The following is a 72,089-nucleotide window of genomic DNA, read 5'->3' on the forward strand; positions in this document are numbered from 1 at the left end:
GGTTGTTTACTTGTTCCATAGCCCTGTAAGTTCACCTTCTTGGTGGGATGTACAGAACATGGTGAATGAGTAGAAGGAAACACTATTCTTTCGAAATTGTGATGGTTTATTTATGTCAAGCCAAATTAGTAAATGTATATCTTGTGAAGGAGCTGTTAGAATGTGTGACGTTTGCTTGCTTTATTTCTTCCTTGATAGTCCTCTGTGTCGGCATGCTGCATTGTTATACTAGCTGAAAAATAGTGGGTGGAAGCTCAACACTGACTACTGTAAATGATGTAGCCAACAGTTGCACAATTGCGATTCACAGTTCTTTACTTTCACTGTTCACAACCTGCCCAGTATTACACAATTATATGGCGGATTAACTATGGGTTAATGTTGAAAAGCCTCATTAATAGGTTGCAGGCAACATCAGCATATGGCTACAATAGTTTGCCATTGAATATCTATGAGCAGTAAAAACCTAACTAGGCAGTTCTTGCAGAATAATATGATGACACTATTTCTCAAATAAATTGAACAGACATTGTCATTAATTGTTCTAACACACGGCTTATTTGTGTTACACTTATTCCACTGTTAAGTTGATGGATTGTTGTTAATTTAACGAATACATAATTCCTGTCTGAAAATCGGCTGTGGACTGACTGTCTCAGCACCAAAAATCAGTTATTTGTATATCCTCACAATAATAGGCACTGAAGCTTTACATTTTCACTGTATAAGTTACAGAAATTACAATTAAAATTTAACTCATAACTCATTCTTTTTAGTAGTTCCTTCTACCGCAAAGATTAAGCCGAATCATTTGTTTAAATAATGAAATTAATATAGTTACACAAACAATACTTTTGACAAACCTGGTAATTATTTTGGAATTAATTAAGGGCTGACTTTGCTAATATGTTTTTGAATAGAGCCAAATAGGTACTTTAAGAATCTGAGTAGTTTTTCTTCCAAATGTTTATATTTACTACAGAATTTATATTTGTTTATAAATCAACAATAGAATCTGTCACAAAACAATTACTGATTTCACCCTATAACAAAAATTTAACTAGGAATGGTCAAAATAAATTAGGAAATTAATTACATATACAAAAGTAGGCACAAAATTAGACCTCATGCTATATTCCTTAAGACGGATTGCCAGCATTTCTCTTTTATGTAAATGCAGATTATATTCATACGTGTAAAGGTAACTAGGCAAAAATTAAAATAAAAATAATTTAAGGAGGCAGGTGGAAAAATAAGAGACGAAGTAAAGAGATCCCAGCTTGCTTCGTCACAAATGCTTAAGGCCTTGAACATGCACCTATAAAATGACTCTTGGTAAACACTAGCATCACTGTCCGCAGCTGCCCATTTACATTGTGAATGCAACATGTTACCAGATTAGCTGATTATATGCTTCACCATTTGACAGCTTAATATTTGCTCAAATGCAGCAGTTTTCACTCCTAGGTGCTTCATTGGCAATGGAGTGGTGTACTCTACACACAAAATTCATGTTACTAATCAGTACATATTTAATTCTTTTCTAATTTCACATACAGTGATGTTATTCTACTTATGTTTGTTCTTTTCACTCATTCAGTATATCTTTGATTTATTTTCAGAAAGATATCGCAACTTCAGTAGTACCACAACAGAACAACTACAGGAGCGAAATGTACACCTCGCCACTCTAAATTGGGGCCCAACTCATCGCCAGACTGCAGAAGGACGTCTCTGTGAAATAGGATACCCTGGACTGTATTTAAGCTCTTATGGGGTGTGATGGTTACAGAAACATCCGCCAGCTTGTCACAAGCTAGTAATGTTGGTGACTGGGCTGAGGATGCTGTTTTGATCAAGACTGACCCACATCTCATTTTGGACAATCCCTCCACCACTCCAAATGCTCCACAAAAAACTGAGGCTTCATTGTCATGAAAGACTGCCCATCAGCTCTCGAACATACAAGGTACCGTGGCGAATAAGTTCCGCTGCCATCCTTAGCCTGATGTTCCTTCCATGGTGTGGCCAAGAAGGGGAACGATTTGGCGTCACACTTCTGTGCGTTGAATTGAACTTGTGATCGCTTAGAGACTGCTAGTGTTTCACCACCACCAGCAAGAGATGATGGACTACGCTTCATCGCGTGTCATTCGCCCTGATGCCACCCACTCAGACCAAGGGCACTACCCACAGGTGCCACCTAGCCACAGCAAAGGCCACCTGGCAGGACGGCCATTGCCGGACGTCCCGATGCCCCAGGGGGATGGGTATCTACCCCTTGGCATACGTGGGGATTTAATGGCGCAGGCATGAGCAGAGCGGTCCCTGTGTGGTCAGGGGGCTACAACCAACACGGTACATGGCGGCCCCACCACAACAGACTGGCTACCGTGCTGGATATCAGGTGCAAAGAAATCCATGGTCATCGTCGACACAGAAAGCGACACTGCACAATGCATGGTGGAAAACACATCCAGGAAGGTGTCCTCGCCCAATAGATGGGGAATGAGCGGGACTGAGATGCGACAATGAGGAAGTGGGCTAAAGATTTCAATGCACGATGGACATTATGCACCATGTAAGGCTCCCTTCCCCAATTGGCTTGATCTTCGGGAAAATTTTGAAGAATGGAGTTCAAAACCCTACAGGGGACAGTCACATAAAGGCCGACCCCCCAGGGGGTCCACAACTCTCTTGTGGACACGTGCGTAGCGAGCACGGGACCCCGAGCTAATGTGGCCCTCCTTCCTTTCCGGGCTGCATACCTTCCCTTCCCTTTCCGCATCCCTCCCCGTCCCCCATCTTCGCTCCCCCCTCACCTCTGGCTCTTTCCTTCCCTTTCTCCCCCTCTGGGAGTATGGTTCGTGCCTACGTCCAGAGACGGACGCTCGAAACGTTTCAAAATTCCTTGCTTTCTACACTTACAAGTCCTCGTCCTTCCTCTGTCCTTCTCTTTTCCTTTCCTCTTCTCCTTGCCCTTTTCTCCGCTGTGGCGTTTGGGACCCCCTCTTCTTTCCTTTCCCTTTCTCTTTTTTCCTCCCTGTGCGTGTCTGAAGGCCGACCCACGCACTTCCATGCGTAGCCGGTGACGGAGTAACGCGTAATTCCCCGCCCCGGGTAGACAGGTAGGACACGTACGTACCCCCTGGTAACGGCTAGGCCCAGGGAGGGGTGATTACCCGAGCTGATACCTTCCGAAAGTGCCGATTGGTCCCTCCGTCCGTTTGTCAGGAGGTGTGACCTGAGGTGTGAACAATCACCTAAGGCGGGTGTGCCCTTGGTGAGGGCCCCCACAAGGGAGGAGCGCGCCATCGGAGACGCCGGTAATCATGGGGGATTCTTCCGCAATGATTTCCTCGCCTTCCACTATGTCTGCTCACAAGCGTAAGTTCACTGAGTCTCAGCCACAGACGGTTCTTCCATCGTTGCCACAGTTCCTTGTTGTTTCTTGGTCTGACGAAGGTCACGAATTTTCCACGGTCAACCCTTTCATTATTCAGAAAGGTGTCGACGCAATTGCGGGTCCTGTAAAGTCTTGTTCCAGATTACGGAATGGCACCCTGTTGTTGGAAACACACAGTGCCCTCCAGGCTCAAAACTTGCTGCGTACTTCTCTGCTCCACACCTTCCCTGTCCGGGTGGAACCGCACCGTACCTTAAATTCCTCGCGTGGAGTCGTTTATACACGCTCCCTCGATGGATTGTCTGACGAAGAAATTCAGCACTACCTGTATGACCAGGGCGTCACGGCTGTTCATCGGGTTATGAAAAGGGTTGACTCGAACATCATTCCAACCCGCACTGTCTTCTTGACATTTGACAAAGTTCAACTCCCATCAAAAACCAAAGCAGGCTATGAGATAATTTCCGTTCGCCCTTATGTCCCAAACCCTACGCGTTGCTATCGATGTCAGCAGTTCAATCACACCAGCCAGTCCTGTTCCAATCCGGCCAAATGTGTTACGTGTGGCAAGGATGCCCATGAGATGCTTGTCCACCTCCATCCCCTCGCTGCATCAACTGTATGGGTGACCACGCTGCTTCCTCTCGAGATTGCCCCGTTTATAAGGACGAAAAGCTCATCCAGGAAATAAGAGTGAAGGAAAAGGTGTCGACCTTTGCTGCTCGAAAATTATTCGCCAGTCGACAGCCCACCGTGCCTCAGAAAGGAAAATACAGCACTGTCCTTGCTTCTCCTCGGCCAACAAAGGAGGCGGACACGCAGACTTGCGACCTCACCTTTAGTACCACGGTCGTCAGATCGGCCAGCGCAAAGATCGCTCGTTTACCTCACCACTTTTGCCTGCCCACTCAATGGCTCACCCTTCGTCGGGTTCTGCTAAATCTCGAGCCCAAAAGTCAGACCCCAAGTCTTCGAAAAAAGAGCATTCTCGTGAAGAGTTTTTACGTACCGCAACTTCACAACCATCGGTTCCTCCTTCATCTAAACATCATACTTCCAAGAAGGCTACGAAGAAACACAGTTCCTCTCCTTCTCCGCCAAGGCATGTCCCATCTACAGCACCACCTGGCGGTAATCGCCCTCGGCCGTCTTCTGTGTCGCCGAGGCGCACTGCTGGTGGCCGGTCAACCGGCCGATCGCTGGTGGCAGGAGCTGCTCCTGACCAACCTATGGATCAGGATCTTCTGCCTTCGACTGACTGCCATTCCATGCTGTCGGTTGCAAGCTCTGAGCAGTCGTTGAGTTGACAGCACCCTTGGTCACGTTCCTCCATTTTCTGTTCACCCTATGTCCATTATCCACTGGAATATCCGCGGCATTCGAGCCAATCGGGATGAATTGTCGATCCTCTTACGATCCTACTCGCCGGTCATCTTCTGTCTTCAGGAAACAAAGCTGCGTCCCCATGACCGCTTTGTTCTCCCTCATTTTCAGTCCGTCCGATATGACCTCCCCTCTGTTGAAGGCACTCCAGCCCATGGAGGACTCATGATTCTGCTCCATGATACTCTCCATTATCACCCAATCCCCTTTAACAGTTCCTTCCAAGCTGTCGCCGTCCGTCTTTCCCTTTCTGGATACACGTTCTCTCTATGTACGGTATACATTCCATCGTCCACACCAATGGCACGAGCTGATCTCCTTCATCTTCTTGATCAGCTTCCACCCCCCTATTTGCTGGTTGGGGACTTCAATGCCCACCACCCGCTTTGGGGATCTCCGCATCCTTGTCCACGTGGCTCCCTATTGCTAGACGTCTTCCACCAAGCGGATCTAGTCTGCCTCAACACTGGGGTCCCCACATTTTTGTCTGCCTCCACGACAAATTTATCTCATTTGGACCTTGCGGTCGGTACTGTTCCGCTAGCTCGGCGCTTCGAATGGTTCGCCCTTGATGATACACACTCGAGTGACCACTTTCCATGTGTTCTTAGACTGCAGCCTCAACTGCCATATATGCGCTCGCGACACTGGAAGTTTGCCCAAGCCGATAGGACACTTTTTTCGTCTCTAGCGACATTCGATGACCGTCGCTTTCCCAGCGTCGACGATGAGGTCACACATGTTACCAACGTTATTCTCACAGCTGCGGAACGTTCAATACCACGCACCTCCAAATTGCCCCAGCGCCCCCCAGTTCCTTGGTGGAACGAGGCATGCCGTGACGCAATACGTGAGCAGCGACGTGCTCTTCGCATTTTCCGTCACCATCCAACTTTGGCCAACTGTATCCGATATAAGCAGCTCCGTGCGCGATGCCGTCGCGTCATCCGCGATAGCAAGAAGGCAAGCTGGAAATTCTTTATTAGCTCATTTAACACCTTCACTCCCTCCTCGGAAGTTAGGAGTCGGCTTCGACGGTTCTCAGGCGCGCCTAGTTTCTCCCCGGTCTCTGGGCTCACTGTCGCGCATGATACCTTAGTGGACCCCGTCGCAATTTCTAACTCATTGGGTCAGCACTTTGCTGAGATTTCGAGCTCTTCAAATTACCCGCCAGCGTTTCTCCCGAATAAACGTGCAGCGGATGTGCGACATCTTGCTTTCTCCTCTAAAAATCACGAAAGCTACAATACTGTTTTCTCCATGCGGGAACTCCAACATGCCCTCTCTTCTTCTCGCTCCTCCGCCCCAGGACCGGATGGTATCCATGTCCAAATGTTGCTGCATTTATCAACCCATAGTCTGCGTTACCTCCTTCGCCTTTATAATCGAATTTGGACCAACAGTACCTTTACCAGGCGATGGCGGGAAGCCATTGTCGTTCCCGTTCCGAAACCTGGAAAGGACAAACATCTCCCCTCTAGTTATCGCCCCATTTCTCTCACGAGTAGTGTCTGTAAGGTTTTGGAGCGTATGGTGAATTACCGTTAAGCTTGGTGGCTGGAATCCCGCAGTTTTTTAACACCAGCCCAATGCGGATTCCGAAAGCATCGTTCTGCAGTTGACCATCTTGTTGCTCTCTCCACTTACATCAAGAACAATTTTCTCCGGAAACGCCAAACGGTAGAAATATTTTTTGATCTGGAGAGAGCATACGATACCTGTTGGAGGACAGGCATCCTCCGCACACTGTTCTCTTGGGGCTTTCGGGGCCGGCTGCCCCATTTTCTTCGCGAATTTATGGCAGAGCGCACATTTAGGGTGCGGGTGAACACTACTCTCTCCCGTACTTTCTCCCAAGAAAACGGGGTACCCCAGGGCTCCGTGCTGAGTGTTGTACTGTTTGCCATCACCATTAATCCAATTATGGATTGTCTCCTACCTGATGTCTCGGGCTCTCTCTTTGTGGACAATTTTGCGATCTACTACAGCTCTCAACGGACCAGCCTTCTTGAAAGACGTCTTCAAGGATGTCTCGATCGCCTCCACTCGTGGAGCATCGAAACCGGCTTCCGTTTCTCACCCAGTAAGACCGTTTGTGTTAATTTTTGGTGACGTAAGGAGTTTCTTCCGCCCTCCTTACATCTAGGTCCTATCAACCTTCTGTTTTCCGACGTCGCTAAATTCTTGGGTCTTATGTTTGACAGAAAACTGTGCTGGTCCTCCCACGTTTCCTATCTTTCGGCTCGCTGTCTGCGTTCCCTTAACACCCTCCGTGTCCTGAATGGTACCTCCTGGGGAGCGGACCGAGTGGTCCTTCTCCGCCTCTATCGCGCCTTAGTGCGCTCGAAATTGGATTATGGAAGCATAGTCTACTCCTCTGCTCGGCCGTCTATTCTTCGGCGTCTCGACTCTATCCACCACCGTGGATTACGTTTAGTGTCTGGAGCTTTTTACACCAGCCCTGTGGAAAGCCTTTATGCTGAGACTGCTGAACCTCCGCTGTCCAATCGGTGGGCAGTCCTTCTGAGTCGTTATGCTAGCCATCTGTCTTCCATGCCTGCTAATCCAGCCCATGACCTTTTTTTCGACGCCTCCTTTGATGTAGGGTATGCAGGCCGCTCCTCCTCCCTACTACCCCCGGGAGTCCGCTTCCGTCAACTGCTCCATTCTCTTTCCTTCCGCTTTCCTAAAACCTTCTTGACAACTTGGGGTACAGCACCGCCTTGGCTCCGTCCCCGGATCGACTTGCTCCGAGACCTATGTCAATTTCCCAAGGATGGTATCCCTACACTTGTTTACCGTCGGGCATTTGCTGCTCTATGTGCACAAACGACGGACGCCACATTTATTTACACCGACGGCTCGAAAACATCGTTAGGTGTAGGGAGTGCCTATATTGTTGGCGCCACCCCAAATCACTTTCGGCTTCCCGACCAGTGTTCTGTTTATACTGCGTAGCTTTACGCTGTTCTCCAGGCTGTCCACTACATCCGCCGCCATCAGCGGATACAGTACGTAATCTGCTCAGATTCTCTCAGCTCTCTCCTAAGTCTCCAAGCTCTTTACCCTGTGCACCCTCTGGTCCACCGGAATCAGGACTGTCTGCACTTGGTCAACCTGGGGGGCGTCTCGGTGGCGTTCCTCTGGCTCCCGGGACACGCTGGTATCTGTGGGAATGAGGCGGCCGATATAGCGGCCAAGGCCGCAGTCTCTCTTTCTTGGCCAGCTATTCAGTCGCTTCCCATTACCGATCTACGGAGCGGTTTATGTCGCCAAGTTGCTCATTTATGGCATGCGCATTGGTCAACACTTCCCCATAATAAATTGCGGGAAGTGAAAGCCCTTCCTTGCGCTTGGACCTTTTCTTCCCAAACGCGTCTTCGGGAGGAGGTAATTTTAGCTAGACTCCAGATAGGGCACTGTCTTTTTAGCCATCGACATCTTTTAAGCGGTGATCCTCCCCCACTCTGTCCCCACTGCTCTCAGCTGTGGACGGTCAGACACCTTTTAATTGAATGCCCCTATTTTAATCCGTTACGCTTCCGTCTACAGCTATCAGCTGATCTATCGTCGATTTTAGCAGATGACACGCACTCAGCCGACCACGTTCTCCAGTTTATTAGTGACAGTGAAATGACGTCAGTCATTTGAAGCTTTTTTGGGGACAACCAACCCCTTTCTATAGTGGATTTTTAAGCATTCCTTCTGCCTTTAGTTTATCAGATTTTATGACTTTGTTCCCATTGCTGCTGGTTTTAAATTTAGTTTTTTTCCTGTTTCCTACATCACGGGCTGGGCGCTAATGACCATAGACGTTTTGCGCCCTAAAACCACAAACAAAAAAAAAAAAAAAAAAAAAAAAATAAACGCCGAAACGTGGGAAACTCCTTTTAATCGCCTCTTATGACAGGCAGGAATACCTAGGGCCCATTCTTACCCCCGGACGTGCAGGGGGAGAACCATCAGTGATTTCACCATACAGGCAAAGCAAAGATGACTGATGTGAATCTTCTACTTACTATCTAAACATTTTGGGGATGACTGGAAGAGCATAGGAGATTTAGATTTCTGTGCAAACTTCATTGGTGCAGTTCCTATTGTAACTGGCAGTGAGGAAGGGGTTTGTACATCAGCTTGTAGTTGCTTGAAAGGAGCATGAGGACCTTACCAAATATTAAGAGAAACCAAAAGAATGGCCATTCTCAAGATTCTATAAATCAAAATATTTACCAGAAAGACATGCTGAGTTTGATATGAAATGATTGTGACCATATTTATTGTGTAATAAAAATGTTTTCAAAGACAAATGTCGCCAAAAAGGACATCATTAACACTATTATTCTACAATAGTAACAAAAATAAATACTTAGTTATGTATTTGCCTCATTATTTTTATATTTGTATTTAGTCATGGCGTATTAAGACTGACACATTTCCTTAAATATGAAGAACAGAATTGCAAAATTGATTTCACTTTTTCATGTTTCTAGAACAACATTTCAAACATAACAACTTCACATTTTAAAATTTGTGAAAAATTTCCCAGGTTACAGGTAATGAGTTTTTTTTGTCATTATGCAATTTGAAATGATGCTCCCCAGTTACACATAGTGGACAATTTCATAAGACAATGAATTCACGGGCAATTAACATAAGTACATTCTCTCAAAGAATGCATTTTGGACCTTCGGCATTAGTATCTAACTGCATAGATAGTAAATTGAGCCAGATATAGCTTACTGTTGATGCTATTTTTAATGTTGCTGGAAAATATTACAGTGTTACTGACAGATAATTACAGGTAAGTTCTTAAATATCCATGGCAGTGTTGTTCCTATTTGATGGGCATTTGGATACCAATTTGAATTTCATTCGTCTTCTGCAACATCAACCTCAGTGACATGCAGAGAATGCATCTACATCATAATTATCTAATAAGATGTTTCATGAGACTTTTAGGGGTGCCACTGAATGGGATGAGGGCTTGTGGGAAGTAATCATCACGAATAGTTAAGTAAAATTTCCACAGGCATGATGAATTAACCCCATGCTAATATACAAATGAAGTAACCAATTTCGAATGAGATGTTTACCCTGTTTTTATTTTTCAAGGTAACTGCCACAAGACGTACATTCTTCCCAGACTACTCACCGTGCCATTTCTTCCTGTGTGGACCTCAAGGGCAAAGACCATATTCCTTGATTTCTAACAACCAAATTGAGAAAGTGCACCACCACAGTTAATGAAAATGTTAGACTATATCTGCTAGAAAGAACTCGATTCTTGTTACAGAGATAATGTTAGGATAACGTATTTCTTTGTTTATTTTAGATGAAAATATGGCCTTCCACAACCTCCAGTTTCTGTTCACCTTATACACTGAAGCGACAGAAGTCGTGGGCTACCCCCTAATATATTGTCAGACCACCTTCTGCCTGACGTAGTGCAGCAACTTTATGTGGCATGGATTCAGAAAGTCATTAGAAGTTCCCTGCAGAAATATTGAGCCATGCTGCCTCTACAGCCACCCATGATTCTGAAATGGTTGCTGGTGCAAGATTTTGTGCACAAACTGACATCTTAATTTTGTACCATAAGTGCTTGATGGGATTCATGTCAAGTGATCCAGGTGGCCAAATCATGTAAAATATTCTTCAAACTAATCACGAACAGTTGTGGTGTGGTGATATGGTCAATTGTCATCCACAGAAATGAAGTCCATAAATGGTTGCAAATGGCCTGCAAGTAGCTGAACATAACCATTACGTCAACCATTGGTTCAGCTGGACCAGAGGATCCAGTCCAGTCTGTGTAAACTTAGTCCACACGATAATGGAGTCACAAACTGCTTGCACAGTGCCTTGTTGATAACTTGGGTCCATGGCTTCATGGGGTCTGCACCACACTAGAATCCTACCTTCAGCTCATACCAACTGAAACAGGGACTCATCTGACCTGGCTACAGTTTTCCAGTCATCTAGGGTCCAATCAATGTGGTCATGAGCCTAGGAGAGGCACTGCAGTCTATATCGTGCTATTAGCAAAGGCACTCCTGTCGGTTGTCTCCTGCCATAGCCCATTAACACCAAATTTCACCATGCTGTCCTAACGGATACATTCATCATGTCCCACAACAGTTTCTGCAGTTATTTCATGCAGTGCTGTTTGTCTGTAAGCACTGACAACTCTATGCCGCATTTGTCAAGAATGTATACAGAGTTCCTTTAATACTTTGTTCTTATCTTCCTCCCTCATTCTTTCTTCCTCTTGTCTACTAACAGCTTATCTTATTAAGAAAGAAAATGTATGCACTGAGACACTGGAATCTCCATTAATATGATGACTGCCATGAGGTCATAGCAGAGCCTCACCCCTAACACTGTGTGCCTGGTTTGGCCTGGTGGTGAAACATCTGTCACTATGCATGTGGCAGTCAACATGTTAAAGTCACACACACTATTAAGACTTTTTTTCATTTCTTCCCCTCCTCTCCCCTCTCCACCTCTAAGGAACTATACATCTCTTAGCAGAAGTTCCTTAACATTTTTCCTCATACTTGCCACTTATCCTAATTTTCTTACTAACATGTATGGCAGTGAAATTGATGATCTTGAAACCTCCACCACCAATAAAAATTTATTCACAGTGGTAGAAAAGAAATAAAATAACAGTTTACAATGCTTGCACTTCAAGATGACAATCATTTGAAATGATGTCATGTAGCTGACGACACATTTCATGTCTTAAAGAAGTTAGACTTCACATCTTGCAAGACTGGCACTGAACTTCAATTAATTTCCTCCTGAATTTGGTCCTTCATTTCCTGGATGGTGTTTGGTGGGTCCACTGGAAGATCTGAGATTTCAAATGACCCCAAAGGAACAAATCACATACTGGAAGGTCAGGGGATCTTGGAGGCCAGGAAATGTCCCCACTGTTGGAGATCAGATGACCAGGAAAGATGTTCTGTAGCATGTTAATGGAATGCTGCAAGGTATGGTCTTGTTGAAAGAATGTCTCTAAAGTTACAGGAAGATCAGGAAGTTGTCACATTAGGGTGTGTTTCAGTATGTGAACATAATGTTTTGTATTCATGGTACTGGCATTAGCACAGTTGTCTTAGAAAAAATCGCACCCATCAATTCCAAACATTAATATACTGCACCACGCCACCACTTTATGACTGAAGTTGTGTTTCATGAAGAATTTCAGGATTTTCACATGATCAGTCGCTAAAGTTTTGCTTGTCAGCAAAGCCTGGCACCTCATCATTCATGGTCAGATTGTTGCACAGACATGGGTGGTGGTTCTTGAACCCCAAAAATTTCTGATGAAAGAATAGTATTTTCAGGAGCTCGTTTGCATCAGTTTTTTGCACTATCTGAATTTTGTATAGGTAGTTTTGCAGTTCTTTGTGCTATATTCACCACACACTGCAATCTGTTGCGTCAAGTTTCAGCACATGCTTTTGTGCAGAATGCCTGGAATTTTGGCTGAAGGCTTCTTCCATTCTTGCAACATTCTCTAGTGCACACACCCATTTTGCACTTCCATCCCTCTTTTGCACCTCATCACCCATTTCCTCAGAGTTCTGTACCTGTACTTTGATAGCATGTGCTGATGGGACAGGGGCATGACTTGCGAGATTGTAATGAGTACAAAAAACACACTGCATAGCTGCTTAGTTGTCATTTTTGGAAATCACCTTCGTGGCAACAACACATTGTTCACTGGCCCATGATGGCATCTCCACTGAACATAAATATCAGGGTCAGTGGCATCACTCCCGTTTTGTGATTCCTACTTCCAGTGTTGCCAAATCTCTCATTTCACTGCCGCACCTGTTGTTTGTTATTTTACCTTTCCTATCCAAAGCTAAATAACCAATGCATGTGTATATGATATTGATAAGTGCTTTAAGTGATCTTCAGTGGTTTCAGTTGTAGTTTTCATGTTCATGTTTCATTAATATTCCTGATGCACACTTAATTGTGATATCATAATGCAATGGACAATATGGAGATACTACTATACCTGAAAAATAAACTTACTTCCTTACTACTTTATTTTCCAAGAGGCTAAATTACTGCCTCAGATTAATTTTACAAGTAGTTAGCAAAGTTTGTGTCAAATGTTATCAAACAGTGTTTTTTCCAAAGATTGTAGCCAATGGATTATACTCTCAGCCAATATTGCAAGTTATTTTTACTCTCTGCATAGGACATTACATTACTATGAAATAAACACAAGTGACCTCAACTTACAACATTAGTCTTCCTTCTTCTCTGACTTTTGAACTATGAAAATGAAATGTGCATATGGCATATTTTGCCAGGGGTACCCTTTCAGGGAGTTTGTCAGCTGCAAGTCGTTTTAGTTGATTTCATTTTGATGACTTACATGCCGGTATTGATGAGGACAAAACAATACCCAGTCCCCAAGCAGAGGAAATTGCTGACTCTGCTGGTAATCAAATCCAGGCCCCTTAAATGGCATTCAGCCACACTGACCACTAAACTATGAAGGTGGGAGTGAACTATGAAATGCAGTTAAATAAGTTCATAATTGAAGTATCAAAAATTTCAGTTATATGCTTAAAATAATTAGACATCACTTTTGATTATAGATCTTCAGTTACTAATTTACAAGGTATGTCCACAAAGCAAGTTCCATTTGGTTATATAAAACAAACATGCACAGACACAGAAAAAATATATATTGTAAAATATCTATAACTGTTAATCTACTTTTTTACATAGCTTCTAAAATTCTGTAGGTCTTCTTCATAGAAGGTTGCCACCTGTGTATTCAATCATGTGGTAACATGTTCTATTAGCTCGTCATTATCATTGAAGTGTTGACCACCAAGGACAGATTTTAGGTGTAAGAAGAGAGCTAGGAGCAAGGTCTGGGCTGTACAGAGGATGATCAAATGCATCCCAGTGAAATTCCCATAAGAGCTGTGAGGTGGGGGAAAAAACAACACCTTTTGACAGTAATCCTTGGCACAATTTCGTGATGGTCTTTCAGAGGTGTCAAGATTTGCTTAGGCTTAACCTTTGTTGGGGATGAAGTGTGCCTCCATTCCATTGATTGCTGTTTTGTTTCAGGGGTGACTTACATTACCCAAGTTTCATCCCCCATGAATAAAAAAGAAAACCATCGATTTCTTCACTCTAGTGTGTCAAAATCTGAAGTACACTGCCCATCCGTTGTTTTTTGTGTTGTTCAGTAAGAAATTTGGGTACCCAACATGAGCAAAGTTTCCGAAATTTCAGTTTTTCAGTAACAATTTCATGAATTAGTGATAGTGAGATTTGCAGAACTTTCATAGCAAGGGCACTAAGTGTAAACTTATGGTTGTGCTTAATCTTCTCTTCAATTGTGTGAACCAGTTCATCAGTAACCACAGACGGGCGTTCACTCCATTCTTCATCGTGAACTTGATCACGTCCTTCATTGAACAGTCTGACCCATCTTCTAACCATTGAATCACTCATAGAATTTTGTCCATAAACCTCACAGATTTGCCAATGAATTTCCTTTGGTTTAACTTTATTTGCATTTAGAAAATGAATCGCAGATCTGATTTCACACGCGACGGCATTTTCAATTATGGCTGACATTATAAAGAAGCACTACAAAGCACATGTCGGCAGAAGCAATTTGAAAATGGCTTGCATGTCTTCTCATTGAGGCAGAGTAACTGCTGTGCATGCTCGGAACTGCGATCGTAGCGCTGCCGCAGATAGAAATAGAAACGGAACTTAATTTGTGGACTACCCTCGTATTATTCAGTGTGGTCATTTAAAGATACAGAAGGGATGAAATTATCATGACTAGACTTTTGAAAATATATTTCTGATTTATCTGAAACAACTCTGTATCTTTAGAGTAATTCTACTTTTTTAATAAAAATAAGGAAATGTGATTCTTGGATTATCTTAGAAGAGAATAATTTACAATAAGCACTGTAACTACACACACCTCAAGTGGAGGGTCATTACCACAGTAGCACCGGCAATGCCTGAATGATAAATTCTGATTTAAAGACACTTTAGTTAGGTCACTATTCCCATTTAATTCTGTTCTTTGATGTGGCCAGTATTCATGAAGAACATATTTCTGTCAGTCTAATGTGATATTTTATAGTTTTAAACAAATGAAAAGGTAGTTTCATCCCAAAAACAACATTGTGGTGTACATACAGAAGGAAAAAGCAGGGTTAATAGCACTGGGAGGAGTTTAAAATATTGCTTCTTTGGAAACAGCTCATACAAAATAATACCAGTTTTTAAATTTTTCATAAAACAGTTTTTAAACTAAATATAGCATCACCTGGTTCCTTTAGAGGCTGTGAGGAAGTACATGAACAATGAGTATTATACAACTTTCTTAACAATGGTACAGTTTTAAGAAAATCTGCACATGAAAGAAATATTTTATGTACATCATGTTCCTAGCCAAGCATGTTACTCATATTCACTATGCATCAGAACTGCTAAAAACAGTTAAAGTTCAGCACACAGATTATTCCTCGCTGATAAGCTTGGCAATATTTACAGTTAACAGTGACTAAAATAGCTTTTTATGGATTTAAAATTTTTATTCAGTCATAGTCAGAGGAACAATACAATTCGTTTCTACATCTTATGTTCTCAAAGTCTCACACTATTTACTGACAAAAGAAGTAAAATTATGCATCTTTGCACAGTATAGTTAACACCATAATCTTGAATTACAATGGAAATAAATTTTTTTCAAGTCTCTGTTCCTTTTTACCTACATTTTAGCCCAAGAAATATTTTATACTTAAGCTAAAGCCAATGACTGACTGTAGAAATATCTAGTAGGTGTTACACAAAATATATAACAGGAAAAACAAAGAGTCGTTAAGATGAAAAGTTCTCCTCATGCAGATCTTGTCAGAGTAGGTCTGCCTATCACATTTATGATGGATTTACTAATAACCTCATTTGTTTTACTTTTAGTCATCTGAGGGCCCATTAGTATTAAATTTTTAAAAATGAAAAAGTGATTTTTGATGAACAATCAATATTAGTCTGCAGAGAAAGTAATATTTCAATAATTTACTTGAATTTGCAAGAAGAGCGCCAAACTTCTGCGTGATACATAATACCCACAGTTAACAAATGTCATAGTACAGATTATAAACCAATACATAATAATAATCTTTCACACAAATAAGATATAAGTAATGTCATTATGTTGAGTCATAATTAGAAAAATATGGCGTAAGAGCAAAAATAAAAGAATTAGAAACTTTCAAAGCAAGTTCATATCTCCCCCCCCCCCCCCCCCCCGCCCCCTTCACCATTCAGTAGGCAATTACATTTTAAAATCAAAGGTTTACTGTCAGTCATGAATCACAGCAGTTTGACAGCCTCCAGATTATCATGGCTTTCCAAAGTTGCTAAGGCTGCATATGATATGATGTGTTATTTCTTCATTAGTTTTCATTTTATTGACAATGAATCATTCTTTGATGTCAAATGTGATTGTCTATATGACACACACACACACACACACACACACACACACACACACACACACACACACACACACTTAATAGGGAGCATGTCCACTGTTTTCACATGGATAACAGCAGTGAGGTGGCACATAATGGCATGTAAGCAGTGAGGTCTTGGTAGGTCACTGTAGGGAGCTGGCAATACACCTGCACACCCAAGGCACTCGATTTCCATAAATTCCAGGGGGGGGGGGGGGGGGGCGATGAGCTCTGATGCCACGTTCAATCGCATTGCAACTGTGTTCAATCAGGTTCAGATCTGGCTAATTGAGGTGGCCAGCACATCAATTGGAACTCACCACTGTGTTCCTTGAACCATTCTGTCACACTCATGGCCCTGTGATATCACATTATCTTGATGAAAAATGCAACTGCTGTCGGTAAACATGATTGTCATGAAGGGGTACATGTGGTCTGCAACCAATGTACGATACTCCTTATCAATCATGGCCTAGTGTAAGCTCCACTGGACCCGTGAGTGTCCACTTGAATGTTGCCCAAAGCATAAGGGAGCCACTGCCAGCTTGTCTCCATTCCAAGTGAAGGTGTGAAGGAGATCTTCCACTGGAAGATGACGGATTTGCACCCACACATTGGCATGATGATGATGGCATCGAGATTCAATGCTCTGCCACTGCACCAATGTACAGTGCCAATGGTCACTTGCTCTTTTCAATTGTAGTTGTTGATGTTGTGGTGTTAACATTGGCATATGCGTGGGTCATTGGGTGCAGAGGCCCATCACTACGAGTGTTCAGTGCACTGTGTGTTCAGACATACTTGTACTCTGCCTAGTATTGAAGACTGAGGATTGTTTTGCTGCAGTTTACTACCTGTTCTATTTTACCAGTCTGCTCAGCCTACAATGTCCGACATCTGTTATGAGTGGCGGTCCCTCAACCCCATGACATTTGGATGTGGTATCACCATGTGTTGAAGGCAATCACCACAGCACTTCTCAAATACCCGACAAGTTGTGGAGTTTCCGATATGCTCATGCTGAGCCTTGGGCCATTGCAATCTGCCCTCAGTCAAACTCAGACTGTGCACCTTCCCCATTTTACACACACACACACACACACACACACACACACACACACACACACACACACACGTGTGTAGCAGTCATTCCTCACAAGGTGACACTGCTATTGGACAGGTTTATATTGATAGTAGGTTGGTGACCATAATGTTCTGTGCATGTCAACCAGTAACTTGCAATATCTCTGTAACACATGGTCAAATTACATTATCATGGCAAGTCCCAACTATTTAAAAAAATTAAATTATTTCTGACAAAAATCACTTACACAGAACAGACAGAATGAAAGAAGTTAACTTGATTTCTTTATCATCACAGTAATTTCTTTTGTATGGTTGATATGGATATTGTGAAAATTTTAGCTAATGTTTAAAAAAATGAGACCTTACTAACTGATACCCATATGAAATGAAACAGAAAATCCATTTTTAAATATCCTTATCAGGGTACAACTCCTTATTTACCTTTTAACATGAAATGCCTTAGTCTGAATGGAAATCTCTAAATAATAACAAAGACTTGCTGGAGGCCCATTATGCACACAGTAACTAGTACAAAATTGATACTAAAAACCAGTCATATCTGTAAATCACTTACACGTAGCAGATCTGATATTCATTTACATGGCAGTACTGGCCAGAAACCAAATTCTTATAACAGCCTCCAGATACCTACTTATATTTGTACTGTTCATTTACAGACAAACCACATTATGATTACAACAAAGTAATTTGGCCCTCATAAGTGGCTGAAAGTAACTTGTCACTAAAAAAAGGAAAATAAAAAAAGCAGTCCTGCCTGAGTACAGGAGATACAACTTTACATTTAAGAGCCCTGGAGTAAATTATAATAGATACCCAGTTGGCAGACACTGAGGAATGACTGCAAATGGAAAAACAAAATCATCCTGAAATTAATCATACAAGTTTTACCTAAGTGTTAATGAGGAACAGATGATGAAGAAGCAGTATAAGAGGAAGAAGGTGGCGAGATAAACAGAATACCAAAGATACGGTTGAAATTTTTCTTTCATATTAGAGCAAAAGTGAGAATACGGAGAAACAATAAATGTCCTTGAAAGAAAATTGACTTATGTATTTCAGTTTCTTCATGGTTACTGATCTGTCAGATGACAACATTTTATTTCTCTGTCTCCTGAACCCTATTTTTCTTGAAATAATTTTAACAAAAAGGAATAATAGTCTAGTAGTGCCATGACATTTAAATAAACCATCATTGTGGAGAATTAAGAGAGCTTAAAACACTGCTCCACATAGTATATACACATTCTTTGACTTTTAGAACAAAGTTTTGATTTCACAGATAGAGGAGGAAAAATGACAGTTGTGTTACAAGTAAACAAAGTTGTCATGACAACATCTCTTTTTACATCTGCAAATATTTGTTGTTGACAATGAATTAGGACATTATGCAGATCCAAACACACACAAAACACGACTACCTTCCCTCCCCCCCCCCCCCCCCCCCCCACACACACACACATGAGAGCCAAACATTAATCACATATTTCAACAAAAGCCATATGCACAGAAATTGCAAATATTTTAAATAATTATAAAAGATATTTTAAATAATTATAAAAGATATTTTATATATAATTTTGATGAACAAAAAAACTGTAAGCAGATAGCTTAACATTATAATGAAATATTAAAAATGAAATGAATATTAGAGTGAAGGAATAAAGAAGTTTACATTTATAGGATGCTGATGACTGTTTAACAATAAATACATATCTCATTACAATTTTTACGTTTATTACTTCAGAACCCAGATCTCCAGAAGGAAATCTATGTAACCTTGTAGTAGGGCACATTTCTGTTTTCCTGATTAACTAGTGTCTCACAAGTTTAAACTTTTTTTAGCATTGGTAGGTTCAACACCTCTGGTACTTCTATATCTTCAAGCTTGATTTTTGATGGATTAAAAGGAAATCTTACTGGGAACATGAATTTTGTGTCCATCAGCAATGTGGCCTGCAAGAGCAACAAGGTTATGCAAATAGTGATGAATAAAATACACAACATGAACCAGTGTACTTCCATAGCAAAACACAGATGATGTGACTTACCGAACGAAAGTGCTGGCAGGTCGATAGACACACAAACAAACACAAACATACACATGAAATTCAAGCTTTTGCAACAAACTGTTGCCTCATCAGGAAAGAGGGAAGGAGAGGGAAAGACAAAAGGATCTGGGTTTTAAGGGAGAGGGTAAGGAGTCATTCCAATCCCGGGAGCGGAAAGACTTACCTTAGGGGGAAAGAAGGGGCACACACACACACACACACACACACACACACACACACACACACACACACACACACACACACAATGTGTACGTGCGGAGGGATGTGTGTGTGTGTGTGTGTGTGTGTGTGTGTGTGTGTGTGGCGCGCGCGCGAGTGTATACCCCTTCTTTCTCCCTAAGGTAAGTCTTTCCGCTCTCCCGGGATTGGAATGACTCCTTACCCTCTCCCTTAAAACCCACATCCTTTTGTCTTTTCCTCTCCTTCCCTCTTTCCTAATGAGGCAACAGTTTGTTGCGAAAGCTTGAATTTCATGTGTATGTTAGTGTGTCTATCGACCTGCCAGCACTTTCGTTCGGTAAGTCACATCATCTGTGTTTTTAGATATATTTTTCCCACATGGAATGTTTCCCTCTATTATATATATAAACTTCTGGAGGGGAGATGGTGTATTCCTTTACCACAATGAGCAGTTATGGGTACCAGGAAATGCCCACAGCATGCAGCACCATATTGCACATCATCAGTTCACAGCTAACATGTGGGTGGGTTTGGTCAGTGAGTGCTTCATTGAGCAGTACCTTTTACCATCCCACTTATTATCAGACTTTTCTGGAACAGGTTCTTCCCAGTTTGCTTGAAAATGCTACAGTAAATGTGACGCACAGCATGTGGTTCCAGCATAATGGGGTGCATGCTCATTTTGGATTGGCTATTCATAGGTGTTTGAATAAGTCATTATTGCATTAAGTGATTGGGCATGGTGGACCAGGTCACTGGATTTATTGAGTCTTGGTTTCTTTCTGTGAGAGCCATGAAATCTCTCATGTATCGTAAGCTTGTGTAGTCTGAAATGGATCTCGTCACAAGAATTTTCTTTGCAGGTGTTGCAATCAAAGAAACTCCTGGTGTTTTTGACCATGTCTGGCAATCAATGCATACTTTGATTTCATCATTGTTGAATGCTAAAATTATACTTTTATACTTGATGCTTGCCAATCAATTGAAATAATGTGGAAATGAACTCATCAGTCGGCATGTTAATGATTTCATGAATGTATTCAGAAAGAGTATTGCCCTGGGGGTCCTGAATAAACACAAAACATCTATGGCTTTTTGTAATACAAATATGTTATAATCACTAAATAGCACTTAACAGGAAAAACTGTACATTAACTCCTCACATTGGTGAAGAGCCTTCACACTTTTTTTAATGTATTTGTTAAATCTTCTCCAAACATACCCAGCTGACATTCAACTGCTTGAGTTTTAGTTCTCCTATAGCTGCATGTCAACTTTTGCAGCCCGTCCTTAACATATGATAATCACAATTTGTTTGCCCTGTATTTTTTACTCATTTGTTAAAATACTATGATAGTACAAACTCACTGTTAAATTATCATATCTGTGCTTGTTTGTAATGTACCACTCCACACATCACTTCTGTAGCTTGGTAAGACAGTTTATATTTCTTATGAACTACTAGTGAATGCAACTCCCACAAACATTTGTATTTATTATGGCCATGTGGAAGGTCCAGGCAAAGCTTTGGCCTAGTTGTACACCATGGAGGTGTACATGAATAGTCCTCAAGTATAGGTGGTAAAGGCAAGGACTCCACTTCAGACAGAAGAGATCGGATGCAAACTGCACTTGTAAGCCCTGACCTGGGCTTCCAATGTGGGAATGAACCCCTGTGCATGCCTAACCTTCAATGGAGGGACTCCGGCCTCCACCAGGAAGCTGGTCACTGGACTCATGCTAAAAGCTCCTGTTGCTAGTTGAATGCCACGATGGTGTACTGGGTCGAGTAAATGCAATGCTCAGGGCACCGGTGTACAATAAATGAGACTCCCATATTCAAAGCAGGATTGAGCAAGGTCTCTGTAGAGCTGCAGCAGCATAGATCGATCTGCATACCAGTTGGTGTTCCTCAGGCAGCAGAAGGCATTCAGGTGCTGCCAGCACTTCCATTTTAGCTGATGAAGATGAGGAAGCCACGTCAGTCGGGCATCAAAAACCAGTCTTAAGAATCTATACGTATCCTCTACAGTGAGTGGATCATCATTCAGTTAAAAGATCTGGATGAATGGTACGACACTGACAGAAGTGCAAGACGCACGACTTCACAGCTGAAAACTGGAAACACTGGGCTACAGCCCATGACTGCACCTTGTGGATGGCTCCCTGTAGGTGCCGCTTGTAACACCAGTACTGGAGGAGGTCATCTGCATACAGAGAAGGTGAGACCAACACCCGGCAGCTGCTGCTAAGACAGTTAATAGCCACTAAAAATAGAGATACACTCAATACAGAGCCCTGCTAGATCCCATTCTCCTGGATATGGGGGAACTATGGGAGGTGCCAACTTGGACACGGAAAGTACTGAACAATAGGAAATTTAGGATAAAAATCTGGAGCGGGCCCTGGAGACCTCACTCATATAATGTGGCAAGGATATGATGTCACCAGGTTGTGTTGTAAGCTTTTCATTAATCAAAAAATTCGGCAACCAGATGTTGGTATCTGGAAAAGGCTGTTCAGATTACAGACTTGAGGGAAACAGGTTATCAGTGGAAGAGTGACCCTGGTGGAAATCGCCCTGGCATGGAGCCAGTAGGCCACGTCACTCCAGAACCTAACACAAACACTGACTTACCATACATTCTAACAGCTTACAAAGAACGTTGGTGAGGCTGATGGGCTGATACCTATCCATATCAAGCGGGATTTTACTGGATTTGAGCACTGGAATGATGGTGCTCTCCCATCATTGCGATGGAAAGATGCTATCGCACCAGATCTGGTTGAAGATGACAAGGAGCTGTAGCTTGTAGTCAGACAAGAGATGTTTGATCATGTGACTGCAGATCTGATCTCGCCCAGGAACTGTGTCAGGGCAACGTGCAAGGACGCAGAGGAGCTCCGACTTTGTAAATGGAGCATTATAAGGTTCATGGTGACATTGAGTGAACGAGAGGGCTTTCCTTTCCATCTGCTGTTTGAGGGTGCAAAATGCTGGGGGATATTTCTCCGACATGGAGGTTGGGGGATAATTCTCTGACATGGAGGTTGGGGCATAATGCTCAGCAAAGTGCTCGGAAATGGCGTTTGTGTCAGTAGGTAACATGCCATTGATGTTAATGCCAGTAACACCTGTCATGGTCTGGTACCCACAAACACATCTGATCTTCATTCAGATTTGGGAAGGTGATATATGGCACCGAACGGTTGAGACACACCTCTCCCAACACGCCTGTTTCCATCTTTTTATAAGGTGGCACACTGTTTTAAAAGCTATTAGGTGCTCTAGGGAAGGGTGCTGCTTATGTCGCTGTACAGCTCGCCGACACTCTTTAATGGCCTCAGCAATTTCTGATGACCACCAAGGTATTGACTTTCACTGGGGGGAACCCTAAAGAACAAGGGATTGCTTTTTCGCCACAGGAATGATCATTATAGTGACCTGCTCAACTACCATTGATGGCACCTTGTGGGGGAGATTCAGTGGTGACAGCAGAAGTGAAAGCTTCCCAGTCTGCCTTGTTTAAAGCCCATCTTGTTGGACGTCCAGGAAGATGGGAAAGTGGTCACTACCACACAAGTTGTCGTGGGCTCTCCAGTGGACAGGTAGGACAAGTCCTGGGCTGCAGAAGGATAAATCAATGGTCGAATAAGTGCCATGAGCCACACTGAAATGTGTGGTGGCCCCAGTATTTAAGAGGCAGAGGTCGAGTTGAAACAGGAAAGTTTCGACATCTCTACCTCGGCCAGTAAGCACAGTGCCACCCCACTAGGGGATATGGCCATTAAAATCTCCCAAAAGTAGGAAAGGTGTAGGAAGTTGATGAATCAGTGCAGCCAATGTGTTCAGGGGTACTGCACCATCTGGAAAAAGATATATGTTGCAGACAGTTATTTCCTGTGTAGTTCTTTTCCTGACAGCCACGGCTTCAAGAAGGGTTTGAAGGGGCTCAGGTTCACTGCATATTGAGTTCAGGACATAGACACAAACTCTACCTGACACACTATAATAGGCACTACTGTTCTTGTAATATCCTGTATAGCCATGGAGAGCAGGGGCTCACATTGCCGGGAACCAAGGTTCCTGGAGGACAGTGCAGAAAGCAGGTGTAAAGCTTAACAGTTGCCGTAGCTCAGCCAGGTGGTGGAAAAAACCACAGCAATTCCACTGGAGGGTGACGATATCGTGAGGTTGGAAAGGCATGAAGCATGCAATGAGGCAGGTTATGCCTCAGGGTCACCTGCTGCCACCGATTGTGTATTTGTATCCATTCCTATTGTGGATGACGTGTCAGTGAGATCCAGGTCCTTAAGGGATAGCGAGATATCCACCTCAACTGCAGGTGCATAATTGGTTTCCGGAGGGTCCTTTTTCTTAGCAAACTTGTTTGTTTGCTTGCCCTCTTGCTTCTCTTTATGGGCTGGCTGGGAGTACTTCTCTGAAGTAGTTTCAGGCACAGAGGAAGACCGAGAAGCTCTTCGTCCAGCAGCTTTTGGCTCCTTTAGCCACTGGTGTGTGTGTCCCCCCTGTGTCATTAGTAGAGACCTTGAGAGAGAGGGTACCAAAGGACCCCTTCTGCATGAGAGGAGCTGGAGGAGGCTGTTGCTTCTCTGGCTGGAGAGAGGGGACTGATGTCCCCTGCATTTGGGGGGCCTTGCTCCCGAAGTAGGTACTATGGGAGAAACGAAAGGAGATTTTCCCCATACCACCAAGGGGGTAGATGTATTCTGGTGGCCTGGAGGGCACCTGTTCGTGGCGCACAGAGTGTGGTATGGCTGGTACTTGTGATTGCAATTGTAATGTAGCAGCAGGACATGTGGACATCAACAAATGGGGTGTTATCGATCAAATTTACATTTAGCCTCTTAGTAAGTCAACCAGTCCAAGGTCTTGTATTTCATGATTTTTAGCTCCTTTTGGAGTACTGTGCAGTCTGGTGAGCAGGGGGAGTGCTGCTCTCCACAGTTGATACACGTGGTAGGGAGTGTCTGGATGCAGTGGATGTCTGCAGTCTTGTCATGTGGCGGTGGAAATGCAGTGCCTGAATTTCCATCATTAAAGCACTGCATAGGGGGAGAGATGTATGGTTTATCATCACAGTGGTAAACCATCACCTTGACCTTTTCAGGCATTGAATCACCCTCAAAGGCCAAGATGAAGGCACCAGTAGCAACTCTGTTGTCTTTGGGTCCCCTGTAAACGCACTAGATGAAATGAACACCCCGCCAATCTAGATTGCCACGTAGCTCTTCATCAGACTGCAAGAGTAGATCGGAATGGAAAATAATCTGCTGGACCATGTTGAGGCTTTCACGGGGAGTGATGGAAACAGGAATATCATGCAGCTGGTCACAAGCGAGTAACGCCCAGGATTGGGCTGGGGTGCTGTCTGAATCAAGACTGCACCACTGCTCATCTTGCACAGTGCTGTCACTTCCCCAGGCTTATCCTCAAGATGTTCAACAAAAAATTGAAGCTTCATAGGTAGAAAGTAGTCCCCGTCTATTCTGCTACAGACTAAATACCGAGGCGAATATGGCTCTCTTCTTTCTGTAGCCCACTGTTCCTTGCATGGTGTAGTGAGGGAGGGAAACAATTTAGTGTCATATCTGTCAGTATTCTACTTGATCTTGCCCTTCGCAGAGATTGCTGGTGGCATATGGTCACCAGCCTGAGATGGCTTAGTCAACTTCATTGCAGGTCATCTGCCCTGATGCCACCCTCTCCGATCAGGGGCTCTCCCCACAGGTGACACCCAGCCACAGCAAAGGCCACCTGGCATGATGACCATTGCTAGGAGTCCTGATGCTGCAGGAAGACAGGCATCTACTTCTTGGCATACATGGGGAGTTTACAGTTCAGGCATCAGCAGTGCAATCCCTGTGTTGTCAGGGGGCTACTACCAAATGGGTACATGACAGCCCCACTACAATGGAGTGGCTACCATGCTGGATAGTGGGTGCAGAGAAATACAATACTGTCATGGGGGCGAATGAGGACAGGAGACAACAGAAGCAAGTGACATACCCTGTAAAGTGTCCTCGCGCAAATACTTGAGTTGCAGGTTGATATGCAAAGCCATGACAAGAGGTTCAGGAGATCGAATCTAAGGGCACTATGGACAACTCTTGCACCATGTAAGGTGTCCTTCCCCATATGGCCTGCACTTCTGTAGAATTTGGAAAGTGGCAGGTCAAATCAAAAAATGGGACCTGACCTTAAAGCGCCAAAAAGTGCGAGATTCCTTTTAGTCACCTATTACAACAGGCAGTGATACCTCAGTCCTATTCTAACCCCCGGACCCGCAGGGGGATCTCTGAACAGTCAAAGGGACTGTGTCTGTGATACAATATCCACAGTCAACATCTATCTTTAGGAGTTCTGGGAACCGGGGTGATGCAAAATGTTTTTTGATGTTTGTATAATCAGAACCAGCCAAGACCAAACCTTGTTAAGACAAGTCTGTGCATTTCATCTGTGGGGTGGAGCAACTCATTGTGAGCTACATATAGTATTGTCAGGAACCAGATTGAAGCATTGTTATGCTACTAAATGTCTAGGTTCAAATCAGGTGAATCTGGTGGTAAAGACATCAACGTAAGGTAACTGTATTGCCTCCTAGATCACTACAGGATGTTTCCAGGCATGAGACATGGAAAGTTATGTTGGAAGATGCCATCACTGGCAGAAAGAAATCAAGCATGAAGGAATGTAAATGGTCTACAACAGTGTCCATATACTCCATAGCTTTAATGTGTCTTTGATTATTACTATACTTCCCACGAAAAACAAGGTGAATGTCCAACAGAGAATAAAACTACTCCAATTGGCCTGCATCGTGGCCTGTGTATCCAGACACAACTACTGATCTTGTGTAACAAGAAATGTGAGCCATCTAACTAAGCAAGACATTTACATTGATTCATGGCTTAATCTCTCTGATTCTGTGGCCACTGCAATCACAACTGGCAGTGTCATTGGGTCAACATGTGAACACACAAGGGTTGTCTGTTGTGGGGGCTTATTTTCAATAATGTGCACAAAACTATGCATCCCTTAACACTTCTGCCTGTTCAGCACTGTGTCATCAGATCTACCACTGAGCACTCCCTGTCTGCCTTTACAAAGCTGGCAAGTCTCTGACCTCAACATTCTATGATCAGCCATGGAGATTCAGCATCTTGTCACCTACCAGTGCTTTCGCCATCCTTCAACCACCACTTTCTGTAGGTGCTCATAACAGTTGCATGTTATAGGTGACCTTGGGGTGGACAGTTGGCTATGATGTCAGTATGGGAGACAGTGGGGAGTTCATGGCTGGTGAAGGACGAGGGAGAAGAGACTGTCAAAATTAATGTTTTATTCTGCACTGTTACATTATCACTGTGTCTATACTGGGAGATGGCCTTGCCCCATTCTATGGGTGTCAGCAATGCATGAAAGTGAAGAGTAATCTTGCAGAGGTAGCCAATCCTGCAAATGAGTTACTGCACCCAGGCAGCCTCTGCATGTGGCGCAGAGGCATGTCCACTGCGGTGGTGAGAAACAGCTGCTGTGCATAGGTTGCAATTTGTTGCCTCGTTGTGTGGTGTAACGACGTATCAGTTTTTCGTTTGATATATGTATGACCATGTGCAGACTTCGTCACCTACGTCAGTTACAACCCACTTCAAAAATGATTCATATTCTTTTAAATTGTCATAGAATGGTTCTTGAACGAAACTGTAAAACATCAGTTGAGTCATGTGCAAAGAATTACATCACTTGGGCCAATTGGTTTTTGTAACTTTTCCCAATTTAAATTTCGTTTGTTTCTCCTCAGAAATTATATTGACACACGTTATCTTGATCTAATCGATATCAGAATCACACATTAAATAAACTTTTTAGATTCAAAGTTTCGGCGAACGACGTAAGAATTACTAATCTTGTCAAATATATTATTAATCCGTTCACACAATTCTTCATAAATAAATCTTCAAGACACGTGTTTCAACGTTAATAGCATACACTATTTTATTAGCTTCCTACACATACAGATGTGAACTTGAGCGTTGACAGACAGTGACTGACATTTCAATAAGATTAAGCTCTATATGACGTCATTGTTGTACAAAAAGAGTATAAAAATTCATTTTTAATTTTTAGAAACACGACACAACAACTCGGTTCCAGGATCTTCTGTTGCTCCTTGGCTGTCGACCCGCGACGTATAGCGGCCAGCAATTTCCTCTCTGGTCGCGGCAACGAAGATGCTGTCCCCGTTCATTGCGCCGATCTCTCCGTACATGAAACACATAAAAAAAATACAAAACTTTTAGATAATTCACATCTATTACAAATAATAAGAAAACACATAAACAAAACTAAATTAAACTTATAGTCACCTGCAAACTGGGCTGACTTTGGTGGATGGGTGACGCTTAACTTCGTCTCACTACAGTTGCCATCATGACAGGAGTTGGGCTGCTGCTGGAGTGAGCCAGGAAGGTCTGCTGCACGGTGGTACTAAATCTGAAGCACAGACTCCATGTCATCTCCTTGTCTGCTATAGCCCTGTGCCCTTGTGGAACTGCTGCTTGAGTAAAACTGCTACAAAATTGAAGACACTAATGGGGGAAAATAATTGCAACACCAAAAAATAATTGTATACTCTATAACTATTCATTTTCACTTTGTTACCTATCATGTTTGGTTGGTTACTTTGTTTGAAGACAGGAGAAGGGACCAAACTATGAGGTCATCAGTCCCTTGTTCCTAACAACATAATGCCACAAGTGTGAGAATAAAACGGACGAAACATATAACACAAAACGGAAAGAAAGGAAAAGCCACAAGAATGAAGGGAAGGCAATGAACACTAAAAGGAACAAAAGAGGACAAGGAAACAACAGGGACGTTAGAAACAGAAGAGAGTAAAACATGAAAGCAGATTACAGTGGCTAGCCAACCACGAGAAAAAAAGGGAAAGCCAGTCACTCTGCAACACATTACAACCTCCACCCTAAAAGCACTAGGGTGGAGGACACAAAGGGTCAAAGGACATGTATTAAAACCTAGATAGAAGTATAAAACCCACTCTCATGGATAAAATGTAAAACTAAAGCTGGTGTGGAGGCATTGTTGACCAACACCAATGTCAGAGTGCTGGGAAAGTTTAAAGTCTGCTGGGAAAGTTAAAAGTCTGCTGCAGAGTGGCTGAAAGTGGACAGTCCGGCAAGAGGTGGACAATTGTCATTTAGGGGGCCACGGTGACACTGAGGTGGGTCCTTGCAATGGAGTAACCATGCGTTAGCCACATATGACCAATGCGGAGCCGGCAGAGGACAACTGATTCCCTGCGAGAGGCCTGCATGGAAGACTTCCACACATTCATAGTGTCCTTAATGACATGCAGTTTTTTGTGCATGCTGTTATCCATTCCGTCTCCCAAAGCCGGAAAAACCTGTGGTGTAAGTCAGAATGCAGGTCAGCTTCGGAGATGCCTACCTCCAGAAGCGGTTTCTGCATTGCCTGTTTGACCAGCCTGACAGCAAGTTCGTTGCCGGGGATTCTGACGTATCCTGGCGTCCACACTAAGACCACGGAACGGCGGGACTGTTCCAGAGGATAGATAGACTCCTGAATGGACGCTACCAGAGGGTGGCAAGGGTAGCACTGGTCGATAGCTTGTAGGCTGCTCAATGTGTCAGTTCACAGGAGAAATGACTCGCCACGGCATGAGTTGATGTACTCAAGAGCACGAGATATGGCCATCAGCTCTGAAGTGAAAACACTGCAGTCAACTGGCAAGGAGTGCTGCTCAGCATGTCCTCCATGAACATATGCGAAGCCTACATGACCATCAGCCATTGTGCCATCGGTGTAAACCGCTTCAGAACCCCGGGACACGTCAAGAATCGAGAGGAAAGTGACAGTGGAGAGCGGCAAGGTTAACGGAGTCCTTAGGGCCATGCAAAAGGTCCAGATGAAGCTGCAGCCAAGGTGTACACCATGGAGGCGTACGTGAACGGGCCGTAACTAGAGCTGGTAAAGGGAAGGACTCCAGTTTGGAGAGAAGGGACCGCACGCAAACCACAATCATTAGCCCTGATCTGGGCCGCCGATGCGGGAGATGGACTGCCGCGGGCAGGAAAAGGAGATGGTAATTCGGATGCTCAGGGTAACTATGAGCAGTTGCGCACGTCCGATCTACAGTGGAGGGCACCAGCCTCCACCAGGACACTGGTCACTGGACTCTACTAAAAGCTCGTGTCGCTAATAAAATCCCACAGTGGTGCACAGGGTGAGTAAATGCAATGTTGAAGGCACTGCTTAACCACAAACCACACTCCCATAGTCAATTCAGGTTTGGACAAGGGCTCTGTAGAGCTGCAGCAGTGTAGAGCGATCTGCACCCAAATTGATGTTGCTCAGGCAACGGAGGGCATTGAGATGCTGCCAGCACTTCTGCTTAAAGCTGACAAAGATGAGGGAGCCAAGTCAATCAAGCGTTGAAAAAAGTCCTAGGAATTGATATGTGTCTACTACAGTGAGTGAATCATCATTAAGGTAAAGTGCGGGTTCAGGATGAACAGTACGACGCCGACAGAAGTGCATGACACACGACGTTGTTGCTGAAAACTGGATGCCATGGGCTAGAGCCCATGACTGTGCCTTGTGGATGGCTCCTTGTATGTGCTGCTCGGCAACAACAGTACCTTTGCAGCAGTACGAAATGCAGAAGTCGTCTGCAAACAGTGAAGGTCAGACAGAGGGCTCGACAGCTGCTGCTACACCGTAAATCGCCACTAAAAATAGACAGACACTCAATACAGAGCCCTGAGGGACTCCATTCTCCTGGATATGGATGGAACTATTGAGAGGCACCAACTTGTACATGGAAAGTACGGAGCGACAGGAAGTTTTGGATAAAAATCAGGAGTGGTCCATGGAGACCCCACTCATACAATGTGGCAAGGATATGATGTCGCCAAGTTGTGTCTTATGCCTTATGTAAGTCAAAAAAGACGGCAATCAGGTGTTGCTGTCTAGAAAAGGCCGTTCAGATGGCAGAATCTATGGACACAAGATTATCAGTGGTAGAGCGACCCTGGCGAAAGCCACCCTGACATGGAGCCAGCAAGCCATGTGACTCGAGGACCCAGCCCAAACTCCAACATATCAGACATGCCAGCAGCTTACAAAGAACGTTGGTGAGGCTGATGGGCCGATAGCTATCCACATCGAGCGGGTTTTTACAGGCTTTGAGTACCGAAATGATGGTGCTCTTCCGCCATTGCAATGGAAAGATGCCATAGCACCAGAGCTGGTTGAAGATGACGAGAAGATGTCACTTTTAGTCAGATCAGAGATGTTTAATTATCTGGCTGTGGATGTGATCAGGCCCAGGAGCTGTGTCAGGGCAATGCACAAGGGCACTGAGGCGCTCCCACTCTGTAAATGGGGTATTATAGGATTCACTGCAGCATGTAGTGAATGAGAGGACATTCTCTTCCAGCCGCTGTTTAAGTGTGCAAAAGGCTGCAGGGTAATTCTCCGACGCAAAGCGCAGGGCAAATTGCAGGGCAAAGCGCTCAGCAATTGCCTTTGCGTCGGTACATAACTCACCATTTATGGTAACACCAGGGACAGCTGTTGGGGCCTGGTACCTGAAAAGACGTTTGATCTTTGCCCAGACTTGCGAAGGTGCCATGTGGCACCCAGTGGTGGAGACTTATCTCTCCCAACACTCCTTCTTCCGTTGTTTGATAAGGTAGTGAACACGGGCACGGAGCCGTTTAAAAGGTATGAGGTGCTCCAGGGAAGGGTGCCGCTTATGCTGCTGTAGAACTCGCTGACGCTCCTAAATTGCTTCAGCGACTTCCGGTGACCACCAAGCGACTGCCTTATGCCTCAGGCTGCCTGAAGAGCGAGGGATCGCGTTTTCTGCCGCAGAAACAATTGTGCTAGTCACCTGCTCAACCATCACATCGATGTTACCATGTGGGGGAGCTTCAGTGGTGATGGCAGAGCTGAAAGTTCCCCAGTCCACCTTTTTCAAAGCCCATCTGGGCAGGCGTCCTTGTGCCTGACGCTGGGGAAGTGGTCACTATCACACAGGTCGTCATGTGCTATTCAGTGGATAGATAGGAGAAGTCCTGTGGTGCAAATTGATAAATCAATGGCTGAGTAACTACCATGAGCCACACTGAAATGTGTGGCGGCCCCATTATTTAAGAGGCAGATGTCGAATTGCGACAGTAAAGTTTCGACATCTCTGCCTCAGCCAGTAAGCATGGTACCACTCCGCAAGGGGTTATGGACATTAAATTCTCCCAGAAGTAGGAAAGGTTTAGGGAGTTGATCAATTAGTGCAGCTAATACATTCAGGGGCACTGCACCATCCAGAGGAAGATATACATTGCAGACAGTTATTTCCTGCGTCGTCGTCATTCTGACAACCACAGCTTCAAGAGGGGTTTGAAGGGGCACATGTTCACTACAAACTGAGTTTAGGACATAAACACAAACTCCACCTGACACACTATTATCGTTGTTATGGTTCCTGTAATATCCCTTATAGCCGCAGAGGGCAGGGGAGGATGACATCATGGGACTGGGAAGACATGGAACATTCAATGAGGCAGATTAAGCCTCAGAGTCACCTGCTGCCTCCGATTTATTGCCTGAGCAGTCTATATCCATTGTGTCTGAGGGTCTGGTGAGATCTAGGTCCTCAGCAGACGCCAGAATCTCCACCTCATCGTCAGACGCAGAGCTTGTAGGTAGCAGTGGTGTGGGTGCCACTGCAATTTCCTTCGTCTTAGGGGTTTTCTTTTTGGATTTCTCTCGCTGCTCCTTGTGTTTCTTGGCTGGGAGGACTTCACTGGCTCAGTCTCCGGGACTGATGATGAGCGTGAAGCCCTACGACCAGCTGCTTTTGGGCTCTTCAGCTACTGGCGGGCATCATCTTTCCCACTAGAAGAAACCTGGGAAGGGAGTGATCCAAGGGACCCCTTCCTAGCCAGAGAAGCTGAAGAAGACTTATGCTTCTCTGGCTTAGAAGTGGGGACGGACGTTCCCGATGGTTGGTGGAGTGTTGCTCCCAAAGTAGGTGGTGCAGGAGCAACAGGGAGGGAAATGCCCTCACCACCAAGGGGGCAGATGTAGTCTTCTGGCTCTGAGAGGTGACTGGGGTTGGAGGAGCTGATGGTGCAAGAACTGTTGTAGCGGTGGTGTAAGATGATTTCATACACGCAGCATGCAAGCGTTCAAATTTTCTCTTAGCCTCAGTGTAGGTCAGTCTGTCCAGGGTATTGTACTCCATGATTTTCCTTTTTTTCTGGAGAATCCTGCAGTCAGGCGAGCAAGGCGAATGGTGCTCTCCACAGTTGACACAGATGAGAGATGGGGCACACGGAGTATTGGGATGTAATGGGCGTCTGCAATCTCAGCACGTGATGCTGGAAATACAGCGGGAAGACATATGGCCGAACTTCCAGCACTTAAAGCACCATATCGGTGGAGTGATATAGAGCTTTACATCACACCATTAGACCATCACCTTGACCTTCTTGGGCATGGTATCACCGTCAAAGGCCAAGATGAAGGCACCGGTGGCAACCCGATTATCCTTCGGACCCCAGTGGACACGCCGGACGAAATGTACACCTCGCCACTCTAAATTGGCGCGCAGCTCATCGTCAGACTGCACAAGAAGGTCTCTGTGATATGATACCCTGGACCATATGTAAGCTCTTGTGGGGCATGATGGTTGCAGAAACATCCCCCAGCTTGTCACAAGCAAGTAACTCCCGTGACTGGGCAGAGGATGCGGTTTTGATCAAGGCTGAACCAGATATCATTTTGGACAAGCCCTCCACCTCCACGAACTTGTCCTCCAAATGCTCAACAAAAAACTGAGGATTCATCGTCATGAAAGATTCCCCATCAGCTCTCGAACATACAAGGTACTGGGGTGAATAAGACCCGTCGCCATCCTTAGCCTGACGTTCCTCCCATGGTGTGGCCAGGGAGGATTACGATTTTTATTCATAATTCTGTGTGTTGAATTGAGCTTGTGATCGTTTAGAGACTGCTGGTGTTTCACCACCAGCAAGAGATGATGGACTACGCTTCATCACCTGTCATTCACCCTGATGCCACCAACTCCGACCAGGAGCCCTCCCCACGGGCGCCACCCAGCTGCAGTAAAGGCCACCTGGCAGGATGGCCATTGCTGGGAGACCCGATGCCCCAGGAGAATGGGCATCTACCACTTGGCATACATGGGGAGTTAATGGCACAGGCATCAACAGAGCGGTCCCTGTGTGGTCAGGGGCTACAACCAACAGGGTACATGGCAGCCCCACCATAACGGACTGGCTACTGTGCTGGATTTCAGGTGCCAAGAAGTCAATGCAGACATTGACACTGCATAGTGCATGGTGGAACACGCACCCAGGAAGGTGTCCTCACCCAAGAGATGGAGAATGGGCAGGACTGCAATGCGACGACAAGAAAGTGGGCTAAAGATCTCAATGCATGATGGACACGATGTACCTTGTAAGACACCCTTCACCAATTGGCTCGCTCTTTGGGAAAATTTTTGAGAATGGAGGTCAAACCATACAGGGGACCATCACATAAAGGCCGAAATGTGTGAAACTCTTTTTAGTCACTTCGTATGCCAGGCAGGAATACCTCAGACCTATTCTAACGCCCATACCTGCAGGGGGGGGTATACATGTTTGTTATCTTGATATGGGTCTTATATTTTGGGAAATACCATTTTGACTATCTGCATAATTTGAAAATGTATCCCAAGCCAAAACTTGTCAATGAGTAAATGATAGTGAAATTTTCAACCTTGTCTGTTTTTCCATTGTATTGAATATTTGCTTCATTGTTCTGTCCCAGCTCATATTTATGTACATATTGACCTTGCATATTCTGTTGGCATAATCCGCTATGGGTTGTCAATGCCTCCTTGTAACAGTACTTAATCATTCCTGAAAGAACATTGCACAGCTCTGCTTCTTGTACTTCTTGAGAAGCCCCTAGTTTATCTGCTCAAACATTTATGATTTCTTAGTGCCTCTGTATATCCCACAGTAGTTTTGAGTTCTTCCACTTGATGTAATTTTGACACCAACAACAACTGAACATTGGACTAATCACCAATACCTGCTGAAATCATTGGGTCCTCAACAAATACCACCACGTCCTCAGATGACCTTCCAGGAAAAGGGGGGGGGGGGGGGGGGCATGCAGCAGCTGAACTATTACTTGGTCTGGTGCCTGGAGCAATGCCATTTCCTCATCCCTAACTGCAGTTTGCCCCAATTGCTGTTTTATCTGCTGACAACTGTACTAACTTTTCTTTCAAAAAATGAACTGCCTTAAGCTCCAAACTGCACCATGCGTGACTGCCATTGCAACACCTTTACTCCTCACCCACACACAATACACAAAGGCAAAGTATAAATATGCAACAGTTCACAACCTGAAAAAATAAATAAATTACAAACTACACCTTATCAGTAACACTACACTCCATATACAGCCTTGCAACATGGCCATATTGTAGGACGTAAAGCAAGTTACATATACTCACTCAGCCCACACTGCAGAATTCCCGAGCAGATTACTTTGTGAATATCTAATATCCTCCATACACTGAGCCTTACCATTGTCCTGAAAGTCAGACACATTATCCAGTTGCTCTGACCTAAAACAAATAACTTCAAGTTATGGTGATAGTTACTGCTAGATACCATGTCTGTCACACACAACAAAGATAACCAATAGTTCTCTCATTCCCCCTACTGTGCTGACACTGTAGGCAGTGGTCCAGACATCATGCTGCTTGGACAATGCACCATCTGGTGCCTATTGGAGACGCCACCAATTCTGGTGCCAATTATAGCCAAGCTTGAGATGGAGGGGCTACTACAATGTAAGGATGGCAGACAGCAAATGGTTGAGGCAAGGTAGCAGGCTGGTGAAGGTTCAGAAAGAGGTGGCTGCCAAAATTATTATTTTATTTCGCACTATTACGTTAGCACTGCATCAGTGCAAGAAGGCGACCATGCCCTCACTTCATGGGAAGAGGGCAGGTGGTCAGCAGGATGACAGCAAGCAATTGGACAGCTGGCTGCAACCCACTCACACACAACTATGCTGACACCTGCAGTTGGTGCTTGGCATATGACTGTCACAAGAGCCACAAACAACAGGTGTCAGTGGTGAATGAAGGCGAACAGGAATCTTGCAGAGGTAGCCAATGAGTGACCATGCCCAAGTGGCTGCTGCTTGCAGGAACCAATTGCTCCCGGGACAAGAGTCCAGCTGCTGCCCATTGTACAATAATCTGTGCAACTACAGTGACATTATTTTTCTGCCGTGGAATATGCCTCTCCAGTGTGAAAGAGCAATAGATACAGGGCACAATGCAACCTTTAGGCTGACACAATGCAATAAATTTTATTACCCAGCTGGAATAGTGCCATCCTTTCTACACAAAAAGGGGTAAATGGGTGGGGTAGATGGGGGTAGGGCGAGAGAAAGGGGGAGGAGGAGGGTGAGGGCGAGGGTGAGAGAAAGGGGGAGGGAGAGGGTGAGGGTGAGGGCGCGAAGAAGGGGGAGGGGGAAGGGGAGGGTGAGGGTGAGAGAAAGAGGGAGGGGGAGGGGGAGAGAATGGGAGAGGGGGAGAGGGAGGGGGAGAGTTGGGCAGATCATGTAACCATTGTGGGGGCATACCCCTCCTACTCAATAGCTGAAGTACAGGACTAGTTTCTTATGATCTTCCAAGATTCCTGCTGCAACACCTGTGAAGGCAACTTTTTAACTATAGAAGGAGAAACCACTCCGGACCACAGGAGGGCTGCCACTGAAGAGGAGACAGACTTCAAGAATACAGTCTTCAGTGTTATCCAGCAGCAGTTTTTGGTTACACGGATATGCATTTTCAGACTGCTTTTATTATGCTGATTGCTTTGTTTCATGGTAAATATTTTTTCTTCCCGAAGGCTTATTCTTCCCCTCCCTGCTCCTGTAGAATTCTTACCCATACATATCTATAGGTACTAAGGTGCTGCAAAACTTTTTTTTGTCTTTTGGTAACGATAAACTAGCACTGCAATTTAACAGCTATGGTACTGCAGACACTGTTAGACACCATATCATTCTTTCTAAATGTTGAATATTTATTAGGTACTTACCATCTGCAAAGGGTAAACAGTTAGATGGGATGGAATATGGATATATGGCATTCACAACTAAGTATATTATAAACAAAAAATAGTCTAAACCCACATGGCTAACAAAATTTCAGCTGTCATCCTTAGGGAATTGATTGGATGTCGTATCATTCAACCATCTTGCTGATCAGTGATATCACGCACAAAATACTGGATAGTGAGCAATAGTATAGGTCAGGGAGAAACTGTGGGAGATGTCACTGTCAAAACTATCGAGGTGGTCAGTCAGGAAATGGAACACTACTCTCAAAGAGCTCTCCAGGACTAATTAATTTTTCCATTGGACTACAAAAACATCATACTGCTGAGAGGAATTAAAATGAAGAAGGCTAATTGTGGTACCTTTGTCAGTGTAGAAAATGCAACACATTACATGGTTTATAGATGTCTAACAATTTCTCTAAAGGGTTCAGTAGTTATGAAACATTGCAAGAGCAGCGATTTGCTCTCATTTCTCCATACCTGTTTCTGAGGTTCACTTCTTTCCAGGAGCTTGGCCTGTATTCTACGAATAAAGCTGACAGGAACACATTCTTCAGATTCATCAATGGTTGTATACAGATTGAGTATTTGGATTATCTGAAAAACATGTGTAGCAGTTAGAACCATAGAAAATAAAATGCAGTAATAACTACAGCAGAAATATTCATTCAATTAATAGCTATACTACTACAACTACTGCTGCTGCTGCTGCTGCTGCTGCTGCTGCTGCAACATTACATTTGTAAGGATGCGAACTTTCTCCTAACTTCAGTATCTGATAAAATGGAGACAGACAAAGCTGTTTCTCAAAGAAGAATTTCGGAAGGAAGAACTAATTGTACATACAATAAGTCCATAATTCAGAGACAACAGCTGATATTCATTAAGACTTCAAGCACATAAAATTCTGATGATATTCTGTCTGGAAGTATCATGTCACCATATCTGACATAACAAATGCCAACAGATTTGTGTTCTGACACTGACAATGGCAGATATCGTTAGCCATGAAAGCCCCATGCCTTTGTCGCAGGAGGAGACAATTCCATTTACTACTATAGATGGATGCCTGCAGTGTTGTGTATGCCACGAAGTATTTAATTTTGCCAATATGTATACCATACAACATGACTGTACGAAGACATCCTGAAAAGCAATGCCTATTAATTTTCTACATGAAAACTCTAAGATTCTTAAATAAAACAAATATTCTTTGCAGTCTGTATCTCTATTCTCAGTATAGTAATCCTGGTAACACATTTCTCCCCGAGACGACAATTTCTTGGTACAGTAATTGCAGAATATTTGACCTGGTTGATGGACTCAGAACCTCACCTCAGCTTGTACCCCTTTTTCATTGTCAAAGTAACATATTCGAAGGTGTTCTTTAAGTTTTGGAAAAATGAAAACTTGATTGTGCCAAGTTGGAATTGTATGGAGGATGATGATGACAGTGAACCAAAGGTGGACGATTGTTGCAGATGTCACAATGCTAATTTGTGATGAACCTTTGTCATACTAAAGGAGCAGCATGTGTGGACAAGCTCTTCTAACCCAGAATCTGATTTTAGCATGCTGTTTCTAATCCACTGACATAATTACATTACTCCCCATCATGTTACATGCTACAATTCAGAGGCCTCTCGTGACAGAGGGCTGCAAATGTATAGAAATGAAGAATAAATATGTAGAATGTTAATAACATGTGCTTTATTTAAAATGCATTAAGAATTTAAGTATAAAAACTTGGAGGCATAACTTTTCAGCACACCCTTGTACATGCTCCCACGCAGGGCATTAGGAGCAGATAGAGGGCAAAATACTCAGAGATCTAACAGACTTAAAAGCAAAATATCAAGAGGGTTACATCTGAAAAAAAAGTTTATTGTAGCAATAAGTCTGGTAGCAGATGCATAATATTTGTCTCCAAAGGAGTTGCAGAGAATTTAAGGAGTTTCCCTTCCCAACAAATTGCAACTCGCTGGAACTTGGACATGGCAACCATGGCAGGAGAAAGATATGGATGCAAAGTATGAGGACATACCTAACCACACCACAGTTAGCTTGATTGGTAACTTCTTGTTAATTACTTTCACATTTGTGAGCAAGCTTTTCGTTTTGCCAAAGTGATAGGGAAAGAAGTGTAATATCTGAAAGATTTAAAATGTTTATCAGAGCTAGCATTCCTGGCAGACATGAAAATACATCTGAACAATTTAAAATGTTACTGCAGTAGATGGAAAATTAAATGGTTGATGTGCAAAACAAAATCTGAGTGTTCTTGGAAAACCTATGTTTGAGACACAAATGAGAAACTGCAATTTAACATTTTTGGGTCACCTGGCTTCTTTAAGATTACTAGTTTTACTGATTACCAAGTCAAGATAAACCAGTTAAGCATGTCTTTAAAAAGGGACTGCAGGAGCTCAATATTTTGGAAATGGAAATTAAATTATTCAACAATCCTTTCCTGGTTTCATTCCATGGTCTGTCACCATTACCAAAGTTAAAATATGTGAATCTAGTATTTCTAACTTCAATGAAAGAAAGATACCACAGCACACTGACTTTGTCCTAGTGGGATTTTTCATTACAGCAAAAATGTTTCACAACCTATACAAAAATATGGTCATGATCATGTGCATGTTTGGGTATATATATACTAATGTGATCACTTTTTTTGTCCATAGCAAGACTAAAAAGCAAAGAAGGGAGTTTTCTTGATGATGTTACAATGAATCTTCCACAGTAACACTGCAAACACTTTGACTCTCAATATTTCCTCTTAATATGGAAAAACCTCATATGGTATATAAACCAGTCTTTAACATGAGTGGATGCATTACTATGTAAGAATCATCACAATGGGCAATCTAATCATGTGCAAAATTTAATAAATCAGTTATAACTGACACCAATTTGAAACAATGATACAGTTAATTTTGAATACATACCTGCAACATTGAAAGTTTATCACACATATTGCATACATGCTGAACATCTTCATCCAGCTTACGAGCCTGTAGCAAGTGGGCAGCCTGAATTATGGGCTGTAATGTGGTTGGCACATCAGTACACTGGAACAAATGTGATAATTAACCATTTAAAACACTGAATTTTGCTGCATTTAAAATTATTAAGAGAACACCAAGTACTATGTTTTGGTCTGTATTGAACAGCAGAATTGAATAGACATCCACAAAAGAAATCTCAATTCTTCAGTTTACCAAATGTGGGCACTGATATAATCAAGTTATGTGTCATAAGTGGACTTCTGCTGGTGATCATCTGAAGTACCATTTTATGTAAAAACTAGTGGAATACTGGTAAAAAAGATCTATGTAGATTCCCATTTCCTTTCAAATTTTAATGCTCTGTTGATAGTACAGCCAGGAAAGGGAGGAACACTTGTGATAATGTGAAAGGGTCACAAAAGAAATCAGTGGTGAGGAGTAGAAAATTTAGGACTGGTCCTGTATGAAATTCCATGAACAAACACAGATGAATGATTTTAGTGTCACATGGACATCTTTGATTATTATTCACAAAAAAGGGGAGCACTCTACAACACAAATGTGGGGTGGAGTTCCTACAAATGATAGCTTTTCTCTTATAAAACTCTATTCCGTGCAGGAGCACACAGATCCACTCCACTGCATTATTAAATCACTTAACTCAGTCACAAATGGGAAACTGGGATGGCTGGTGCAGTTATTCCTACTCACTGAAATGAATGGCTACATATGACAGTGATAGACCACCAATATGTTAGAAATATCAATAAACTGCCAAAACAATACTGATATTCATACATTGCTACTGTACCACTGATATTTTTCTCACTATACTGGCCTTTCATAATTATATTTGATACACATTTTTACTGGATACTGAATTAAATAATCACTGTTTTTCAGGTATCCCTGTTAGAGGGACTCTGTAAAATGAAGACTCATTAAGTACTGTTAATACCAGATTGATATGACACATAATAAAGAAGATTAGAGATTGTTACATTCATAAAATGACCAGTAAATATCAATGTGCAAAGCATGGTGTGCTCTGAAACATTTGTGCTTGCATCAGTGTTGTATTCTGTTGTTGGATCTTTCTTAATCTGTGTTACAGAGCAGACAAACTTTCAATCTCCATGTCCTTTGGTGGGGTGCAGACGTCCAACAATGTCACCTACTCATACTTTCACTGCCCTTCAACCACTTTCCGTGGATACTGAGAACAGTAGCACACAAAGAGCTAACCAACTTAGGTTTCAAGTCATGATAACTGCCATTTGTAGTAGTAGTATTAGTAATAGTAGTAGCAGCAGCAGCAGCAGCAGCAGCAGATTTATTCATCCGTAGATCTCTTATTACAAGGATATTGGACATGTAAAAGTATTTACAAGTTTAGAACAATTTAAAATAAGCTAATTAGTAGACACACACATTTCCAGACTTCTAGTTAGAGACAACCATTAGATTTACTACTGGTATAGAATACTTTTTTTAACAAATAATTTGTTAAATAATGTAATGCCACACTGTTCAGTCACATGTCACTATCAGTCACTGCACATGGGCAATTTTCTGTACCGCAACTTCCCATTTGCTATCCTGAAAAACTGAATCAGCATTCCTCCATAAAGAGCGAGATATTGGGCTCAGAAAGAGGAAGAGACGTTACTATTGTGCCATGCATAGCTTGGGGGTAAGTATTTCTACACTCCTGGAAATTGAAATAAGAACACCGTGAATTCATTGTCCCAGGAAGGGGAAACTTTATTGACACATTCCTGGGGTCAGATACATCGCATGATCACACTGACAGAACCACAGGCACATAGACACAGGCAACAGAGCATGCACAATGTCGGCACTAGTACAGTGTATATCCACCTTTCGCAGCAATGCAGGCTGCTATTCTCCCATGGAGACGATCGTAGAGATGCTGGATTTAGTCCTGTGGAACAGCTTGCCATGCCATTTCCACCTGGCGCCTCAGTTGGACCAGCGTTCGTGCTGGACGTGCAGACCGCGTGAGACGACGCTTCATCCAGTCCCAAACATGCTCAATGGGGGACAGATCCGGAGATCTTGCTGGCCAGGGTAGTTGACTTACACCTTCTAGAGCACGTTGGGTGGCACGGGATACATGCGGACGTGCATTGTCCTGTTGGAACAGCAAGTTCCCTTGCCGGTCTAGGAATGGTAGAACGATGGGTTCGATGACGGTTTGGATGTACCGTGCACTATTCAGTGTCCCCTCGACGATCACCAGTGGTGTACGGCCAGTGTAGGAGATCGCTCCCCACACCATGATGCCGGGTGTTGGCCCTGTGTGCCTCGGTCGTATGCAGTCCTGATTGTGGCGCTCACCTGCACGGCGCCAAACATGCATACGACCATCATTGGCACCAAGGCGGAAGCGACTCTCATCGCTGAAGACGACACGTCTCCATTCGTCCCTCCATTCACGCCTGTCGCGACACCACTGGAGGCAGGCTGCACGATGTTGGGGCGTGAGCGGAAGACGGCCTAACGGTGTGCGGGACCGTAGCCCAGCTTCATGGAGACAGTTGCGAATGTTCCTCGCCGATACCCCAGGAGCAACAGTGTCCCTAATTTGCTGGGAAGTGGCGGTGCGGTCCCCTACGGCACTGCGTAGGATCCTACGGTCTTGGCGTGCATCTCTGCGTCGCTGCGGTCCGGTCCCAGGTCGACGGGCACGTGCACCTTCCGCCGACCACTGGCGACAACATCGATGTACTGTGGAGACCTCAGGCCCCACGTGTTGAGCAATTCGGCGGTACGTCCACCCGGCCTCCCGCATGCCCACTATACGCCCTCGCTCAAAGTCCGTCAACTGCACATACGGTTCACGTCCACGCTGTCGCGGCATGCTACCAGTGTTAAAGACTGCGATGGAGCTCCGTATGCCACAGCAAACTGGCTGACACAGACGGTGGCGGTGCACAAATGCTGCGCAGCTAGCGCCATTCGACGGCCAACACCGCGGTTCCTGGTGTGTGCGCTGTGCCGTGCGTGTGATCATTGCTTGTACAGCCCTCTCGCAGTGTCCGGAGCAAGTATGGTGGGTCTGACACACTGGTGTCAATGTGTTCCTTTTCCATTTCCAGGAGTGTAGAAAGGAAAAGAGAAGGAAAAATCTAAGTGAAGGTGTTATGTGGAATGTTGTAAGGTGTATGTTTTATCACCATCATCATCATCATCATCATCATCATCATCATCTATTTATTTATTTGTATAACTTTTTTTTATCAAACCCCTACTCTATTTTAGCTAAATAACCCTTCAATGTATAAAATATATTGTATAACAGGCACTTTTTAGCTGTCTTTTTAAAGAAGTGTATTTCTGCAATTTCTTTAATCTCTTTTGGTAATTTATTGTACAGTTTTACTCCTTGGTAGAAAGTGCTGTTTTGAGTTTTATGTTTCTTTTCTTGGTAAATGTAAGTTGAGTCTATCTCTTGTTGCATGGCCATGGACAGAGCTGTTTGTGCAGTAATTACCAATGTTATTTTTGATGTGTACAATTGACTGGTAAATGAATTCACAAGGAGCAGTTAAAATCCCCAGTATTCTGAACAGAACTTTACAAGTTTGAAAATTGTGTTCATATTTTGTGCATTTGTTCCCCAAAAAAGAATGCCATAGCTAATCATTGAGTGTACATATGAATAATATGTAACTAAATGACACTGCATGTTACACACTGATGATAGGATTCTAAGGGCTGATGACATTCTGTTTGCAAGTACCTTTGTGTGTTCACACCACTTCAACTGAGAATCAATAGTCATTCCTAAAAATTTTGCATTTATTACACAGTCTATAGAGGTAAAATCTACATTTAACATGGTCATTTTTCCTCTTCAAACTGAAATTCATGGCATTAGTTTTCTTCACGTTAAATGTCACTTTATTGCTTATTGACCAATCATAAGCTTCCTTGAGAGTTTCATTTGCTTTCTTGGCAAGGAGTCCTCTTGTTTTCTCGACGACTATAATATTGCTGTCATCAGCGAGGACAATTTTTTCACCATGAGTAACACAAGTGGGAAAGTCATTGATGTGCTACCTTGTGGAACCACTATATTAATGTATTTTGGTTCTGATAAGAGTTTTACTAAATGTTTAGTTCTATTTGAAGTATGTGTTCTCTATTCTTTGAGCCCTACCTGCTTCATATGATGGAAACCAGTCATTAGCTACTCCTCTTATTCCTAATGCTTCTAATTTATTTAATAGAATCTTGCGGTTGACTGTATCAAACGCCTTAGAAAGATCCAAAAATATGCCTGTGACATACTCATCTTTATCAAGAGCATCAAGTACAACTTTTGTGAATTCTTCTATCGCTGACTTCGTATTTTTGCCACTTTGTAAACCAAACTGTGATTCGCTTAAAAGATTGTATTTATACAGGTAATTCATTAATCTGTCTTTCATAATTGCTTCTATTATTTTTGAGAATGCTGACAGCAGGGAAATGGGCTGGTAATTTTCTGTGTCTTCTGCATTATATTTCGTAAGCAAAGGTACAACTCTTGCCTTCTTTAACTGCTCTGGAAATATCCCTGATGCGAAGGATTCATTTATTATATTTGTTAAGGGGCCTTGTATAATCCCTATGCATTGTTTCAGTACAAACACTGGTACTTTATTTAAGCCTGCTGACAATTTATTTTTTAGTTACTGAACAGTTTTATTAACTTGATTCTCTGTGGTTGGAAGTAACATCATTGTATTCAGTGCAACATTATTTACAGGTGTTATATTTGTTTTGGGGAATTTTTGCTGTAACTTGTTGGCAATACTTGAAAAATGGTCATTTATATACACTCCTGGAAATGGAAAAAAGAACACATTGACACCGGTGTGTCAGACCCACCATACTTGCTCCGGACACTGCGAGAGGGCTGTACAAGCAATGATCACACGCACGGCGCAGCGAACACACCAGGAACCGCGGTGTTGGCCGTCGAATGGCGCTAGCTGCGCAGCATTTGTGCACCGCCGCCGTCAGTGTCAGCCAGTTTGCCGTGGCATACGGAGCTCCATCGCAGTCTTTAACACTGGTAGCATGCCGCGACAGCGTGGACGTGAACCGTATGTGCAGTTGACGGACTTTGAGCGAGGGCGTATAGTGGGCATGCGGGAGGCCGGGTGGACGTACCGCCGAATTGCTCAACACATGGGGCGTGAGGTCTCCACAGTACATCGATGTTGTCGCCAGTGGTCGGCGGAAGGTGCACGTGCCCGTCGACCTGGGACCGGACCGCAGCGACGCACGGATGCACGCCAAGACCGTAGGATCCTACGCAGTGCCGTAGGGGACCGCACCGCCACTTCCCAGCAAATTAGGAACACTGTTGCTCCTGGGGTATCGGCGAGGACCATTCGCAACCTTCTCCATGAAGCTGGGCTACGGTCCCGCACACTGTTAGGCCGTCTTCCGCTCACGCCCCAACATCGTGCAGCCCGCCTCCAGTGGTGTCGCGACAGGCGTGAATGGAGGGACGAATGGAGACGTGTCGTCTTCAGCAATGAGAGTCGCTTCTGCCTTGGTGCCAATGATGGTCGTATGCGTGTTTGGCGCCGTGCAGGTGAGCGCCCCAATCAGGACTACATACGACCGAGGCACACAGGGCCAACACCCGGCATCATGGTGTGGGGAGCGATCTCCTACACTGGCCGTACACCACTGGTGATCGTCGAGGGGACACTGAATAGTGCACGGTACATCCAAACCGTCATCGAACCCATCGTTCTACCATTCCTAGACCGGCAAGGGAACTTGCTGTTCCAACAGGACAATGCACGTCCGCATGTATCCCGTGCCACCCAACGTGCTCTAGAAGGTGTAAGTCAACTACCCTGGCCAGCAAGATCTCCGGATCTGTCCCCCATTGAGCATGTTTGGGACTGGATGAAGCGTCGTCTCACGCGGTCTGCACGTCCAGCACGAACGCTGGTCCAACTGAGGCGCCAGGTGGAAATGGCATGGCAAGCCGTTCCACAGGACTACATCCAGCATCTCTACGATCGTCTCCATGGGAGAATAGCAGCCTGCATTGCTGCGAAAGGTGGATATACACTGTACTAGTGCCGACATTGTGCATGCTCTGTTGCCTGTGTCTATGTGCCTGTGGTTCTGTCAGTGTGATCATGTGATGTATCTGACCCCAGGAATGTGTCAATAAAGTTTCCCCTTCCTGGGACAATGAATTCACGGTGTTCTTATTTCAATTTCCAGGAGTGTAGTTTGCTAAGTGTTGTGGATCATTTATTACCTTATCCTGCTCCCTTCGCAGTATGTTATTCTGCATTTGTTTGCCTCTCTCCATTTCCTTTTTTTATAACATCCAAGACTGTTTTGCTTTTATTCTCTGCATTATATATTATTTTATCATTAAATGACTTTTCTGCAGAAATCAGCACATTCTTGTAGGATCTTTTTGTATCTATGATAGAAATTTAAGAATTCTGGATCATTGCAAATCTTTTTGTTGGAAATGAGTTGTTTAAGTGTTTGGGAGGACTTCCTAATACCTGCTGTTATCCATCTGTTTTTGTGAGATGTTCATACAGACATGCATACTTTTGGAAATGCCTTTTCAAAGTTAAATTCAAACAATGTGGAGAATTTAGAGAATTTCATATTCACATTGGTTTCCTTCTGATAGATGTCATTTGTAGACTTGGAGTTTAGGGAATGATTCGATGCCTGATTGTATTACTGTTATTTGACAGAGATTGTCTGATAGTTTGAGATCTTTTACAGCTAAATCACATTTTTCCCTGTCCATATTTGTGGCCACATGGTCAATTACTGATGCAGTCATTGTAGTAACCCTTGTTGCACTATTGACCAATAGGGACATGCCAAAACTCTGAAGGATGTTTATGAAGGTGCTGCTGGATTCATCTATGATATTAGTGTTGATGTTAATGTCCCCACACAGAATTACGTTGACCTTTGCACTTCAGACTACTTCTAGAACTTCTGTTAATTTATTGAAAAAAATGTCCACACTACTACTGGGAGATCTATACTCACACGAAAGAATTAATTTCTTGGTGATATCAAGCCCTGTTAATTCAGTAGCTGATATTTCAAAGTGTTTGTCTTCACTTACTGTACTGAGGTCATGTCTTCATTTGAACTGTATTCCTTTTCTAATATAAATGCATGATCCTCCACCCCTTGAAGTAGTTGCCATTTCATACAATAATAATACTACATATTCGATTTCTATGTCTCTACACCAGTGCACAGTAATACAAACTACTGTGCAGTTCAAAGATTGGAGCTCAACTTCTAATAGTTGTATTTTAATTTTTATTGATTGCATGTTTTGATGGAGGATTGTTAAGTCTGTGAAATGCCCCATGTTACTCTTTCCAATGGTTTATTTTTCTTTGCGACATCTGGTACGTGTGAAATTTGAAGTGTTAAAATATGTCTTGTGAGTGATTGTTTCAGTATTTTTTAAACTGCTCAAGATAATCTCTATGAGGGGAACCAAGAGTCTGGATTTATCCTAAAAAAGACCTACTTTTCCTACCTATGACATCAGTTATTTGACCATGTGTGGCCCAAGATCCACTCCCTATACTTTCATGAATCAGCTGTATCAATCTTCCCTTCCCAGTCCTGTTTAGGTGCAGGCCATGCCTAGTGAAACCCCATCTGTTGATAATCCCGATGGGCAGCAGAGAAACATGAGCAAAGTTGGTTGTCCTCAGAGCCATCCTTAACCCCACATTGATTCACCTCACAGCTCCATCAAGGTGTGGTTGATCATGAAGCAGGAACAGCTCAACAAAGTGTACGTTGGTGCCATGAGTCAGGGAAGCTATCTTGTCCATGTCACCACCTATGTCATATGCCCCATCCCTGTCCAAAATGTTTCCCATCCCACCCACTATCACTACATGGTCCTCTTCTGTGAAGTCCTTACATAAAGACCCTAGGTCCTCTATCAAATGACTTAGCCCTGCATTTGGATTGAAGACACTGGTGGCCTGGTACGCTGCCCCAAAACTTTCCTTTAGCTGAGGACCTACACCTCAACCATGGCTACTACCTAGCAGCAGCACTTTCTTCTTCCTAACACTTTGTACATTCCTAGGCTTCTTGGCCATGGTTGAAGTGTGCTGCATATTTCCTGCTCCTCATTCTACCTGAGGCACTTCTCCATGTAACTCTGGTAGTGGTAGATGCCTGTTTTTGCTGTTGACGATAAAACTGTCAGATCATGTTCTCTTTCTTCCTATCCTCCTACCAGCTGCCACTTCCCATCCACCCTCATCCCCCTATCTCCCTTGATCCTTATGAATTCCTTCCTTACTCCCTCCGACTGTGTCTGAAGGGCATAGATTTTCCTTTCCTGTTCCCCAATCAAAATGTTCCTACTGCATACTCTGCAGTTCCAGGAGAGAGCCTCTTCTGTTCTCCCAAAATTCTGTTTACTTGTACATGAATAAACAAACATTGTTCTTTGGGCCGCACTATTCTTTATGTCTAATATTATGACACAATTGGTGTTGAGTGTGGTGTTCACTTCATCATGCTCAGTGTATTTGGTTTTTCTGTCAGTTCTCATGTCCATGCAAGCAGTGCTGAAATATCTCCTTTAGGAAAAGGAGGCCCTTTCAGTTGCTACCACAAATTTGTCAGCCACACTGACTGTGTAGATAGGCTTCTATGTTGTCAGCATAACCACTACCCTTTCCCCATTATGGTGTTGGGTCTGAAGACAATTGGCTTATGAGAAGTGGCTTAGGTAACACCACTTTGTTTTTGGTGTCACCAGTGCAATCATGCTTAAGGCTTTGTTCACTTCTTGGATTTCCCCTCAAATTTACCATTTGTTGTTCCATCTTGTCCCACTCCAGGAACCATCATCACTTTCATTTGATGAAACGTGTAAGTGTGTAATTTCTCCAGTTATCACCAAAAGTGCATGCATGTAATTGCAGCACATGCTGAGTTCTATTGTTGACATAAATAGCCCCATCAGTCCTACGGCCTCAGTTGCAAATATCAGTTTGTTACTGATGCTTGTCAGGATTCACATGCTGAGTCTATGGTCTGTGTTGCCACCATTCGATTGGCTCCAGAAAGGAGGGGCATCAACACAGACTACAGTCTGATAATCTAATTTTGGCTGAAGTGTTGAATATTAGTCAATCTTTTGAGGCATCTCATGCTGTTGGTGATTAGACTGAGGCTTGGTATGATGTCACCACAGCAACTTCTTTTCCTGGTTGTTTGACATCAGTTAGTTCTTGGGGGAAGAAGGAGGGGAGGGTGGAGTATACCAATCAGATTCCTTTCAGAGTATGCAGGCTCAATAGCGCTTTTCTTAGCAATTGTATACAACCACTCACTTGACGTAAGGTCTGTTCCTAAAGACTGGAAATAAGCACAGGTCACACCAATATTCAAGAAAGGAAATAGGAGTAACCCACTGAACTACAGACCCATATTACTGACCTCAATTTGCAGTAGGATTTTGGAGCATATACTGTACTCTAACATTATGAATCACCTTTAAGAAAATGACTTATTGATACATAACCAACACTGATTCAGAAATTATCATTTTTGTGCAATGCAGCTAGCTCTTTATTCGCATGAAGTAATGAGGGCTGTTGACAAGGGATCTCAGATCGATTCCATATTCCTAGATTTCCACAAGGCTTTTGATACTGTTCCTCACAAGTGACTATTAATCAAATTGCATGCATATGGAGTATTGTCTCAGTGGTGTGACTGGATTCACGATTTACTCTCAAAGAGGTCACAGTTCGTAGTGATAGACAGTAAATCATCAAGTAGAACAGAAGTTATATCTGGTGTTCCACAAGGTAGTGTCATAGGCCCTCTGCTGTCCCTGATGTACATAAATTATCTAGGTGATAATCTGAGCAGCCCCCTTAGACTGTTTGCAGATGATGCTGTAATTTACTGTCTATTAAAATCATCAGACGATCAATTCCAATTACAAAATGATCTAGAGAGAATTTCTGTATGGTGGAAAAAGTGGCAATTGGCACTAAACAAAGAAAATTGTGAGGTCATCCACATGGGTACTAAAAGAAATCCGATAAACTTTGGGTATATGATAAATCGCACAAATCTAAAGGCTGTCAATTCAACTAAATACCTAGGAATTACAAGTATGAGCAACATAAATTGGAAAGACCGCATAGATAATATTTTTGGGGAAGGCGAAACAAAGACTTCGCTTTGTTGGCAGAATACTTAGAAGATGCGACAAACCAACTAAAGAGACAGCCTACATTACACTTGTTCATCCTCTGCTGGAATATTGCTGTGCAGTGTGGGATCCTTACCACGTGGCATTGACGGAGGACATCGAAAAAGTGCAGAAAAGGGCAGCTTGTTTCGTGTTATTGCATAATAGGGGTGAGAGTGTCACCTGACATGATACATGAGTTGGGATGGCAGTCACTGAAACAAAGGCAGTTTTCTTTATGGCAAGATCTATTTATGAAATGCGAAAATATTTTGTTGACAACCACCTATGTAGAGAGGAATGATCATCATAATAAAATAAGAGAAATCAGAGCTCGAACGGAAAGATTTAGGTGTTTCTGTTTCTGATGCACCATTTGAGAGTGGAATGGTAGAAAAGTAGTATGAAAATGGTTCGATGAACCCTCTGCCAGGCACTTAAGTGTGAATTGCATAGTAACCATGTAGATGTAGATGGCAAGTTGCCCAGTGCCTAGGGCACATAGCCTTGACATGCTACATGAAACAGTGTGGGAAAGATGGGTGAGGTGGTTGGTTGTCATTTGTCACTGTCGATGAGGGTGCAGAAGCTGCGTGCACTGTATATAAAATTTTGCATGCGTCATTCCAAGCCCTCTTCTGCAGGTGTTAATTGTGTATCTCCAATGCTTATGACTTTTAACAAACTGTTTATTGAAGTGTAATAGACAGAGAGTTCAGGCAACAAGTGGACACACATACGCAGCTCTGACATTGCTAAACTTGTGAACCTATGTTAATTTGGTATGTTTGGCATTGTGTCTGTGTACTTAACATCTGGCGAGTTACAACTGAACAACATATTCCAGCTTTGGGGCAATTTACAGCTTGCACTGTGTATAAATCTGTGGTTCATTCCTTAACTCTTCTGGTAGTGGATGATGCTGGTGCCAACAATTTATTTGGTCTGGATGCTTTCCATGTTTCTGGTTTTTTATTGAAGGTGCAGTGCACCTTGCTTCTGATGAGGTCCCTTTAGCAGCAGTCAGATTCGCAGATTCTGAGTTCACATTTTTTTATGTTTTAGGTTGTGCCACTAATTTTGCAGCCCACATTACCTTGAAACCTACTGTGCAGCCACATTTTTACATGCGTGCCCTATTCCTGTAGCTTCGAACAAACAAATGAAATCAGAATTGTGTAGGCTGATGATTTTGGGGTCTTACAGCCTATTACAACAAATATGTGGCCTACCCTAACTGTCTGCTAAAAAATCAAATGGTGAGTAGCGCCTCTGCAGTGACTATAAAGTTTCCGATAACACTCACACTATTATTGACACTCACCCTTTGCCCCATCAGGATGAGTTGTTGGCCAGACTTATAGGAGGCTAGTTATTTGCTAAAACTGAATTATCTGAAACCTATTTACAGGCTGCATTGGATGAGGATCCAAAAAGGCTCCTTGTGACTGGGATGCCCTTTGGGATATACCAAAATCAATGCCTCCCATTTGGTGTGGCTGGCACACCTGTGATTTTTTCAGCATTTTTGGAACAATTGATGATGTCTGTTCTGGCATGCATCAACTATCCTGATGATATTGTCATGATGGGTGCATCCAAGGAAGAGCATTTATGCAACTTATGCTACTTGGTCATGGCCTTACATACTGCACCCATCAATTGTGTATTTGGGGTTTGAGTTCTCTCAGGATAACATAAAGCAGGGTTGATCAAGATTTCAGCTCCCAGGCCATGCCCAGACACAAGGGCCAAAGTGCTCAGCCTCCCTTCATGTTTCCCCTATTGCCATGATACACTGTCTCAGTGCAAGGTGGGAGAAGAGGGGAAAATGGAACACACCTCATTTAAATGGCATTGCAAGCACACTGCATACTACGTGGTTTTATATTTCACATTTACCAACAACATAGCTAACAAAAAAAAACAAATTTTCGGTATTATTTAATTAATTTTGGCTCATTGAAGACATAATTTTTATCTGGTAGCAACTGTTGGTATATGGACAGATGCAGACAACTTCACAGTTTTGCGCTCAAGTTGCCACATAATTGTGACTTATTTATTTTCATAGTCAAAAAAATGTTTTTCACACAAATATGATGATTGAAGCATTGTAGCACTTTTGTAATCTCATTATGATGACTTTGAAACTCTACCTGGTGAAATATAGACTTTCTGGACAGTTTTAATGCAGAAAGATTTGTAATGAAAACTAGAAGTACAAGGCAGTTCAATCAATTGCATCTGTATAAGATTAGGGGCACTTTCAACTGAAACAAAGGGTCTAAGAAATAGATGTACAATTGACAGTGTCCTCAAAATCTTTAGAAAACTATCCTTGTAATTCTTGCAAGGCCACAATGGATTCCTCAAACCTTGTATTTTCTTCAATGCTAGTCAGCTTATGGAACTGGACTGTCTTTGCCAGAATGTTCCCTTCTACAACATGATTTTCTTTTCAAATGCATCCACATAAAATCAGAAAGAAGTGTGGATAGTGTGCAGTCGAGTCTACTTCAAATGCAAAGTCTGTACTCCATTGTGGATGTTCAAATTTTCATTCCTGATCTCCTTTTTCCTTCATAAATTCAATAATAGTGACTTTTAAGTCAAGAAATCATTCCAGGCATGCCCCTTGACTTAATGAATGTACTTTCAGTAATATATGAAATCTCTGCACCCTTTGTTCAGGCCGGCCGCGGTGGCCTTGTGGTTCTAGGCGCTGCAGTTCAGAACCGCGGGACTGCGACGGTCGCAGGTTCAAATCCTGCCTCAGGCATGGATGTGTGTGATGTCCTTAGGTTAGTTAGGTTTAAGTAGTTCTAAGTTCTAGGGGACTTATGACCACAGCAGTTGAGTCCCATTGTGCTCAGAGCCATTTTTATGCAAACTGAGAATTCTCATCCCTCTCTTCTGTCATTCCTATTCACTTTAAAGGATTGCAGTGATAGATTGCTAGACTGCCTCTTTTTGTAAAACAACCAGTGGACCTTTGAACATCCTTCCATACCATCAACAAACAGCAAAGGTTAAACAGCACTGACAGTGCAATTCTGCCAAACTCAGAAAGTTGTGCCAACTGAAAAATGCTGCACCACACTAGTAAATGAAATGTCACAACATTCCGTGTATGTCCAAGGAGGACTGAGCAAAGCCAAGTGACAGGCTGGGCCTTGTCCTGCCCGCAGTCCACACCCATTGCATGTGTGAAGTTTGGCACAATGCGGCTGGCCCTGTTGTAAAGCCTTCATGTCATCATGTTGCTGTCACAGCTCTTTGCCTCACCCTTCCAATGTCAAAGAACACCCAACTGCTTTTAGGGAAAATTGCTTACTACCATAAATTCATTCTGGCTGTGCCCACAGCGGACCATCCCCTCCACAAATTTCACCACAAGGACATTTCTTTTCACTGAACATCGGCCTGGCAGCATGCATTAATGCTTCTGAAATGTATGCTGCATTCTTCTCCTGGCATCCTGGCCACCAAATGGTCTTGGCTACAGGCTCCTCTAAGTATGGCCTGATGGTCGTGAGGATGGTTCTTAATGTCTGATAGTTGACATGTCAAAAATGCTCAATTCCACTCAGCAGCACTACTGCCTAGTTGAGGAGGAGGCATTGCTATCATCTATACCCTCAAAAAGTTTGATGTATTCTTGTATGGATCTAAGTTCCACCTCATTACTTACCACAAGCCCATGGTTCTGTTGTTTAGTCCTTCTGCTTTGTACTTTGACAAAGCAGCAGATTGCCTCCAGTGTGGGGCCTTGTTTCTGTCTCACTACAACTATGAAATACATTTTTGGCCTACTGCACAGCATGTCAATGTCAATGCACTGTCCCTGATTCTGACAGGGCCATACCCTACTTTTGATCAGGAAGAGTGCCTTTGTTTTCATTTAGATGTTGAGGCATAATGTATAGTGGAAGGGTTTCCTATTGCAGGCTTCTGGATTGCAGCTGCTGTTGCTGTCAACCTGACTTTGCACCAAGTTGTTCAACTTGGTTGGCCAGACAGGTCTTTGGGCAGGACTTCTGATTTTTTATGTAGCTATTCTGTCCTTTGTCACCACCTTCCAGTGTGTAATGGTGGTTTTCTCTTAGCAAATGATGGGCTGTCATTCAGGGTTGTGATTTCAGTGGCTGTAGAGTATGGTGTGCTTCAGTTCCTACAGCTGGGAAAGTGGAGGGCTCTATTATACCAAGTCACTGACCCATCGACACATCTTCTGGCCTGTCATTGACGAAGACATCGTGTGTCTTGTCACGGCCTGCTCTCAGTGTGCAACCCATCAGGTGGTAAAGCTCTCTTCCTGGCCTAGGTGGTTAGTGACTTCAGCATTGGTGCAGTTCTGCCACTCTGAGGACCCAGATGTCTAGATGCTACCAACACCATTCTCACCGGCCCTCACTTATGGCACTTTGCTAGAGGTGGCCACTGCACATGTCAGGGGCCATGTCACTTCCACCTTTACTCATCAGTTCCAGGCCAGAATCTCCTCCCACATCCACCAGCATCTCCGATGCCCACCACATAGGTCATGGTTGTGTCATCATTTGCCCCAATTCCGTCATCAGACGAGTGCCCTTTTGGTAAGGGGAGGGGTGCTATAATCCTGTACATATGGATATGATCCATGTTACCAGGTTACCAGTGCACTACACTCATACTCTACCAATGGCATCTGTGCGAGATGGCCACCAGAGGCTGCCCGTAATTTGGGCATATGGTATGGCACATGGTGCATCTGCTGGAGATCTCCTCCATATAAGGACAGCACAGCAGGTGCTCATCCTCAGATTATGTTCTACTGTTTATTGTACCATTTGTGTGTTTGCTGTTTACTTGTATGTGGATAAACTAACTTTGTTCTTTGTGGCAGCACAACAGACAGGTAACAGCCAATCATCACAACTGTAGATAGAATGATATGGCATCTACACAATATTATTGAAACACATATGAAGATATATAAAATGATGAGACAGAGTGTCATTGTATGGTAACTGTTATATTTCACAAAAAATAATGATGAAATTGATTTTAATGTTCTAATCTAACATCTGCATAAATGAACCTTAATTTGATATGAGAATGAAAACTGTTTTGTCATTCAAAACTGAGGTGGTATTCTATATCATACGTTTATTGATTTAAACTATCCATTTACCTTTTTTTCTTAAAGTCATGTAAAATGTTGCAGCACACATCTTAATGCATTATTTTCTTTTAAGAGATGTTGTGCAAGGTTGAACCCATCTTCCATAGTGTCCATCTTTTCTGATGTTCTGACAACCTAACTGCCACAGATCTGCTTGACTGACCACTTATACTTTTCCAATATGTTCGCAGTTGATTTTGTACACACTGATCTGCTCTTAATATTTCATTGTGTCTTTAATTTAAAATAATGATTAAGTTATGGATATTGTTTGAAAATCAGATTTGGATAATGGAACCAGTGAGAGGTGACACACCAAAGGAACTGAAAGCTGCTTACTCGTGACTGGATGGTACCATCCTGCACAGGTAACAGTAGAAGTAGCTGTTTTTCTGTAAGTGATAAATAGATCTTTAATTGTGTTCATGGGAGATCCTTCTATGAAACATTTGCCAGATCACAATTAAAAAGTGCTGCTGCCAATAGTGATGCTATTTTGTGTGGTAAAATTAATACAATTATCAAGTTCAAGAGGAAACTTGTGTCCAGCGATGTTATCACTAACAAAGTCAAAAAATAAAAATGCCTAAATAATTCTAAATTTCACAATCTGTATGAAGATCCAACTGCAGCTTCTAACAACCAAGAGGAACAAAACACTATAAAATCATGTGAAAATTTCGGTTCAGAAACCAGCAGCTGGACACTTGTAAATATGACTCCAATGGCTCCTAGATGTTTTGGTTTACCTATGTTACATACATATGACAGCCAGTAGTGTCCAGTTTCTCTGCTTCTTGTTGATTACTATGGAAGAAACTAGATTACATCACAACAAGAAAACAAAACTTAATCTAATATTTGGCATCAGAAATTCCTCAGCTCTTGTAGCTAAAATTCAAACAAAATTGGCTTTAACTACACTGCCTGACAAAAAGTCACTTAATAGCCATGGCCAGATATCAATTTACTTTCATATACATATGCACGATTGTTGAGTAAGTAATGATTAGAGTTGCAGGTAGCCCATTACTGTTGTTTGAGTTAATTGTTGTTACCAAGCCTGGTAGGATATATAAGGAGCATGGACAGTGTAAGATGTTGAATGATCACTGTGAAGAACGTGGAGGTGCCACATACTCTTTTTAGACAGTGTTATCAGCACCTGACAGAGTTTGAAAGGGGCCTCATTGTGGGTCTTAAATTGGCTGCCTCATCAGATTGTGCAATATCCAGATCTGATGGCATTTGTATGTGACAGTGACTATGTTTGACTGTATGGGAGTGTGAGGGCTCATATACTTATTGTTAATGTTTCGGTGAACTGCACCTAACCATCGCATAGAGGGACTGTCATAGTTTGCACTAACAACACTGTAACCCCTTCTGACTTACATCTGCCTTCCGAGAACAAATAATGAACTCTTGCTACATTCTGTGTCATTCCATACCATTGGTCAGAAACCGGCAGCAGTTTCACCAGAGAATTACCGTCCCATGAGGTGGTCATTAAAACCACAATACAGACTTTTTTTTTTTTTTTTTTTTTGGAGTCATGGTACGGCCAGGAAGAATAAATTGCTAATTAATGATGTCACATTGTCTTTGTTGATGAACTGAAGTTTGTACTACCCTGGATAACCATCATTGGTGAGTACAATGCCAGTCTGGGAGAGGTCCCATTCTTTCATGGTTTTGTAGTGGCACAAGGTGTTACTCCTGGCATTACGGAGTGTAAAACCATTGGGTGTAACTCCAGGTAACAGGTTATACTGACACAGAAAACTCTGAAAGACAATGGCACATCACAGGAATTCTATGTGTTACCTCTCATGCAAGAAGATTATGGTACCATTTTTCAACAGGATAATGGTCATTCACACATGATGTGTATCTATGAACTGTCTGCATGATGTTGAGGTTTGCCGGTGGCCAACAAAATCCCCAGAACTGCCCCTGATGGAATATGTGTGGAATCAGCTTGGATCTCAACTAACATCCCATGCTGGCATGCAGTATATTAAGGACTAGTTACAACAGTTGTGGGCCAACTTGTCTCAGGAGATGTCACAAACTCCTTATGACACCTTTTCCAACCAAAGAAGTGCATACGTCCATCTCAGAGGGGTGCAACATCATACTGATAAGTGGACTCCTACTATTAAGCTCTTTGTAAATTTGATTCAGTTTTGTAACCACTGCTGTAACATCAAGCAACTTCTCAAACTGTGAAGTTTATTTTTTTCCCCTTCTTGCAGGTTCACTTTCTTTGTCAGGTAGGGTAGTTTCATTTAACATCACTAGCTTGTATACAAATACTCCCACTGATGAGTGTAAAAACAAATCGAGATACCTTTTACATATACCTAAGCTGAATTCCATAGTGCTACACATCAACAATTACCACTGAAACATATGCAAAACAGAATTATTTTCTGTTTGAGGACACTTACTTCAGACCATCTAATGACATAGCTATGGATTTCTTTTATTAGTCCTAACTACATGGTGTTTTACAAACAAACTGAACAAGCGCTCTTCCTGTGAAAGCAACAATGAGCTGAAAAATTAAATACTGGATCAGGTATGTTGGCGATGTGAAGTGTTTATGGAATGGTATCACTAGATAAATGCATTCCTACAACATTTAAAGTCACAATACAAGGTGTACAATTTTGCTTCCACTGTTTGCCAATAGGTAGCGACAATAGTAACTAGCAGTCGAAACAAACAGATCGCAGACATCAGGCAGTTAGCTTGGACCTCAGTCAACATAACCTCAGTCAAACATTTGTCAATTTTTGTCTGCATCATGAAGTTGTACTTGATTGAAAATGTCATTTTATGAGCCTAATTCTCATGATTTGTGGGAGGTGTTACTGTTTTGTTTCAATATGAAGAAAACAGTGGTTGAGTCTCATTGAATGCTCTCAAGTAAGAATGGTAAGGATGCTATTAGTGAAAGAATGTGTCTTGAGTGGTTTCAATGCATCAAGAACAGTGATTTTAATGTCATTGACTGGCATAGTGGTGGAAGAGAGAATGTTTTTGAAGATGCAGAATTGGAGACATTGCTTAGTAAAGACTCGTGTCAAACTCAAGAAGAATTGGCACTATTAGTGGGATTGACACATCTAGCAATTTAAAAAGTTCTCAAGGCTATGGGCATGATTCAGAAACAAGGAAGTTGGGTCCCATGTGAGCTGAAACTAAGAGACGTTTAATGCTGTTTGTGGGTTTGTGAACAGTTGCTTTAAAGGCAAAAACAGAAGGGATTTCTGCATCATATTGTGACCAGGGACGAAAAATGGGTTCATTACGATAACCCTAAATGCAAAAAATCATGGGGATATCCTGGCCATGCTTCCACATTGATGGCCAAACTGAATATTCATGGCTCCAAGATAATGCTTTGCATTTGGTGGGACCAGCTTGGCATCGTGTACTATGAGGTGTTAAAACCAAGTGAAACAATCACAGATGCTTGCTATCAAATGCAATTAGGTGCATTTGAGCAGAGCATTAGAAGACAAACGGCCGCAATACAGTGACATGCACAATAAAATGATTTTGCAACACGACAATGCTCAACCCCACGTTGCAAGAGAGGTCAAAACATTCGTGGAAACATTAAAATGGGAAGTCCTATCCCACCTGCTCTACTCTCCAGACATTGCTCCCTCTGACTATCACCTGTTTAGATCAATGGCACGTGGCCTGGCTGACCAACACTTACGATCTCATGAAGAAGCCACAAACTGGATCGATTCATGGATTGCTTCAAAAGATGAACAATTTTTTTGATGCAGGATTCATACACTGCCTGAAAGATGGGAGAAAGTAGTGGCCAGCAATGGAAAATACTTTGAATGAAACAAGTGTAACCATTTGTTTCATTAAAGCCTCAACTGTTGGGGAAAAATGGCGGAAGCAAAGTTGTACACCTTGTACAATAAAATCCAGTTCACTATGGAGATGGGAGGTTCTTCTGTAAATTATTTCAATACAGATCTACTGCTCCATACAATGAAACATCAGTCATGAAGTTAGTTTAATGTAAGTGTATCTGTCATGTTTTTAGAGTAGAAGGTATCCTATGCACCTGTACTGAGATACCTCACAATATTATCCCATATGACATCAAGGAATTATATACAATTCGAAGTAAAGTAGTCAAAGCATACCACAGGTGCTGACTGTAGATATTGGTATTATTATTGTAAAGCATGTTATCTACATTCACCATTTGCAGATGAAATGTACATGCCTTCCACAAGAGTTGCCACACTTGTCTTCAGTCCTAGAAGTCTGACGTACCAAACCACACGATTAGGACATTATTGATGGCTGTAATAACACCAATCCAAAAGGAATTATTCAATAGAAATTACTTATAGTACATTTTTATTGTAACAGAGTTACACTCTTATATGTGACACATCAACAGATTTCCCTCTGATATGTTATTTTTGGGGCTACATTATGCGGTTCCAGATGACAGTCTATTCCTTATGTTATCTGCAAGTTACTTTGGAGTCATCTGCTACACTTGATGACAAGTCATTGTTGAGTAACAGGAAAAGAGGGTGTCCCAAGGCAAAACACTGTATAATACCCCAAGTAAGTGACCTAATCAGACCAAATTTAATTTTTAGTTACATAATAGTCTAAAACAACATTATTTTTCCCACAACATAATGAGATTAAAGGGACTGCATTGCTTTCCCTAAATCCTTATTGTTGTCAATTTGACAATACAAAAGTGATTCCATAAGCCAAAGCCTATGAATACTCCACGTTTCATTAATGTTGTTCTTTGCAGGGAGGAGGAAAAAAATTGACTACTGATAACACTACATGTACCTGTAGTCTCATGTCACGACACCACTGTTCAAGATGTGATAGATTATATCTTATCTGCATTCCTTTACTCCAATGACACAAATACTTTTTTAGCAGTAGGTTATTCATTGAAATGGCACAGATGAAGTAGAATACCTGCAAAATTAAAACACACAACTTCACTTAAAATGGTAACATTGTCATGGGTATTTTCTTTTATTTCTGGTTTGCAATCTACTAGAGACTTCAGAATTTACAAAATACAGCAGTTCCCTTATAGTCTAGGATCATGTAACTTACTGTTAGAAAATTGGTCATCTCACCTGCCGAAATATCTGGACAGTAAGTTCTGGGTCAACACCATGGTTCCCCGTAATTTTATAGATATAATTTAGTTCCTGCAAGAGTGCATCCAATGACTTCTGTACACCCAAAAATGGCTCAGAATCCCATGATGACAACACAGCTCTTCCTCTCTTTCCACTAGGTATCTGGCTTGTCAAGCCACTTATTTCTTCATGTTCAAGAATAGCTGGCACCACCAGTGGCTCTATCTTTTCTTGTACATGCCCAGCAAGACTCTGAATAATGGCAAGTGAATGATAGACATTATTTTGGGGACAGTTATTATATACCTTGTAGATGAAATCTTAAAAAACTGCTACTTTCATAGATGAAATGAGACCAAAACAATCTGTTAAGGAAAACTCAAAATAGGACTAAAACATGTTCTTACTTCAATCTTTTAATGGAGATATTCAATCCTCTATATAGCCAACAGAAAAAAATCCCTACTTTATATCCTCCATGCAATGATTTAAGAATTAATTAATTAATTAACAAAGGAAGCATATAATTGAGTCTGTAATGTTTCTCAGCACTTACATAAGAAAACCAAAGAGAATACAAAGACTATAAACCATGTCTTCAAAACTGAAGAAATTTACAAAATCCACAAAACTTTAAACAGACCTGATCAACATTGTTTCTTCACCTCTGTGCACCTCTGTTGCATCTCATACTATGGTGTGCAAATCATCTCGGGGTATTACATGCTACACCATTTGGACAGTAATCCCAGAATCAGTCTGCACTTTCTTATCATGTAGCCGTGTAGTAGTTACACACTATAAGGGTACAATATTCAGGAGGGGTGATCTAATTTGAGCTAGAACTTGGGTATTATTTTGAACATTTCATAAATACAATAAGAAAATCAAGTGCCTATCACCCTCATGAAAATTTTCAAGTTTTGCCAAATGAACCTAGCTCCAACTACTCAAAAATTTGACACTGAACTGTGCAGTCTGTGCATGGTTCTTGGTAGAGTCACATTTCCATGATAACACTGTATAAAATTAGCTTGTTTCTTCATTCTTTGAGTACAGTATCTACGTCTTATTCAGTATTTAATCTGCATCAATAAGTTGTATTCCAATTCAAAAGCTATCCTATGCAATGACACACTAAGAAGCTGAGGTTAAGGAGGAGACTAAATTTCAGTTCAGACTAATTCTCATGAGTCTTGCAAGGAGCATATGAAGGTTACACTTGAAATGTAATGAAATCACTTTCTAGGCATAGCCTCATGAGGTAATCAGTTAGGTGGGAATTGTTAGATAATACTCTCAGGTCACCTGATGAAGAATTATTGCGCTATTAAACACAATGGGAGAACATTAGGTGGTATTTAAGAAAGATTCTCAGAAAGTTAAGATAGATCTGGATTTTGCACATGAAAAATTTAGACAGACACAAAATATTTAACAGAAATCTATTCTATGGCTTGGGCATGCATAAAATACAGAGCATAAATTATAATAAGTCACATATAGAGTGAGTAGGGAGAAATTTCAACACATAAATTGCCATGTTTACATTCCAAGTTACAAATATTGCTCAATGTTATGACCACCTGCATCCATGATAGCCTGGATACCATCTCAATTGTTTGCAGCACTTTTTGAACAGAGGACAATGGAATGTTCAGCAGTTGTGGCACAGCTTGAAGATCGTTACTGTGTCCAGCTTTCTCAGCCATGCCAACAGTACATTCTTCAACAACATGTGACACAACTGGCCACCGGCCTTTTTCAGGAGTAATTCCCAAAGTGTCAGTTAGTTCTGACTTCTGAATCATATTCTTCAACACTGGTGTAGAAAGAGGACCTCTTCATATTCCTTTAATGCATGAGGCTTGTGAAGAGCAGCAACACTAGTGCTGCTGTTTTGATAAAAAAAAGTTCTATGAGTAAAGCTCTGCTCACATGCCCAGACCCTTATTGACTGTCTGCAGCTGTAATGCACATTGATACTTACGTTTTAGCACTTTGTCTCTGTACTAGTATTCCTACTAATGGCAAGTCATGATACTACCACTACTGACAATGCAAATTCTGCAGCACACAGTCTGAACACTGTAAAGTTGGGTACCCATATGGTAAATGGTTTTCCACCTACACCTGCTCAAATAGCAAAGTTCAATAACAATGCTGTCCCTCCCCCTCCCTCTCCTTCTCCCATTTCCTGCCTCCTCCCTGGGTTGAATTCAGGTGTTCTAGAAAGTCATTCAAGTTCTCACTGCCATGAAGCCAAATAACAGAACTATCATCTACGTATCTGAAAAAACATGCTAGTTTCAGATGCAGACTCCAAGGTGCGTTCCTCGAAATCTTCCATATACAAATTGGTAATGATGGGTGACAATGGGCTTCCCATTACAACTCCATCTGTCTGCTCACAGTACTGGTCATTGAATAAAAAGTAAGTGGGTGTCAACACAGTGCTTACTTTCTGCAGTTTTGCATTGAAAATGGCAAGGTATGTTCCTGTTGAAGTATCTGCAGTTGTCAACGATGCTACCCAGCTGCATTCTCTTAAGCTATTTGAACACTGTATACGCCCGAAGAAACTAAATCTCACATTGTTAATTTCCTCCCAATAGAACTAATCACTGCTTGTGGATGTTGGATAAATTCTGCAGCAGTACAGTAAGATTGCAATGTGGAGTGTCGTTTTTACTGCAGTGTTGTGATCAAAATATTGTTCCAACATTTGCCAAAGTAGTGCATCATATTAATTCTCCTGCCACTAGTCATATCAAGCAATGCACTAGCCTAGATATTGTTTATGAGAGGATCCATTACACTCACTGACAGCTGGATTTTGTTTCCAAGGAATTTTTTCAGCTTCATTTAACGCCTGCTTCAAAATTTCAACTTGGATTGGTGGATGATGCTTCATGGCACTGGGAATTTCATTCTGTAACTGCCTGGCATTTGGCAAAGTTTGAATGTTTCTGTGACTTGGAATCTATACTGTATCTCAACATTCTGTGATATGTCTCATGGAGAAAGCTTTTTGATGAAGCAGCTTTATCGGTGCTCCAAAGCATTTGCCAGTGGTTGATTCTATAAGTTCTTTTGTAGACACTGTTTTTAAACTACCTCCTGATGTTGCAGAATATACTAGGAGGAAGGCATATTGTGTGTTGACTGGGGGACGTACACCCAAGAGTAATATCACAGCAGCTGAGAGGACTGCTGTATGTTCACTTAGAGTTGACCCATCAAAGGATGCAGTATTTACTGTCTGATTCCACATATCGCAGGATTGGTTCTGACCCAACAAAAAGTGTTGAGAGAAAGACTAACAACCTCCTGGAGAAATTTCCTTGTTGTTGTTGTTGTGGTCTTCAGTCCTGAGACTGGTTTGATGCAGCTCTCCATGCTACTCTATCCTGTGCAAGCTTTTTCATCTCCCAGTACCTACTGCAACCTACATCCTTCTGAATCTGCTTAGTGTATTCATCTCTTGGTCTCCCTCTACGATTTTTACCCTCCACGCTGCCCTCCAATACTAAATTGGTGATCCCTTGATGCCTCAGAACATGTCCTACCAACCGATCCCTTCTTCTGGTCAAGTTGTGCCACAAACTTCTCTTCTCCCCAATCCTATTCAATACTTCCTCATTAGTTATGTGATCTACCCATCTAATCTTCAGCATTCTTCTGTAGCACCACATTTCGAAAGCTTCTATTCTCTTCTTGTCCAAACTATTTATCGTCCATGTTTCACTTCCATACATGGCTACACTCCATACGAATACTTTCAGAAATGACTTCCTGACACTTAAATCAATACTGGATGTTAACAAATTTCTCTTCTTCAGAAACGCTTTCCTTGCCATTGCCAGCCTACATTTTATATCCTCTCTACTTCGACCATCATCAGTTATTTTGCTCCCCAAATAGCAAAACTCCTTTACTACTTTAAGTGCCTCATTTCCTAATCTAATTCCCTCAGCATCACCCGACTTAATTAGACTACATTTCATTATCCTTGTTTTGCTTTTGTTGATGTTCATCTTATATCCTCCTTTCAAGACACTGTCCATTCCATTCAACTGCTCTTCCAAGTCCTTTGCTGTCTCTGACAGAATTACAATGTCATCGGCGAACCTCAAAGTTTTTATTTCTTCTCCATGAATTTTAATACCTACTCCGAATTTTTCTTTTGTTTCCTTTACTGCTTCCTCAATATACAGATTGAACAACATCGGGGAGAGGCTACAACCCTGTCTTACTCCCTTCCCAACCAGTGCTTCCCTTTCATGTCCCTCGACTCTTATAACTGCCATCTGGTTTCTGTACAAATTGTAAATAGCCTTTCGCTCCCTGTAATTTACCCCTGCCACCTTTAGAATTTGAAAGAGAGTATTCCAGTCAACATTGTCAAAAGCTTTCTCTAAGTCTACAAATGCTAGAAACGTAGGTTTGCCTTTCCTTAATCTTTCTTCTAAGATAAGTCGTAAGGTCAGTATTGCCTCACGTGTTCCAGTGTTTCTACGGAATCCAAACTGATCTTCCCCGAGGTTGGCTTCTACTAGTTTTTCCATTCGTCTGTAAAGAATTCGTGTTAGTATTTTGCAGCTGTGACTTATTAAGCTGATAGTTCGGTAATTCTCACATCTGTCAACACCTGCTTTCTTTGGGATTGGAATTATTATATTCTTCTTGAAGTCTGAGGGTATTTCGCCTGTTTCATACATCTTGCTCACCAGATGGTACAGTTTTGTCAGGACTGGCTCTCCCATGGCCGTCAGTAGTTCCAATGGAATATTGTCTACTCCGGGGGCCTTGTTTCGACTCAGGTCTTTCAGTGCTCTGTCAAACTCTTCGCGCAGTATCGTATCTCCCATTTCATCTTCATCTACATCCTCTTCCATTTCCATAATATTGTCCTCAAGTACATCGCCCTTGTATAGACCCTCTATATACTCCTTCCACCTTTCTGCTTTCCCTTCTTTGCTTAGAACTGGGTTTCCATCTGAGCTCTTGATATTCATACAAGTCATTCTCTTATCTCCAAAGGTCTCTTTAATTTTCCTGTAGGCGGTATCTATCTTACCCCTAGTGAGATAGGCCTCTACATCCTTACACATGTCCTCTAGCCATCCCTGCTTAGCCATTTTGCACTTCCTGTCGATCTCATTTTTGAGACGTTTGTATTCCTTTTTGCCTGTTTCACTTACTGCATTTTTATATTTTCTCCTTTCATCAATTAAATTCAATATTTCTTCTGTTACCCAAGGATTTCTACTAGCCCTCGTCTTTTTACCTACTTGATCCTCTGCTGCCTTCACTACTTCATCCCTCAAAGCTACCCATTCTTCTTCTACTGTATTTATTTCCCCCATTCCTGTCAATTGCTCCCTTATGCTCTCCCTGAATCTCTGTACAACCTCTGGTTCTTTTAATTTATCCAGGTCCCATCTCCTTAAATTCCCACCTTTTTGCAGTTTCTTCAGTTTTAATCTACAGGTCATAACCAATAGATTGTGGTCAGAGTCCACATCTGCCCCTGGAAATGTCTTACAATTTAAAACCTGATTCCTAAATCTCTGTCTTACCATTATATAATCTATCTGATACCTTTTAGTATCTCCAGGGTTCTTCCATGTATACAACCTTCTTTCATGATTCTTAAACCAAGTGTTAGTTATGATTATGTTGTGCTCTGTGCAAAATTCGACCAGGCGGCTTCCTCTTTCATTTCTGTCCCCCAATCCATATTCACCTACTATGTTTCCTTCTCTCCCTTTTCCTACACTCGAATTCCAGTCACCCATGACTATTAAATTTTCGTCTCCCTTCACAATCTGAATAATTTTTATTTATTTCATCATACATTTCTTCAATTTCTTCGTCATCTGCAGAGCTAGTTGGCATATAAACTTGTACTACTGTAGTAGGCGTGGGCTTCGTATCTATCTTGGCCACAATAATGCGTTCACTATGCTGTTTGTAGTAGCTTACCCGCATTCCTATTTTCCTATTCATTATTAAACCTACTCCTGCATTACCCCTATTTGATTTTGTGTTTATAACCCTGTAGTCACCTGACCAGAAGTCTTGTTCCTCCTGCCACCGAACTTCACTAATTCCCACTATATCTAACTTTAACCTATCCATTTCCCTTTTTAAATTTTCTAACCTACCTGCCCGATTAAGGGATCTGACATTCCACGCTCCGATCCGTAGAACGCCAGTTTTCTTTCTCGAAATTTCCTTATGGCAGGAGAATATCAAGAGCCTCAATTCTTATTGTGCTATTCTCTCTAGGGTACTTGGCCTCCCTAAGGTCCACAGGGAAGAGGCTCCTGTTCATAAGATTGTGATTAAGACTGTTGCTCTGACATTGTGTAGAAAAATACTGTTACTCTGTTGAGTCATATAGTAGGTCAATGTAAGCACCACGTTAAGAACTCAGCAGATTTTGTAGTTCAGTTAGAGTGAATGCATTTGAATGACATATTCTTGTAAGTTTTGGTGTGGTCTCGCTCTCTCAATTCACTCATGTACCTCTGTCCGATTCATTACAGTTGATTGAAGTTAGGATTGGTGCTGAATTAATGAACCCATTTCAACATGTGTTAAATCACTTCCTTTTTATTCAATGAGCAGTACTATGAGCAGACAGATGGAGTTGTCACTTATCATTGCCAGCTTGGTTATGGAAGATTTTGAAGAACTTACCTTTGAGTCTACGGCTTTGAAAACTGCATGTTTTTATTTTCAGATATGTAGAAGATTCTTTTGTTGTTTGGCCTAATGGCAGCGAGAATTTGAATGACTTTCTAGAACACCTGAATTCAACCCACCTCAATATTCACTTCACAACAGTGGTGGAAAATAATGGCTGTCTTCCATTCTTTGATGTGGTGGTTAGGAGGAAGGTGGATTGTACGTTGGGACATGCCAATTATAGGAAGCCTACTTACACTAACTTGTATCTGCAGGCTAATAGTTTTCACCATACAGCTTAACATAAAAGGGTACTTCAAACCTTGGTTCACAGGGCCCATGTCATCCTTGGCCCTGAGAGTTTGTCAGCAGAGTTAGTCTATCTTGAAGTCACCTTTTGTCAGAATGGTTATAGTGAAAGACAGATAAGACATATGTTGCACTCTTGACCAACTATGCACTGTGTGAGCCATGATAATACTGAGGTGGTACCAAATTCTACGGCTTTTTGGCCTTACACAGGAAGCATTTCAAACAGGATTGGTCATATCCTGTGGAAATACAATGTGATGTGTGTGTTTTAATAACCATTTAAAATTGGGGTCCTTTTAGGTAACATAAAGGATGATCTTGGTTCACGTAAGGTGGTTGTCTACTGTATTCCTTGCAGCTGTTTCATGTCATATATTGGTCAGACTATCAGGACTGTGAAAGGCCAATGTTCTGAGCATAAATGGCATGCACACTTACAACAGCCAAGTAAATCTGCCACTGCAGGACATCATCTTGACACCAATCATTCTTTGGAATATAACAGAGATTCCTATATGCACTTCAAGCTATTGGGATAGTGTTCCTACGAAAGGTATTGAAATTGAGAGATATATATATAGATAGATAGAGAGAGAGAGAGAGAGAGAGAGAGAGAGAGAGAGAGAGAGTTGAGTTGGGTTGTTTGGGGGAAGAGACCAAGCAGCGAGGTCATCGGTCTCATCAGATTAGGAAAGGATGGGGAAGGAAGTCGGCCATGCCATTTCAAAGGAACCATCCCAGCATTTGCCTGGAGTGATTTTAGGGAAATCACGGAAAGCCTAAATCAGGATGGCCGGACGTGGGATTGAACCGTCGTCCTCCCGAATGTGAGTCCAGTGTCCCAATGTTATTCAATCTGTATATTGAGCAAGCAGTAAAGGAAACAAAAGAAAAATTCAGAGTATGTGTTAAAATCCATGGAGAAGAAATAAAAACTTTGAGGTTCACTGATGACATTGTAATTCTGTCAGAGACAGCAAAGGAATTGGAAGAGCAGTTGAACGGAATGGACAGTGTCTTGAAACAAGGATATAAGATGAACATCAACAAAAGCAAAACGAGGATAATGGAATGTAGTCAAATTAAATCAGGTGATGTTGAGGGAATTAGATTAGGAAATGAGACACTTGAAGTAGTAAAGGAGTTTTGCTATTTGGGGAGCAAAATAACTGATGATGGTCGAAGTAGAGAGGATATAAAATGTAGACTGGCAATGGCAAGGAAAGAGTTTCTGAAGAAGAGAAATTTGTTGACATCGAGTATAGATTTAAGTGTCAGGAAGTCGTTTCTGAAAGTATTTGTATGGAGTGTAGCCATGTATGGAAGTGAAACATGGACGATAAATAGTTTGGACAAGAAGAGAATAGAAGCTTTCGAAATGTGGTGCTACAGAAGAATGCTGAAGATTATATGGGTAGATCACATAACTAATGATGAGGTATTGAATAGAATTGGGGAGAAGAGGAGTTTGTGGCACAACTTGACAAGAAGATGGGACCAATTGGTAGGACATGTTCTGAGGCATCAAAGGATCACAAATTTAGCATTGGCGGGCACTGTGGAGGGTAAAAATCGTAGAGGGAGACCAAGAGATGAATACACTAAGCAGATTCAGAAGGATGTAGGTTGCAGTAAGTACTGGGAGATGAAGAAGCTTGCACAGGATAGGGTAGCATGGAGAGCTGCATCAAACCAGTCTCAGGACTGAAGACCACAACAACAACAACAACAACATGTCTTTTTCCACATTCAGATTAAAAAAAGAAAGAAATGTATTAGAGACAAAATGGATGTCACGTCAAACCTTATTCTTTTTTAAATTTACAACTTTTTAAGCAAATATCCAGCAAAGTTTAACTTCTTGAAGTGATGAAATACCAGGACCACAGAAATAAAAGGCCTCAAATGGCACATCTGATATCTGAAGGCAATGACTTGTTATCGGACCCACTTCAAACAAAATTCCCAATTGAACTACATGACAGAAGCTGTCAATTTCATACAGAGCAACACAGAAAAATCATGTCCACTGCTCATAACAGTTATTCACTACTGAAATTTGCAATGATACATCAAATGAGATTTTATTAGTACTAGCTTCTCTCAAAAGTGGAGAAGTTTTCAGTATGACAGTTCTTATCTAATATACAAGTGAACCCTCCAAATTTCAATCTAAAATACTGTTACACCAAACTTCTTGTTTGCCTATAGTAACTGTTCAGAATGGGAATTGCAATTAAAAATCATGGCAGATGTGGAAAGCCATTAAGTAACATTGCTTTTAGTGGCATAAATACCTCAGTGTCACTGACATTCATTGAAAATAATTATTGTATGGGAACTGAATGTGATGAATGAAGGTGATGCACATTGTGATGTGCAATAAGCCATTTGGACCATGTATATTCTCAAATTTACAATCTCATCCATTTTTCAATCTTATTTGAAATGTTTTAAACTCTGACAGTACAATATGTTGTGCTAACACAATTAACCCCTGTAATTAAAAAAATTGAATTTCATAAAAATTACTGTACCACAAAAAAAAAAAGTTTTGTTCATGTGAATACATATATTATCATAATTGTTCTATTGTGCTGCTGAGTGAATTTCATTTTCTGTAAATTATTCTTGATTTAATGTTCTATGTTTTGTTCTTAGCATGCCTACATCTTTACTGATGTACTATGGAATGATGTGAAGTGGGTGCCAGTTGGTTGTATGTTGTCTGTCGGGAAGGAAGGAAGGAAGGGAGGAAAGAAGGAAGGAAAAATGTAAAGTTGTCTGGAGTTTGAGACAAATGGAATGTATTTCGCTGAGTGAACATTGTAGTTAACATCAGCAAGGCATATAGGACTATTAAAATTGAAAACTACATATGAATCAGTTTGTAGTCTATGTGATTTCAAGAAGAACCTGGCTTCCACACAGAAGAAATTCAAGCAACGGACTGAAGGTGATCCTTTAAAAAAAAAAAAAGAGGAAACAGAAGAGTATTTTTTCTTTAAGACTACCACTAGATCTGCCCAACAGTATTTCTACTCAGTGAACAATTATTACAATTAACAGTCATCCAATGTGCATAACAAAGGAGGTCGTTAAAGTGGTGCCCTTGTGGCCAGGATACTTATACTTTTGGATTTTTGACAGTGTTTATGTTTCAGGTGATGAAAAAGCATATAATTGTGTTGCAAAGTGTAATGATTTTAAACCAAATATTGTTTGACATAGTACATGTTGAGAAGTTTTGGAATGACACAACACTATGGACATACATGGTTTTAAAAGGTTGAAACATTATTACGAAAGTTGACACCACCTACCCAATTCAGGACAATAATAAGCTAAGTACCAATTAAAAATTTATTTTTGTACTTTCTCAGTGCAATGTTGTGTGGACATTCTAACTGGCATTTTTTCTAGCACTGATAATTTATGAACAAATTTACAACAAATGGATCATGATCAGAACAATGAAATAAATATGCTGAAGCTACCAGCTTCAACTAATGACTTTAAAAAGGACATAGCCAATAAAGGCATGTTTCAGGATGCATTAGGCAATAGTTGACCAAAACAGTTAAATGAAATCCATGCAGAATCGAAATTTTTAGACAGTAGTGTGTTATATTTGAGTCCAGACCATGAGAAACAAGTACAGTTGCACATAAGTGAAACAATGCCGAGTGAAAAACCGAAACAGTTAAATTTACAAGACATGTTTACTGGATTAATGTCATGAATTAAACAAAGAGTGAAAAACTGTCATTGATAGAGAAAAATAGTGAAAAAACTGTCATTGGTAGAGAAAAATAGTGAAAAAACTGTCATTGGTAGAGAAAAATAGTGAAAAAACTGTCATTGGTAGAGAAAAATAGTGAAAAAACTGTCATTGTCAGAGAAAAATAGTGAAAAACTTAAAAGTCAATAGTCTCAGAATGTAATGTCATTAGAGCAGAGCTTAATGCACAAATTTCAGATATTAAAAAAGACTTAGTTGGTGTTTTTTCTCAAGTGAAAGCTACAGATGAACATGTGAAAATAGTAGAGGGGAAGTTAGAGGCTTCAGAATCCAAAATTCAATCATTAGAGACAAAACCATAGGAAGTAGACAAGGGTCTCAGATCTGAGATAGGTGCTTTTGAAGTTAGATGTAAAGATGCTGTTGGAGACACTAGTAAACAAGCTGTAAACTTTATAAATAAGCAAAATGAAAAAATAGACAGTGTTGCCTCAGAAATAGATAAAAAAAAGTTCAGAAAATATCTGAGATAACAGACTCAAATGTGTTAGACTTACATAGTGATGTCACTATTATCAAAAAACAAGATGGGCTTATCTAAAAAAATTCTGCAATGTAGGACACCCAAGCTTTCCTACTATGCCACTAAAATGTTTCCTCGGTGACAAGCATTTCCATCCAGTTGTTTTTATATGACACTGCCATGATAGTTTTCTCCCTGGTATGAGTGATGAATTAAAAATTAAGTTTATTAAAAGATCATTAGAAGGGGAAGGGCTGTCATAGGCCACCCAACTTGACTGTAA

Source organism: Schistocerca serialis, chromosome 3 (assembly GCF_023864345.2).
Source record: "Schistocerca serialis cubense isolate TAMUIC-IGC-003099 chromosome 3, iqSchSeri2.2, whole genome shotgun sequence".
Classification (NCBI taxonomy): domain Eukaryota; kingdom Metazoa; phylum Arthropoda; class Insecta; order Orthoptera; family Acrididae; genus Schistocerca; species Schistocerca serialis.